Here is a 68,222-nt window from a genome sequence, read left to right as displayed (position 1 = left end):
CCCCCAAAAAATAAAATTCAGAACTTCCAAATTGGGATCCAAACTGTAACTGCTCACCCTTCCTTTACTACAGCTCCTTTCTGTCTTGTGGCAGCTATTAATTGCTGCAAATATCCCATTTGTCTGGAAGCAGGCAGTCTTTTCCAGGCCTTGTTATTACTCATTACTTGAATATCTCTCTCTTTATCTTGTTTGATCCTGCTGGGACACCCAGGCAATTTTCCAAGGCTGTGAGCACAGGATTGTGTAGGAATCATTGCCTGGCACTGATGCTTCAGCTGAAGATGCTCTCTCTTGTGGTTTACCAATAAAGCAGCAAGACACTTTGCTGCTAGCAGCCCTATTCTGCTGAAAATTGTTTTTCAGGTGAGATGGTAAATGATTGTCTTTCACTTTCTTGTACTCGCTTGATAGATCTAGTTTGGGTGTGTCATTCAGTCAAACTGGAGGTCCCCTGGGTTTTCCCTCCTTCGTGTTAAAAAGAACCCCAAACAGTTGCTTTGTGCTCTGTGTTTTGCAGAAGTGGCTGCATTTCATTAGAATTTGTATATGCAGAGGAGATGAGGAGGAAAAAAAAAAGATTGGGATAGCAGGAAACACCTCCTTTCTTCTCTTCTTGGACCAAAGGAACCAGAACCCCTGTTGTGCTGGAGTTGTGTCCAGACACTGCAATGATTTATGGAGGTGTCTGGTTGTATAGACCCCCACCTAGTCCTGCTGGGATTTATGTCACTAGTGGGACACAGGCTGGAGGGACAGGGAAAGGAACCATCCCATCCACAAGCTTCTGGCCCTCTGAAGTTTGTCCTGAATGGGCCCCCCCATTTTGGGCTGTCTGAACAGTTCTGTGTTACTGTGGGTGAATACTTCTTTACCTTTCCCACCCCCTGTGCTTCTTGCCTTTCATGTTTGGCAGCTTTATCTCTTGGATACCTCTTAATTGTAAGTTCTGAAATGGGCTTCTGATTAACCATCCCCTATGAGTGCTGTTAGAAAAATGCCAGAATGGTCCTGGAATTCTCATCTATCCTTTTTCTGCTCCGATGGGACCGAATATCTAATTATAAAGAAGTAAGGAAAATGAAAGGAATTGCCCTGTCCTTCCTAGAATTCTGTTTGACAGCCTGATTATCCTCAAGAAAAGAAGGACCATCAGGATTAATGACCCTGGAAGCAATGAGAGAAGATGTGAAGAAGACAGATGTCTGTAGTTCAGGTTTGTCTTGGCAGCCACACAGAGAAAATGCCAACCTGACAAGTTGAATGCTGGCAGAAGAAATGGCTGAGGGGGCTGGGTAAGCAATGGCTCATTCCAGGTTAGTGTGAGCTGGGGGCTGAGAGGTTTTTGTCTCAAGCAAGGTGGTGTATCTGCCATGGGGGGTGATGGTGGGGCAGCTGCAGCAGCACAGACTCCACAGCTGTCTTCAGAAGGGAGGCAGATACAGCAGGAGAAAGGCAGTGCTGGAAAATCCCTTAGTCCCAGGAAAATCCTTATAGAAAATGGTCTCCGTTGAGCATACATCTCAAGAATATGGTCAGGGTTTTGGTCTTCTCAAAAGCAGTGTAAATGTTCCTTCATTCCTTCTTCAGTCACATGGATCTGAGTGGTGTGTGGTGTCTGGGGCTCAGCACCATGCAGGGCCCTGGCACTGCTGTGTCCCAGCAGTACAATATGAACAGACTTTTTTAGTGCTGGAACATGTACATGTATCCTCTGTGGAAACTCCTCCAAGGCTCAATGTCTGTCAGTCCAGAAGCCTTCACAGGATCTCAGGAGGGATTATGTCCTGTGGGGAAGTGTCAGTATTTCATCTTACAAACAGGTGAGGAAAGAAAAGCATCCTGCTTCTCAAAACAAGACGGTGCACAATGTCTTCTGCTTCCTACGTTGGGAACTCCTGTGGTCTGTGCTCTCCAGTAGAGGAGGAGATGGCCTCCTTAGAAGTTCTCCATTGGTTTGGTGTGGTGCCAGAAGTTTCTGGCCCTGCCTCATCCATCAGCCAAAGGAGTAGCTCTGGAGCCAGGACACACCTGAGTCTGCAGAGGAGCAAAGAAGAGCAAATGGACCTCATCACTCCCAGGCACTGTCTGGTTTTCACACGTTGCTTCCACCTTGCTGTAGCTGTGAGGTTGTTCTCTGTACTCCAGAGATCTCAGTGCAAGCAGGGAGTCAAGTATTGGGATGTTTCAGAGGGATTGGTATCCAGAAGCTCCAGGACTTGGTCTCTTTGGGTCACCAGCAGGGCTGAGCCCAGAACCTTTCAGCACTGTGATCTGGTGCTGACATAAACCCCAGGGCTGGTGGCACTGCTGTGCTTGGGGACAAATGTTTTCTCCAGAACATCTGCATCTGACAGTGCCTTTCAGTTGGCAACAACCTGCCATGGAAGGAAGCTTGTCAAAATTATGGGTATGCTTCTTAAGTGTCTTGTTCCACTAAAAGTGTTACAAAATACAGCTGAGTGAAGCTACACTTCTCATCACTAGGTGCCAGCTTTAAAGATGTTTAGGACATAAATTATGCAACAAAGGTGGTTTGTTACACAGGGAGTACAAGCAGAGGCTGAGGCTTGTGTGCTGCTCAGCAGCACTGTAGGGAGAGCCAGGGGAACGGGATGGGGCTTGCTCAAGGACACAGAAAGGAAGGGAGAGAAGAGGAAAATGGATGCAATGCCCACATTTCCTAACTGGAATGGGAAGGGGGAAGTTTAAGGATGTCCCTCACAGTTTAATCTAGGTGTGATTTCTTTTGGTTTTCTTGCTGACAGAGTCAGGATGAACAGTTTAAGTATTTTGTCCAAAAGACTGGATCAATAACCAGTTAAACAGTTTTGTTTCAAAAGCCTAGATTTGGCCTTGACTACTTCTGGAAGGTCTTTAGCAGTGTGGCTGGGCTTGGGGTGCTGATGCTGTGCTACTGGATGGTTTTGGTGGTGTTTTTTTTTTTCTTTAACCCCTGCTCACTTGGCATTAATTTTCTTGTTTAATAAATAGGAGGAGGAAAACTGCAACCAGAGAAGAAACTCCAGTCCTGAACATGCTGCCATGGGTCAAGAAGAGACTGGGCTGTGGGGGATTCAGTGTGCACCTTGGGATTTCTGTAGTACTTTAAACTCATCTTCAGGTCTCCGTAACTCTGATCCACATAAAACTGGAAGTCAGAATGCACATCAGCAAGGCTCCTACTGCTGCTCCTGGCTCCTTAGCTAACTCTGCAAAGTGCTGCAGTACCTTGCCTCAGGCTAGGGGTACAACTGACTACAGGGCTGTCAGAAGTCTTGGCCTGCTGGTCAGTCTTTTGGTTTCTTTTATTGTGATTTTTCAGACGAGGAGCCCATCTGAGGTGTTCTTCAAAAAAAAAATAAAAAAATATCCAGGTCAAGTTTTTCAGCTCTTAGAAATGTGGGAAACTTAATGTCTAGTCCCAGAGTTGGTATTTAAATCCATCTTTTATAAAACTGACAGAAAAATTCACCACACTGTGACCATTGCAGACCTGAAACACAGTACAGGATCCAAGTGCTAGCTGGTCATTTACAGGGATCTTCCAGGAGCTTCTAACAAGGCGAGAAACACTGTATGTATCTGCAAATTGTTGCAATTTTTGGTTTTATTTCCTTTTTGGAAGATGGGAAACTTGTTAGGCTGCTTTCCACCTTCCAGCAGTGTTCCCTGTGTACCCATCTGATGAATTATTATACCCTTTGGGCTGTTTGAAGGGGACACAGTGTGCTTCCAGTCTTGACTTCCCTAAATTTTGCCATCTTTCCTTTTTCAGGTGCTGAAAACATTTGTTTGGAGAGTGTGCTGGTGTATACAGCACGTTTGCCTGTGTGTGCAGGAGAGAGCAGAGAGGGGGCAGGAAGGAGAGGTAATGGATGTGCAATGTTTTGTACACACTTCACTCCCATTAACACAGCCTACCAGGAAAGATACCTCAATAAGGAAGATCCAGGGCTGGGGGGGATGGGGATGGAAACTGGGGGTCCTGGGCCATCTCTGAAGGTTGGATGCAGCAGGAGATGCTCTCCAAAGCAGGGATGGATGGTCCAGGTGTGACAGTATGAACCAGGCAGCTCCTGGGCAGTGTGCTAGAGCCCAGGCTTGGCAGCACTGGGACTGCAAGTTCAAAGTCTAGGGTTTGGGAAATCCCTTTCTAGCTCCATCTCCATCAATTCCTGGATCCTGCCACCTGGCTTGGGTCCTGGAATAAATTGCACAGTGCAAACAAGGACTAAAATGGAACTGGATGGCTCAAGAGGTGGACAAAAATCAAATGCAGGGGATGGATGTGTGCTGCCCTGTGGGAGTTTGGACAGAGGATTACAGGACTGGGCAGAACAGAACAGGGCATGAGGGGAGAACAGAAGGAAGCAGGCAGAGCAAGGTGGGGGGAAAACTGCAGAAGTGCAGGAGAGGAAGCAGCAGATTTGTAGAGGCAACAGAAGAGAGGCAGGGGAAAAGCAGAAGCCAAGTGTCTATGGCAGCAAATGAAATATTGGGTCTGATAAAAGCCAGGCAAGATTGGCAGAGCTAGATGGGTAAGTGGAGGAAGAAGGAGTTAAGAGCCCTTGCTGCACCAGTAATTCTGCAGCTGGCCTCTCACACCACTGCTCTGGCCATGCCAGCCTTCACGTTTCACAGAGAAAATTCCAGTTCAGCCTCCAGTGATTTAATCTGTTTCTCTGTGGCTTCTCTGCTGGCTCTTATTCTCCAGGGAGGGCAGAGGGCAGCAGATGGCTTTAACAACAACTTCTGGGGTTTTGGGTTTGTTTTTTTTTTTTAACTTCAGGGCAATATAGGGTCCTCTCCAGTCTGAGTCCGAAGCCTCATTTAGTAGAGGAAACTTTGTATTTAATCCACCAGCCTATTAGGGAAAGAGCACAGCAGGAAAGCAGTGATATTGTTGGGTAGAAAACAGACTTGCTAATAAACCTCTTGTTCTCCTTACAGTCCCCAGATGCTGAATGGTTTTTTGTTTTAAGAAAAAGGAGTCGGTGATTTTGGATGACTCTTCTTTATTGGTTTTTTTTCCTTAAATGAATACCTTGCAGTCTGGTTCAAAGGCAAGAAAATGGGATACTGCAGACAGGATTGTACATCTCTTGTATACAAGGAATTTGCTTGGCACCTATGATCACAAGGAAAACAAAAACTTGGCTTTTTTTGTGTTCGTGTAACTTTGTTGCCTGGTTTGTTTTGGCGTGGCCCAAATAAAAGCAGGACAAGACCCTGGAGATTCTGTTTCCCTCATCACTCTGTTCTTTCTTTCATCTTGCTAGTTCTTGCTTTAGTCCACGTCTGTCTAGAGCCAAACTTCAGTTTGTTCTTTGTGCCTGTTGTTTTTTTGAGACCTGTGTTGATGAGTGCCTCTGGGACTATGTGAGCTTTCCTTAGGAGCTGAGAAATCCCAGCCTGGTGATGGGTGTTTCAGAAGTGCAGAGAGTAATACAGCAAAGAAAATTGCACAGAGCTTTTTCTTAGATGCTTGTATCAAGGCAAAGAGGTAAACCCCCCAGTATTTAAAAATTATTAAATATCTGGGCCCTGTTGAGAACTGGTGTCTGTGGGAGCTGCTTAGCAGCCTTAATAACACTCTGAGAGGCCTCTACCTGTGAAGGTTTGCAGTTCCTCCTGATGTTTCCCTCCCCTCCAGGATGGGGTGAAGTCTGTGTCTAATGGGGGTGTGGAACTTAGATACCCTGATGCAGGTGAAGAGCCTGTAACTTCTCTCTTGTTCGTTCTCTGCCAGTTTATCTGTTGGAGTTGCAACTTGATTACTTTTCTCACTTCTTTAAGGCCTTCTTCTTGCCTTCCTTCTGCTAAAGCCAGTTGATTTCCTAGGGAACAGCAATGAGGCCAATTAAGTTTTAACTCTCTTCAGAAGCCTTATGGATTCCACGAGGTTGTTTACTCTGCATTTATTTTCATTGCCAGTTCAAAGCTCAGGCTTTCAGACTTACTGGAAGATCCAGCTCTGAAGTACATTATCTCCCCAGTATGAGCTCTGAGAGCAATAAATCAGTTGGTCTTGTTGCAGTGTCTCTGCTAGGATTAGTTGCTCTCTGTCCTTTGCACAAGGACTCGTAGCACCAGGCTGGGATTAACTTTTCTTGACTGGATCATTTATCTTGTAAAAGACATCCCCTTTTCTTTCCTGCTGCCTGGAGTGTGCTACTCACAAGCTGGTCTTCATGGAGATGGCCCTGAGAGGCTCAGCTTCAATCCTCAGGAGAATTTTCTCTGTTTCATAGAATCATAGAATTGAAGCATAGAATGGGCTGGGTTGGAAGGGACCTCAGAGCTCATCAAGTCCAACCCTTGATCCACTCCCCCCGTGGTTCCCAGCCCATGGCACTCAGTGCCACATCCAGGCTCTTTGGAAAGATCTCCAGACACGGAGAATCCACTCCTTCCCTGGGCAGCCCATTCCAATGCCTGATCACCCTCTCCAGAAAGAAATTCTTTCTCATCTCCAACCTAAACCTCCCCTGGCACAACTTGAGACCCTTTGTGCCCTCTTGTCTTGCTGAGAGTTGCCTGGGAAAAGAGCCCAACCCCCCCCTGGCTCCAACCTCCTTTCAGGGAGTTGCAGAGAGTGATGAGGTCTCCCCTGAGCCTCCTCTTCTCCAGCCTCAACACCCCCAGCTCCCTCAGCCCTTCCTCACAGCAATTCTGCTGGATCCCTTCACAGCCTCCTTGCTCTTCTCTGGACCTGCTCCAGCACCTCAATCTCCTTCCTGAGCTGAGGGGCCCAGAACTGGACACAGGACTCAAGCTGTGGCCTCCCCAGGGCTGAGCACAGGGGCAGAATCCCTTCCCTGGACCTGCTGGCCACGCTGTTCCTGAGCCAGCCCAGGATGCCATTGGCCTTTTTGGCCACCTGGGCACACTGCTGCCTCCTCTTCAGCTTCCTGGCAATCCCAGGTCCCTTTCTGCCACTCTGTGCCCAGCCTGGAGCTCCCCATGGGGTTGTTGTGGCCAAAGTGCAGGACCCGGCACTTGGAATGTTGAACCTCATCCCGCTGGGATCATCCCAACTCTCCAGTCTGTCCAGGTCCCTCTGCAGAGCCCTCCTGCCTTCCAGCTGATCCACACTCCCCCCAGCTTAGTGTCGTATGAACACTCTTGCACAGTCCAAACTTCCTGCTGAAGCCCAAGGATGTGTCTGTTTAGATTAGAGAAGGTGAAGCTCCTGGGAGAAAATCAGCACTCTCTTGTACTATTGTAAGTAACTTAATCACTGGTGATCAATAATAAACCAGGCCATTTGTTGGACAGGCTCTGTCTTGGAGGGCATTGGAATAACAACTTCAGCAACAGAAAGACAGAGACAACTACATTTATATAATTTAGGGAAGAGATTTCTCTGAGGAGATGTGACTGGAGGCTCCAACTCTCTTCAAGGTAACCCAGTCTACATCCCTCACTGTGTTAATTCCTTGCCCGTGGGACAGACAGGATAATCCATTTCCCACGGTGATAGGATAGAGAATGATGACCTGAGGCTTAGGCAGCAAAAATTGAAGCTAAACATCAGTAAAACTCCTCCAGAGCTCTGAAAGCTAGCACTAGGAGAAGGTGCAAGTGTTAGAGGGACAGAGTACTGTTTCTTAAGGGAATCAAACTTGGCAACAATTAAAGCTGACACACTGACACAGCAATGTAGGAGAGTGTCAGTGTTTCAGGGAGCCAAAGCACTCTGAGTGGTTGCTGAGGTGGAACAAACATCACCTTCCTTAGCAGTGTGGGCAGGGCAGGACATTTTTATCAGCACAGCAAACCTTGCCAGGATTAGCATTATTTTGTGTTATTAGGTGGCTGGGAGCAAGTTGGGTGGGAGCAGAATTCACAAAAAAGCATCAGGGAGCACTGGTTTGGTTTGGTTTTGGAAATAAGTAAAAACCAGTGCAGACCAGGTTTTATTTTCTGAAGAAAATAAACCTAAGAATGAGTTTACCATTCAACAAAATAATATTTACAGGTTAGCAGCAAAGTCTGTGCAAGGAATTGAAAAGAAAAGCAAATACATTAAGGCCAAGGCAGTAGAATCACCATTTCTCAGCAATGTTAATTTGTTGAAGCTGTGGAGTGGCAGCTCAAGACAACAGTAGATTTTGGGCTGTGTCAGTCTTGGTTGACCACACTTTGGATCAGGAGTAACTGGCAGTGAAGAACCCCCTGGTTTACAAGAAGAGATGGGCAAAACATTTCCTTCTGCAGTTTGTATTTTTTTTTCCTCTGGCATACTTGCTGAGCTGAAAGCATCTATATAACATTGTAAAGGTCAAATTAATGCATATCCTATTTATCTTCTTCTCTGGGATTGAAAGGTGAAAGGCTGGTTGTTTATTTTCCACGCTGCTTTCAGCTGCTTGTTTCTGGGCTTGTTTTTGTTAATTCAACCTTCTGGGGTTCCCTGAATTCTGGGCAGTGCTCCTGTTTTTAAAAGGTTCAGAAACTGCTGGCTGGGGCATATTCTGAAAAGATTCTTTAGAGGTAAGCTGCTTTTCCTAAGACCTAAATACTCCAGTCTCACTAATTTAAACTGTACATCATCCCACCTACTGCTGACAGGAAGAATTAAACCAGAAGAGTTCAGGCAGGTCTGTCTGCAGAGTGGAAAAGTGACTGAAGGATGCAGGAGGAGGTGAGAGGACTGTTTCTATGGGCATAAAGTCTTTTGGAAATGTAAACTCTCTTGGTGCCAGAACTTCAGACAAATTGGTCTCTAACACCTTATTTATGGGGCTGTTTACCAGTGAGAGTTGTGCTGATGTCAGGATGCAGAGCTAAGAAAAGATTGAGATCTGTTGAGATCTCTGGACCTGAAGCTACTTTGCACTCAGGAAATCCTATATCTTACCATAAAGCAGACTAAAACTGACCCAATCAATCAAACTGGAGGAAAGGACTGCAGTTCATTCTTCATTCAGGTGAAAGGCTGAAGTTGTCCAGGTGAATCCAGCTCTTCAGAAGAAGAAGAAGAAAGAAAATGTGCCACGAAATAACTTTAAATCAGAAGTTTTGCCCTGCAGGTTGTACTGAACATAGCATACATCATATAGAATTCATGTTTGCTGTGTTTTGGTTTGGTTTTTTAATACAGAACACCATCCAGCTCCCTGATTAAAGATCCTACTGAAAAGGTAGAAAAAAATGGGTTGTACTGGACCAGTACCTAAAACCCAAGAAGTGATGCAAGCTAGAAATACAAAGGGAAACTAAACCTCTGTGTTAGTATGGGACCAAAAGAACTGAAGTGGCTTAGCAAACGATTTCCTGCCAGCTGAGCTGCAGCAGCAGTGCAGGGGCCACTGGCAGAGGCAGGGACAAGGATCAGGGAGCTGATACAGAAATATATATATATATATATATAATTTTTTTTTAATGTGGGCTCCTGTTGTACTGTTTAGCAACAAAAGCAGTGAAGAAGCAGAACTACTCCTCCAGAGACTGTCTGTTTCTCTGTCTGTTTGCTGGCCTGGGTTGCTTGTGCAGATACATTTAAGATCTGACTCACCTTTATTATTCTCCTCTGGAACATCATTAGCCAGTCAAGCCCCAGTGGGTGCTAAGGGGATTTTTTGCACCCCCTCCCCTGCAGAGTTATTTATTTATTAGCTGTGTTCTAGAAGGTGGCAGCTGGTTGGTTTTAATTTAAATACTGTGCTGAGCTCTCTCAAGGAGTCTTGGTCCCTGTATTAGGAGGGAACTGAAAGCATACTGGGCTGGAACCATCTCATGATACATTTACTGCATCCTACTCATCTTTTTCTTTTCCTGACAGAGGGTTATATGTCTTAATTATCTTCTGGCAAATCGTTATTTTCCCCAGTTGATAATTTCATGTTTGAAACTGAAGCTATTTATTGCCTTCCCTTTTGCTTGCTTCTATCTAAATATATTTTAGGGTTGCTTGCAAGGGACAAACAGACACAGACATCCCCTTTTAGGAAAAACACATCACAGACTCCTTTCTTTTCTTTCCTCTGAGACTTAGCCACACACATTTTACAGTTATTATCTGGTGGTTGTGGAGAACAGAACAGACAAAAAGAGAAAAGAGAAATATGTTCCAAACCCACTTTTTTTTTTTTCCTAACTAAATTATTGAATGTGGCTGCATGAGATGGCAGTGGGATAAGAGGGAGAGTTAAGATGCACAGGGCATGGACAGATGTACACCAGCATGCTTCCCTGGGGACCTGCTTCCCACTGAGCTTCAAGCAGGTCCCTGGACAATGAAATCTGCAGTCATGTTACGTTCCTCTGTTGCTCATTTGGCTCTCATTTAGTGGTGATTTTCATGGCCCTGTAAAACAATCAGAGGTTTTGCTTTCCTGGAGAATAAAGCTAACAGGCTCTATCAATTTATCACAGTTCATGGAGTGGCTCAGGCTGGAAGGCTTTCTGCATGTTGAACAAGCAAATCTCCATGCCAGGACTGCAGCAGAATCCCTGCATTGGGGATCCTTGCAGCATGGTCACTCCTAGGTGAGTAAACCCCTGAGATGGGACAGGTCTGGTCTCAGTGGGTTAAACATTAACTCCACGTTCCCCTTGTCACAGTGTCATGGGAACAGCCCTTTCCTCTCCCACTGCCTTGATTTCAAACCCAGCATCTGCCCAGGAAGGGCTAAAAGGAGACAAATGCATTAATTTGGTGACTCTGGTTGTTTCACAGCTCACCTTCAATCTCTGCCAGCCAGCTTTCCAGCTCAGGGGTCTCACAGATAAAACTCTGAAGGATCACCCACCAGCCCTAGCCTAGAAGAACAGCAGAAAAAAAGATGTGCAGTTCCTGGGCAGAACACAGCCCTTTTGTTTCCTTGTGTTCTTGAGACATTTTGCAAGAGGAGATGAATGTAAATGTGAATTTCTTGACACAGGCTAACAGGCAGATTCTGCTCTCTGCTTCATTAGAGAAAAACATTGGGATTTCGGGGCAATCAGCTGGCTCGTTCTGGTTTTACACTCAGGTAACAGTGTTTGGCCCAAAGAGACTGAAAAAAAACCTGATGGATCACTTTGATTTAGTTGAATGTGGCTGTCAGGCTGTGTTCAGGAGCCTGTTTTAATTGGGCCCCATGTAATATTGCCTGTACTCTATGACTAATTTCTCCAGCAATACTAATTGAATTCTGTAGCAATTTATGGACTTAGAAAGAAGGGAACTGCTTGGCAGGATAATGGGGAGAAGGAACCCAGCAGGAGGGTGAGGTGGGGCAGATTTTGTTGACCACAAGCATGCTGACTATAACAGAGTGAAACAAAAGCCCCGTGGAAGAGCAATAAAAAAGGGGATTATTACATCACTAACAGGTATGAGCTGCTAAATCTGCTAAGCATCATGTTTGGAAGCCAGGCTCCATCTTCCCTGACATCAAAACTGCTTCAGAGCCTCAAGCCATCAGTTTATAAAGAACCCAGAAAATAATGCTGCTGTTGTAGTACTTCTGCTAATTTCATTGCCATGCTAAGTCAGAAAAATATAATATAATCCTAAAAATGTAAATTGTTCTTAAAATCCAGGGGGAGAGCATTTGTGTGGTTTTATTTGTTGGTGGTTGGGTTTTTTTAAAACATTATGAATGATGTTGGTAAACTTGTATCAAGTGGAAAGTTGTTTTACATCTTCCCCTGCAGGTTTTACAATTATTAAAATCCAATTTATTGAAATCTGTTCTCACTGAGGAGTGTAGAATAAAATATTCAAAATTACTCAGACCTGCTGAGTTTTTGAGGATCCTTTCAGGAAGATTTCTAAGTGTCTGAATGAATCCAGGAAGATTAAACATCAGAAGTACACTGCTTAACTAATGAGCTTGTAATTGCAGCTTTTCTGCACTGAGGAACAGGCACTTTGGTCATTTGCTGTCCTTAGCTGAGATGGAAGCTGCCTCCCCCTTAATCCACTTTTACTCTACCATGGAAGATGGTTTATACAGAGCACTGAGGCTCTGCTGGAGAGGCTCTGACACCAAACTGGACCCACAAACATTTATTCACTAAAGGAATTCTCACTTTAGATTCCTGATTTGCCAAACTGGAGACGAAGATCAAAAATCTGCTGCTGGCAGAAGCATCTGTAACTCCAGTGGACCTCAGCCCCCAGCTGGAGAGAAAGTTGATGGTGCAAAGGAATCAGAAAGTGACTTTGAAGCTGCTCAGATCCCTCAGTCCTGGACCCCAGAGGTAACACCAAGAGCCAGTTGTAGGGCTGGCAGGTGAGAAATTCCCATTGCTTTCCTGTTCCCCAAGGAAACATTTGGTTCTCCTGACACACTGTAAGAATTGACAGGAAAGGCTTTGCTTTTATTTCTTATTTTTAAACACGACTTCCAGCACCCTGGGCCTAAGCTGTCTCTGTCTCACTTCAGGAGTGCACAGATCATGTTTATTCTTTCCAGCACCAGTTCTCTCCCCTTAACTAACTTGGAGTTGAGCATGGAGTAAAAGTGTTGCAGTGCTGAACCTGGGAAGAGGGCTAACAAGGACAGGGGGTAAGCAGCAGACTTAGGAGAGTGAAGTGGCCCTTGGGTGGCACAAGCACTGCCCAGATACAGGCTGGGACAGAGGAGATCTTCCCCATCCTGTTTTCTGCCTCGGGAGGTTCCAAGATGGCCCTTGTTTGAAAGGCCATCACTAAATGGAAGGAGGTGTCTTTCCATCCTGGACACCTCTTTCTTCCCTCGGGATCTCCTGGGTTGGATCTGGGGTGTGCTGTTCCAGGCCCAGCTTCACATTTCATTGTAATTAGATTGTCATCCCTAGCTCTGTCTTAATTAAACAGCAAGCCAAGCATGGGCAGATAGGAGGCTTAACATTGCTGGGCTGCCAGCTTTGGAAAGCAGACCCAGGCAGCTTGCTTTAACAGGACAGTTTATCACCAGCTTTTCTCCCCTTACACAGATGACTGCTTATTTTTCCCTGCCTGTTAATGACAGCAACAAAAAAATGTGAGGAAACAATTGTTTCCTGCAATTTGCTGAGAAATACACCTTTTACTTCAGGTAGTGGAGACAGCAGCTGTCTTTTTGGGGGCTTTGCTGCTTGAGAAGGAGATTGGGCATGGGGTGATGGAGTGACTTCCTCTTTTTTTCTATCACAGCTAACTCAGAAAGCTCTAGATGAGGGACAGGAGGGTGGAGCCTTTCACGAGGCAGGTGGAGCTCAGGAACATCCTACCTGCTCCCTCTGCATCCAGGCAGACTCCCAAGGTGGCAGCCACTCCAGGCTCTGTTCAGCACCAGGAGTTTGGAGGCTGGGAAGCGCGCTAGACGGTGCCTACACCCCGGAGAGTTTGGGTTTGAGAGACTTTCAGACTCAGAGGTAAGGTTCTGGCCCAACTTGAACAACACTGTAAATGTAGCTGTGGTTGAACGGTGGTGGTGTCAGTTAAAAAGGTGTTGAAAAGCCTGTGCCATACGTTAAATTACATAACAGAGCTGTGGAGGTTGAAATGCTTTCTGGTTTGTTTTTTGTTGTTGTTTTTTTTTTTTTCCCTTGGATCATACTGTTCTACAGCTGATGAAAGATTTATGAGCATTTCAGCACATAAAGAGACTGTTAACTTTTGCTTTTAGTCGACTTAGCTAAGAGCTTGAGGTGGCTCCAGGAAGAATTCTCTGCCATCAGTTCACTCCTCCTCCCATGCAGGATCCCCTAAAAACTCATTCCTCTCTCTGGTCTCACCTGCACACTTTGGCAGAGGGAAAGGGCACCCACTGCTGCTACAGAACTCAGTGCTTCACAGATGAAACCAAACCTCTTGAATCCCACCTGCAGCCTGCTGGCAGGGAATGCAGGGCCCAGAGCTGTTACGTGGTGGTTTCTCACAGCCACAGGTGAGTTGGTAAGCAGGATCTCACACTGCTCCCCAGGAGCTTCCAGGTGTGATCCCACCAACTGTAAAAATCTGCTCTTGAGGTGACAAAAATAGATGTCTGCAGCAGGGTTCCTGCCTGGGCAGGAGGTCCCACCACAGCTCTGCAGGATATTTGCAGGTTCTGAAGCCTTTTGTAGTTGCTCAAGAGTTTTTAGGTGTGTGTTATGTTGCATTGCAGGTGGGGTTTGCTGCGTGGCTTCCATCCTGCTCCCCCACCCAAGCAACTCCTTCTTGAACAGAAGTCTGGGTGAGTGCCCTGCACTTAATGGCCATGTGTATATTCAGTAATTACAGCTCATAATTCAGTAAAAATGTGCCTGCTTTTCCCACTTGCAAATGGCTCAGCATGCTTATACTTCTTGTTTCCTCATAATGAGCTGTCTACAAAAGCTGTGCCCTAAATTTCTCTCCAGACCTTGAACAACCTGAGCTTAGCAAGAGAAACAAACTGCCAGAGGAAGCAATTAGCTGAAATTTACCTGAACCCAAAATCTCACCCAGTGACATGAATGAATCCTGAGTGGTTCATGCTCATGAAGGAGTTTCAGACAGTGGAGGTGAAGCTGCTTTTCAGCTTGGATGCTCTCAAGCTTTATGTCCCTTGCCAGGTGCCAGCTGTCACCCTCTTTTCCTACAGAAACCTCAGCTCAGGTTTCCTCCACCAGCCTAAACTCCTCCCTGTCTGAAGAATGGGATGTATGGAGCTGGAACTGGATTTGTCTGGCAGAGCAGGCATTCTGGGGTGATGTAAAACCCGGGTGCTGTTGGGGTAGTTGGGTGAGCTCTGTCACTGGCCCTCAATCTCACACGACACTGCAGTTCCAGACCATCAAGGGATGGAAAAAAAGCACAATAGTGCATGAAAAGCCAATGCTGAAAATCCAAGCTGATCCTGGAAAATACTCCTCACCTTTACGATGAGGATTTGAAAACTGCCCCACCTGACAGCATGCAGACTGCAAACCTGAAGGGATCACACACACAGCACCCAAAGGAGCAGGGATGCTCCTGCCTGCTCCTATCCTGCCACCCTGGAAACCCCTTTAACAACCAAACACTCCATGCAGAACCTCCACGGGTAGGGATGATAATGCAAACAGCACGGCCTGGCTCTCAACATCCTGCTCTGATCTCCAGGCAACAGCTTCTTTCTGACCAGGGGAGGGATGAAGGGTGTTGGTGGGGAGGCAGGCGGGCTGTGAGGACAGCACACCTCGTGGGGAGAGGGTGCTGGCTAATAAATCAGGGTCATTATCACACCAGGGGAGGGAAAGAACACCCGGAGCAGCAGCAGCAGCAGCAGCAGCTGGCATGAAGGATGTCTGTGAGCTGGCTGGAGCTTTCTGTCTTCCCCAGACACTTGCACAGCTCAGCCCTGCAGCCTGCCAGCAGCCATTCATCCATCCCACCCGCTCCTGCCCAAACGCTGACACTGGGCCCAGGAAAATATTTCCTGTGTTTGACAGTTTGATGATTTGTTTTGGTGATTTTTTTTTTTAATAGTTGCTATAATGAGCAAGAGCCCAGAAGTGCTCAGAATGCTTCAGTCAGGGCCTTATGGGGGTGTGTGTCAGAGCAGCTTTCTCTTTGTGCAAGTTCAGTCGCCCCTTTTGGCCCCAAATGTTGGGTATCAGAGGCTGCTGAGCACAGGGATTTTCTAGGAGTAATCCTGACTCATACAACTAATCCTGGTTTGGTTTGGGTTTGGGCTGGGTTTTGGTAATGGGAGAGGAAACAGCAAAAGGGCTTTTGAGGTGGAAAGCTTGCTTGAACAAGGTGTCTTCACACACGGGTGGTGTGATGCCAGAACCACAGCCTGAAGACCTCCTCAGGTGATGTGTGCTGACATAACACAGCATGTCAGGGAGTATTTTACAGATATTTCCTTGGTATACGTGTCATATTTTCCCAGGGTTTACCAGGATATCGTGCTAGCACAGATGTGAGTAAGAGTTTGCATTTTTCAGGCAGTAAAAACACAACAGACTTATCTAATAGTCTTTTGTTCCTCAGCAAGAAGGGGGAACCTGAGCCCCTTGCTAACCAAATCTGTATTTTTTAGGAATAAACGTGAGTTACAAGAAGAGATTGGACCTGTTTTTTCTACACCATGACATCACTAATGCCAGCCAGCCCTCCTGGAGGGGCTTGTCCCAGTGACACCTCAGGATGCTGCTGTGCTGTGTGGGTGAGTGAGGAGCTGAGGAAGAGCCATGTGCTGGGTGTTTGCTGGGCACTGAATGATGCAGTGCACTGAATCACACCCAGCTTTCCCTTTTGCCCTCTTGGAATCATGATAAGCAACAACAGGACTGACCCAGAACAAAAATAACTCCAACAGACACTGGTATAGTGAGGTGTGAGGGGACTCTTGAGCTAATAACCAAAGCTTAAGCACTGGATTTACTGTTTCCTGAAAGTTTTAACTGCAATCCATTGCACCAAGGGGCATATTAAGACCTTTCCTTTAAGGAAAACAAAACAAGATGGTAAAAAGTACTGATTAAGTCTTACGGTGGCTCATTTAAATTAAATGCAAGGTTTATCTCTTTCCTGTAGAGATGGACCCAACGACAACACATGTTGACAGGTAACTGGAGAAAGGATGGGTCAACAGGTTTTCCTGAATAACCCCTGATGAACTGGATAAAATAATGGACTGGAAATGCAGCTTGTTTTGTTACCAGCTGGCACATGTGAAGAGGCAAAGAGACAGGGGGCAAGAGAAGACAACAATTAAATTAAAATCAAACTGATCCAACTTACAGTTGCCTGCATCTCTCCCTGTTCCTTATGGTGAGGAGGGGTGGTGTTATTCCTGCTGCTGGTTAATGGTGGTCAGCATGATGGATCACTAAGGGAACACCAGCCCCTTCTGGGCCCTCCAAGCAGTCTCTGCCTCCAGGCTGTAAGTTGTGCCAGAGGGCTCCTTGCAGTCTGCAGGTCCCAGGGTGATTCTCACTCTCAGGTGCACAGGGCTGTCACAACTACTGCGTTAGGTGGTGGTTGTGCTCTGGGTTTTGCTCTCAGGAGTTACAGCTCACCCAGCTACAAACCAGTTCTGGAAAAGCAGAGGGGTGGGGGGGGTCACACCTCCACCACCCCCTCTCCCATGGTGCAGTCTGCAGTGCTCACAGCACAGTCATTGGACAAAACGTCCTGCAAGGTGCTTTTGTGGTTTGGTTTTTTCATTAAAAACCCCCAAATGCCACTTTTTATATGCTGCTGCAATGTACCTGAGTCCCTCTCTGCCTGCCTGGTGGTGCAGAACAGCAAGTTCTGTTCTGCAGAGCAGGGTTTCCACCTCCACCCTGTGCTCCTTGCTGTGCAGCTGCTGCCTCTGCTTCTTTTTCCTGACTTAGAAAAGAAAACCCAAACCTGTCTCAGATCAGCTGTCTTCCTCACAAGGGCTGATGGTGGCTCTTCTTCCCCCCCCGATAGCATCACAGTAGCTGCACATTTTTGGTGACAAAATCCCTCTCTGTCATCAGGAGGCACCACACAGGCAGCAGTTGGCATTGCCTAGAGATGAGGGACCTCTGGCTTCTGCTGAGGGTAATTCTGCTCCTGCAAGGTAAGGATGCTGGATGCTGGTGGTGTCCTTCTGGCCTCTGTGCTGGAAACCTGGGGGGATACAGTCTGCTCCCACACAGAATTTCTCTTGCTGTCAGGTAGAGGAAGCTTTGAGTTAGACCCATGTCTTGCTGCTTCTCCCCCCCCCCTCCATTTTTTTTTTTTCTGTTTACAATTTGATATTTAACTTTTCAGCCACTGTGCTTCATCATTAAAAAGCAGCACATTACACACACCCATCCCGCAGTTCTCTCAGTCACTACCAAGCAGAGGGACAGCACTTCATCTTCTTTCTGTCTTTGCTTTTTTGAATCCCCTCTTGGACTGCTTCTGGATGCTTGCCTCAAAGGAAACTGCTGAAATGAGCTCTTTGGGTCAGGCAGCTTCTTTCTGAGTTGTTCTTCCTCAGAGGATCCACCCTGCAAAACCAGCCAGGAGTGCCAAGGCTGCCACTTCAGGAGAGCAGGTTCCCAACCCTCAGCTGGTTGATGGAGCCACATCACTCTGACTGAAGCCTGGTCTGCTTTGCCTTTGTTCTCAGGGCTTTTGGTTGTTCTTCAGGGGGTTTGTTGGTTTTTTTCTTCTTTTTTGTTTTTTCTGTTCATGGGGCTTTTAACTTCACATATGGTAACTATTCTGAGGAGTAACACATTTCTCCATTCCTGAGGCCATGGCAGGCTGTTTCTTACCACAGGGCTAAGATCCCTGCAGCTCTCAGCCTGTTCTTTGGCTTTTCCTGATGCTTTTCTCCTGATTTTTCTTTTTCTTTTCATTTTACCTTTGTGCCCCACATATCCAAGGCACAGGGTGTTGGTGTGCTGGGCCTGCTGCAGCTAAGATCAGTTGCTGCTTCTGCTGCCCTTCCTCACAAAAAAAACCCCAAAACCAACCAAACAAACACAAGAAAACCCCAAACCCACAGGCTTTTCTGTAAACAAGAGAATGTATTTCTAAAGCACCTTTTAAAAACAAAGCTGTCGCTGGGAGCACCAAGTTCAGGGGGTGTTTGCCGTGGGGGGGGGAGCTGAGGGAAGCCTGAAGGGAAGCGGTGGCTGAGAGCATCGTGAGGTGATGGCTGAGGGGAAAGGGGGTGCTGGGGGTATCCTGAGGGGAAAGAGGGTGCTGACGGAAGCCTGAGGACACGGCTGAGGGGAAAGGGGGTGCTAAAGGCAGCCCGAGGAGATGGCTGAGGGGAAAGGGGGTGCTGGGAGTATTCCTGAGGGGAAAGGGGGTGCTAAAGGCAGCCTGAGGAGATGGCTGAGGGGAAAGGGGGTGCTGGGAGTATTCCTGAGGGGAAAGGGGGTGCTAAAGGCAGCCTGAGGAGATGGCTGAGGGGAAAGGGGGTGCTAGGAGTATTCCTGAGGGGAAAAGGGGTGCTAAAGGCAGCCTGAGGAGATGGATGGAGAGGAAAGGGGGTGCTGGGAGTATTCCTGAGGGGAAAAGGGGTGCTAAAGGCAGCCTGAGGAGATGGATGGAGAGGAAAGGGGGTGCTGGGAGTATTCCTGAGGGGAAAAGGGGTGCTAAAGGCAGCCCGAGGAGATGGCTGAGGGGAAAGGGGGTGCTGGGAGTATTCCTGAGGGGAAAGGGGGTGCTAAAGGCAGCCCATGAAATGGCTGAGAGGAAAGGGGGTGCTGGGAGTATTCTTGAGGGGAAAGGGGGTGCTAAAGGCAGCCCGATGAAATGGCTGAGAGGAAAGGGGGTGCTGGGAGTATTCTTGAGGGGAAAGGGGGTGCTAAAGGCAGCCCGATGAAATGGCTGAGAGGAAAGGGGGTGCTGGGAGTATTCTTGAGGGGGAAGGGGGTGCTAAAGGCAGCCCAAGGAGATGGCTGAGGGGAAAGGGGGTGCTGAGGGCAGCCTGAGGAGGCGGCTGAGGGAAAAGGGCGGGAACGCACTGCGCATGCGCCGGCGCGGCCGCCAGGGGGCGCACAGAAGCAGCGCGTGCGCGTTCCTCCCGCCTTCCGCCCGCGCTCCGGTGCTGTCGGACCCGCACTGACAGCACCGGTACCGGTACCGGCACCGAAAGTCGCCGAGGCGCCCGCGGAGCACAAAGGAGTGCGATGGGAGGAGAGAGGGGAACACGGGAAGCAGGGCTGGCGGCAGTGCGCATGTAGGAAGGCACAGGGGGCTGACGGAGCCGGGTTGGGCCTGCGCCCTGCGAGCGGTGTCTCGCTGGTGACGTCACATTCCTGTCAGGGCTGCGGCCGGCAGGGGCGGGAGGTGCTGGGGGTGTCCTGGGGTTAGGGGGAAAAGGGAGCGCTGGCAGGGGGGTGCTCCTGTTTTAAAGTTGTATCTGGCTCCAAAGGTAATGGGGGATTTACTTTGAGGTGGTGTGGATAGTTGTTAACCTTGAATTGCCTTTGTGCCTGGAGGCAGAGGGCAGTGGTTTCTGTGCAGGTCCGTTCAGCTTGGAGCAGTCTGTCTGAATTTTGGATGCTCAAACTTCTCCCTTTTAAATCTCCCCTGTAATGTTATTTGCAGGCGGTGCTGGGAAGGCCCCTCCAGTCGAGTGTGAAGGTGACATCCTTGGTGACATCGACGGAAGTATCTGCAGCCAGAGGTTGGGATGAACACCTCCTGCCTGCCTGTCACCTACTGACACTTGTGTGGTCTATAAATAACCAGCCTCGACCTCATTCCTCACATTTGCCAGGAGCAGATGTTACTGGTGTGAAACCCTGCTGCCAGTGCAGCACCTGAAGGCTAAATCTTGTATTACCTCATTTTGCTGCCTCTCTCTTTACAGAAGAGCATTTAAAGCAGATGAAAATAATTGAGTGTGCCAGGAAAAACCTGCAGTAAAGGCAGTGTGGTGGTCAGAGCCCCTTCTAAGAAAGTACCTTGCCATCTGCTTGAGCCTTTAGTAAACGTTTTATCAAACTTTGTGGGTTTGCCTGTGTGCAAACACTCCTTGATGCTTAATACAAAAAAACGGGGGGGTCTGTCAAGGAATTAGTGTTGCAGGATCTCTCCTGGAGACTTGCTGTGTGTACAAGTTGTAAAAACAGGGGCTTGGAAGTCCAAAGAAACACAATTGCTTGTTCAGTGGCTGCAAATTGCCTGGTCCAGGAGTGTTGTTTCCTCTGCACCGTCCCTGAGCTGCAGTTTCTGTAGGTTTAGAGCCTTTTGGGTTGTTGAGATGAAGGTTTTGTCAATAAAGCTCCTAGCATTCACAGCTTGAGTGTGCAGTGAGCAGGATCTGTGTGGCAGGAGGCACTTTTTTAAGAGGAGCTCAGCTGAGGGGCTGACAGCAGGTGATTGGCATTGTGCAATTAAATCCTCTGCTTACTTGGGTCCAGACTTTTGAGACAAGTTTCTCTCCCGTGTCAAGGAGTTGGAAGGGCTTTATCAGAATAATCTGGCTTTGTAGGTTTTTCTTTGAGCTTTAAAGCAGGGGAGGTGTACAGAAGTTAGAGGGGTGGGACCACAAAGTTGTTATCACTGGAATATATTTTGCTTGGAAATGAACACACCACGAGGTCCGTTGTATTCCTGCACTGCACGTGTGTGGAAATCCTGGGGGATTGCTTTCTGCTGCAGCTGCCCTGCTGCTGCCTTCACTTTTCTTCCCCCAAAACCTGCTAATGTCTTCCCTACAGAGTTCAAAGCTAAAACCACTGGGCTGTGTCTGCTGTAGCTTTTATAACCACCAGGTCCCACACCTTCAGCCTGGCAGTGAAGATGGACTTCCAGAGAAGCAGTCCTCCCTCTGGAGTTTGTAGCTTTATATTTTCTCCAGGAATATATGTATTTTTTTTTTTTTTTTTTTTTTTTTACTTCTGTTGCCACAAGCAGAGGAATGAATGCCCATTCCTGGTCTGGTGCATGTACCAGTTTGGGAAATGGCTTTTGAAAGCCACTGTTCCTGAAGCAATGCAGCTGCTCCCAGGAACCTCGTGCCTCCTGGGGAAGGCATTTCACAAGGAGCAAGCAATCTGCTCCTTCTTCTAAAAAAGCACCTGGTGACACTCACCCGGGTGCTGCTGCAGGGAACATGCAGTTCCCCCCTTCCCATTGCACCTGCTGATGGGGACCTTCCATTCACAGGGACATTTTTGACAGGACCCAACTTTCCTTTCTTTCCAAGAGAAATCAAACATGTTCCTGAGTCAGACAGAACCAGGAGGAGGCACATGAGACCAAGAGAGAGCAAAATTGTTCTGATACATCTGGGTAAGAGGAGCAGGAGTAGCACCGACCTTCCTTGGAGAGTCCTGGGAGATTGAACACCACATATTCCCAGGAAGGGGTTTATCCTGGAGGGCTGAAGTACTTATTTTCCTCCTGTTAAGATTTATCACGCACACACAGCCCCTTCTGAGGTGTTACCTTGACTTAAGGGAATGATCTTAATTCTAGGATTGAGCTGTCCCTTTTACAGGTCCCCTAGCAGAAAGCTGGTGAGGGCCTTCCTGAGGTAGAGAGGCAACTCTGGAGCTCTCTGCCCCAAGTTTGGGACAGGCTGGGGTTTCCTTAAAGCCGAGATGTGCCTGGTGACAGGACTGTGACGGGGGGGACACGAGGTGACAGAGCTGTGTGGGTGTACAAGAAGGTTACGTGAGGTGAGGGGGACACACGAGGTGACAGGGATGGGGGGAGCTCAGGGCCTTTGATTTATTGCAGTTTGACCCGAAAACGGGGAGCACAGGGTGGGACAAAAGGGCGATGCGTAGGATTCCCCCCACTTCCCATGGAGGGCTTGGGGAGGTAAAAAAGCGAAGCTTCCCATACCGGGAGTCGAACCCGGGCCGCCTGGGTGAAAACCAGGAATCCTAACCGCTAGACCATATGGGAGGCGCTGGCGATCGCTACCTCCTCCCGCCCCACAGGCCTCCCTAACCGCGTCTCCCGATTCCCGTCCCCACAGGCCCCGCTCCGCACGGCCCCTCCGGCAGCCCCTGCCCGTCCTGTGCGCCCCGCACCCCCGCTGCCGCCTCCGTCGCTCCCGCTCTGCCAGGACCGGGGTTGCCCGCACCTAAGATGGCGCCCGGCGCTTCGCTGCCGCCTCCGTTTCCCCCGCCTCGCGTCACATGGCGGGCGCGCGGGGGAGGGGGCGGGGACAGCGCTCACGTGAGCGGCGGCCGCTGCCCAGCGCTGGGTCTCGTGAGCGCCGCTGGGGGGGGGCGGGCGGGCGGGGGGGTCCCGGGAGCCGCGATCGGGAGCGGGAGAGACCCCGGCGGGGCGGCCGCATCACGCGAGGCCGCGGCTTTGAGGCCTACCCCGGAGCCGGGGGCGCTTGTTGCCGCTGAGCTTCCCCCCCCAGCCTCCGGCGGGCAGGCCGGCGGGCACCCACTCCACCCCCGCCCGCGGGCACTGCCGAGCCGGCCCAGGAGGCGCCTATCGCGGTTAGAGGTAGCGGGGGGCGGCGGGGCTTCGGGTGAGCTTGCCGGGGGGATTTGGGGAAGGAGCGGGGTCGGGGGGTGTCCGGGCGGTGTGGGGCGTGCGGACCTGTGACACCGAGGCCGCGGGTTGCTCGGTGCGGGCTCCGGAGCATCCCCGGGGCAGGGTCTGTGGGCCAGGCCGGCCCTGGAGCGGGGCGGTGCGGGGCTCTCCCCCTGCCTGACACCGCTGGCCGCGTTCCCCCTGCTGAGGCCTGTGTGGGCTGGGTGATGGGGGGCAGGTTGTTGGTCAGGGGCGTGCTGGGAGGGCTCTGGAGCAGGGGGAGGCTTCTGCTGAAGTTTCCCCAGGCCGGGTGGAGCAGAAGCTGTCAGGCTGGGGGGAGATGTGTCAGGAGGGGAGCGCTTCCCCTTTTGCAGGGTGCTTTTGTGGGTGGGATTTGGGTGTTGAAGTGAAGCCTGAGGAAAGTCGAGCAATGTAAGAAAATGGTCTTCCCTCCGTAGGTGGGTGATGCCAAGCACAGCCATGAAGAAAAAGGTAAGGACTGGAAGGAGGATCCTTTGCAATTGGCTTTTCCTTCCCCTCCTGCATTCACCAATGTGTGTGTGTGTGTGTGTCATAAGACTCAGAGTCAGAAGATGTCTTCTGCTTAAAGTGCTGGAAATTAGTACTGAGTTGGGGGTTATTTGCTGGCAGGGGCTGCAGAGCCATCCACCATCACTTCTGCCTGAGTGCTGCATAACCCTCTGCTCCCCATGTGCCTCCCACAGCCAGAGGGAAGAGGATGTGCTGGTGGGGAGACTTTCCTGGGGTGTCTCAGAAACCTGTGTGGAGAAGCCTGCCAAGTTTCTGCCTCTGCTTTTCCTACAGCTGGTCTGAATCCAGAGCTCTTGGGCTCCTCTCTGGGTGCAGCATAGCTTCCTGGGGGGTGCAGGTGTGACCAAAAGCTCTTGTGAGCAGATCATCCAGGCTCCTGGTCAGCTTCTTTTTGGAGGGGAGTCCAGTGAGCTCCTCCTCAGCTGGCCTCGTGCACTGGTGTGGACTGGGCAGGCAGACACGGGTTGGTTGTGCTCTCCTTAGACCCCTCCTTGATGAAAGATTTTCAGAGCTGTTGCCAGAGCCTGGCTCTGACTTTGTAACTGGAACTCGTTTAGCAGCTGTTTTTGTGAGCCAGGCACTGCCAGGGGGGGTTCACTTTTATTTTTAGATCCCAGTGCAGGATCTTGCCCTGTGGGTGCCTCCCCTCTGTCCCCCCCACCTCAGTCATCTCCTAGTTTTTGGCTACCAGAGCTTCTCCCTCTCCTGTGGCCTGATGATCCCACAAAAGGACTCTGGAATTGAGTGCACAACAGCCAGGTGCTCTGGGACTGGGCTGGCTCACCTGCCTTTGCCTTTTTGCTCATCTTCTGACCCTGAAAACTTGAAATGTGACTTGTGTTTCACTTCTCTGGGAGAAAAGCGAACAAGCCAAGGCCTGGAAGGGCAGAAATTCCTGCAAGGGTTGAGGGGCACAGTCCAGGAATGCAAACCAAATGCGAAAGTTTTGGGTTTCACCACAATTCAGTGACTGTGGGTAGTGAGGAGACAAGGATGTCAGTCAGTCTGTCAGTCTGTCAGTCAGTGTGTCTGTCTGTCAGTGTCAGTCAGTCAGTGTCAGTCCGTCAGTCTGTTGGTCAGTGTCTGTCAGTCTATCAGTCTGTCAGTCAGTCAGTGTCTATCAGTCTGTCAGTCAGTGTCTGTCAGTCAGTGTCAGTCAGTCAGTGTCAGTCAGTCTGTCTCAGTCAGTCTGTCAATCAGTCTGTCAATCAGTGTCTGTCAGTCAGTCAGTGTCAGTCTGTCAGTCTGTCTGTCAGACAGTTTGTCAGTCAGTGTCTGTCAGTCTGTCTCAGTCAGTCTGTCAGTCAGTCTGTCAATCAGTGTCTGTCAGTCGGTCTGTCAGTCAGTGTCAGTCTGTCAGTCAGTGTCTGTCAGTCAGTCAGTGTCTGTCAGTCTGTCAGTCAGTGTCAGTCAGTCTGTCAGTCAGTCTCCTGTTTTCCCAGCACGCTTCTCCTCTTTGCCTCCCTCCTTTGATCCTTTCACACCTGAAACACGTTGCTCCTGTGTTTTGGTGGCCTCAGCAGGAAGATGGCAACCCTGAAGGGAGATGTGAGGGCCTTGCTGCTCTGTGCTCCCTAATTCTTCCTCTTTTTCTTCTTCCCCAGGTGCTGCTGATGGGTAAAAGTGGGTCTGGGAAGACCAGCATGAGGTCCATCATCTTTGCAAACTACATTGCCCGGGACACACGGCGCCTGGGTGCCACAAGTAAGGGTGCTCTGCTTGGCCCTGCAGACTCTCAGGGCTCCAAGCCCCCTCGTTAACAGGGTTAACAGGGTGAGGCTGCTCCCTGCCTGCAGCTGCTGGGTGTCTGCTGATCCTACCAGCTGCCACACCTCACAGGGACCTTCCCTCCCCAGGCCAGCTGAGGGCAGGGAGGAAGCTGCAGTGAAAGGGAAGGAAGGCAGCACCAGGTCCTGTTTTGCAGCTTCACTGGGGAATTTTCATCCCTAGCTCCTTTTTATTCTTTTTTTTTTTTTTAATTTTTTTGATCAGGAAGCAGTTTCTGCTGCTCTAACCTATAACTGGGAGGCTGTTCACAGCCTCCTTGTGGTCCTGCTTGCTGGGGGGGAGGCTTTCCTGTCATTAGCCAGCTGGTCAGCAGTGCACCTGGAGATGCAGTGATCTTGCTGCACACCTCTGGTTTGGGCAGGATGATGCACTGGGCTTATTTAGTGTTGTTTTGTTGGGTTTTTTTGCCTCCTTTTTCCCCTCCAAAGCCACTGATCTGAAAAAGCAATAAATGATTTCTCCAAGACAAGGGTTGGAATTGTCAGGTCCCAACACTCCTTGCTGGGATGTGCTGCCACGGGTCAGTGTACAGCTCCTCTTTGCCCTAAATTTGTTCTATTTATAAAGTTTACATCCTCTGTTTGACTGATTTGGGTTTTTTTTTAAGGCCTGGCAGAGTGTGCTGGAAATAATGTCAGTATCACAAAGATCAGGGGAAGTGTTGTTAAAGGGCAACCACCTACTGTGCTTCCCAGGAGAGCAGTGTCCTGGGTGGAGAGCAGAAGGCTGTGAGTGGGAGCTGTGTGTTTTTCCTGCAGTGCCTTTGGCTGCAGATTTAGGTACAGCTTTAGGCTGTGCAACTTCCAGGTTGTTTGGGGGGATTTCACAAATTCTGGGCTGTGTAGCAGGCACAAAAAAAAAAAAAAGTCATTTTTTGGCTGCCTGAGGAGGAAGCTCTGCTCTGGCTGTGTGGTAACCTCCTGTGGTCTCTTTCCAGTTGATGTGGAGCACTCCCATGTCAGATTCCTAGGAAACCTGGTACTAAACCTCTGGGACTGTGGAGGGTAGGTACTGCTGAGCCTTCTGCTTTTGGAACTGTGGGTGGGGGATGAGGCTGGGGCAGGCAGGGCTGTCCAGCTTGGCTGAGCTGCTTCATGCAAAAGTTGCAGGAGATGCAAATCCTGTAATGAGGCCACGCTGATGGCTTTGCTTATATTTATATTTTTACCTCCTCCTGCTCCTGTGGTTTTTCTGTGTCCAACTCCCCCAGAGCCAGTCTGGGCCCAGTGTAGCACCCTTTGCACAGGACACATGACAGAAGCTTCTGCTTCCTGTGAGGCTGGTGAGCAGATGCTCTTTAGAGCATCCAGCTTTGCTCCCTTGGGAGCATCTGGAGATCCTGATGTCCTGATCCTGGAGATCCTGATGTCCTGATCCTGGAGATCCTGATGTCCTGGGGGGGGATTCAGCCACCTGGGGGGTAGCTCTTTGTTGAGGCTTCCGACAGGGGTTCTCCAGCTCAAAATGCAAACCTGGCCTTTCTGCTGGGAGGGATTTGACGTGCAGCACCTTTCCTGGTGATGCTGAGCAGGACCTGGATGCTCTAACAGGAGTCTCCTGACTTTCTTGCTCTGCTCCTTCCCAGGCAGGACACCTTCATGGAGAACTACTTCACCAGCCAGAGGGACAACATCTTCCGCAACGTGGAAGTCCTCATCTACGTCTTCGACGTGGAGAGCCGGGAGCTGGAGAAGGACATGCACTACTACCAGTCCTGCTTGGAGGCAATCCTTCAGAATTCTCCCGATGCAAAGATCTTTTGTCTAGTGCACAAGATGGACTTGGTGCAGGAGGATCAGCGGGATCTGGTGAGGAGCTGAGAGTTGCCACTGTAAATGCTTCCCAACCCGGCGCCTCTGACCCTGCCGACGCCTCCTGCTCGCAGACTCCTCGTGCAGCCCCACCAGCACTGCTCCTGGAAGGGTTTCTCAAGGATTCTCAGAGCCCCCTAAGCTTTTTCTGCCCTTTCTGCATTGTCAGTTGCTGCTCTCTCTTGCACAGGAGAACAGAACTAATGATTCCCAGTGACAGCTCCTCCAAGCCTTTTCTTTCATGGCCTTGATTCCAGTGCTGTCACCGGTGCTGGCTCCAGGAAGGAGGTAGAACTTGGGAGAAAGATAGAACTGAGAGAGATCCAGCAACCTTAAACTCATGGCTCACTGTTTGGATGGCTGTGAGGATGGTGGTGGTGACAGTGACAGCTGTTTTCTCTTTAGCTGTTGCTTTCAGTCCTGCCATAGGCTCTGTTCTGCAGCAGTACCAAAAAAAGAGCAATTCACACTTGCCCTGTTAATTAGAAGGTGGTTCCTATCTGTTGATCATGCCCTGTGGCAGTTGGCCTGCCTGCTGTTGAACGCTCCTCTGCCCCACAAGCCATCCTGCAAAGTCTGGGGATCATCTCAGAGATTTTTGGTGTTTTGGGAGCTTTTTGAAAGGTTGCAGGGAGACTGGAAGCTTTTGAGTTCCTACCAGCCTTGCTTTTCCAGCTAGGGGTAAAAAAAGCACCCAGCTCCTGATACCAAGATCAGATTGCCTTTGTGGGCCAGGCAAGTCCATCTCTGGCTGCTTGGCTGCTCCCTGACCTGCAGCAGTCTGGGAAGCCCCTTTAGGCTGTTTGGTTTTTGACTGAAGAAAGAAGTTTTACTGAACTTTCTTCTGATTCCCGATGAGTTGTGGCAGCTGTGAGTGAGGCCAGGTGAGGTCCTGGGGATGAAACCACAGCCTGGTCTCCCTGCATGGACATTCATCTTCCATGGAGCTTCACATCCCTCCTGCTCCCTGAGAGTGGTGATCTTCCTCTCCCAGTTTTAGTTCTGCCCTCCAGCTTGGTGCAGAAACAGCTCAAGGAGCTTGTTCCTAGGGCAGATGCAAGGAGCTTTTCCTCACTTCCACCTGCCTTTCCTCCAGATGGAGGGATGAGTCTAAAATCATCTTGGTTGTGTCCAGGTTTGTTTTGGGATCAGTGGGTGTTATGTGCAGGTTCTAGTGAGGGCAGTGAGAAGAGGGGCCTTACTTCAGACCTGTTTTCAAGGTGTATCAGTGCAAAATGCCCACCAAGATCTGTTTCAAACAGATACAGCACTGTAATTCAAACATAACAACACTGGGCCAAATCAATATTTCTGTCAATTTTGGCCTTTTATATCTCAGGACCTACAACCTGTAAGGGCAGAGTGTGATGTGAGGAGGCTGTGCCAGTACAAACCTCAGTGCTGCTCCCACCCAGGAACCTCGAGTGCTTGCTTCCTATCCTGTTCTCAGAGGTGGAGCTTTTTGCCTGAGACCTGCCAGAATTCCAGTCCTTGGAGACACTCGTGTGTGTGTGTTTCTGCTTCCATTCCCACTCCACAACACCTGCAGTTATCTCAGCTTGGAGTCTTCAGGCAGATCTGTTGTGAGACAACCACCACAATCTGCCTCTCCCTGCTGCTCCAGTGGAAGGGCTCCCAAGTCTCTCCTGCCCAGCAGGTGTTGGCTTTTCCCAACACTGGGGATACTCCAGACAGGTTTGAAATTCATCCTGCAGGTGCAATCCAGCAACCACACCAAAGGCAGAAGGAATATTTCCACTCGACTGCTAATCTTTTATTTCTTAACTTCCCAGATTTTTAAGGAGCGTGAGGAAGACCTGAAGCGCCTGTCCCGTCCCTTGGAATGTGTTTGTTTTAGGACTTCCATCTGGGATGAAACACTTTACAAGGTTTGTAGCAGCTTCCTCTCCATAGCTGGCTTCTTCTCTCCCACTTGAAATCAAGAGCATGAGGCAGGCAAGTGGTTAGTTGCTACTGGTTTACTAGTGACTGCCCCTTCTTAGGTCCCCAGCTACTCCTGGTGGAGGTTACCTGTTGTAAACAGCACCTGAGCATCCTGGGGTTAATTACAAGAAGTAAAACCCCTCCACATGTTGGAGTCATGGTGCCAGGGTGTTCATGCTGCTCAAACCTGGCTACTTTAGGAAGAGTTTCTACATCTTTTACTCATGTTTATCCACCATGGATTTTTTTTCCCCTGTGTGTCACTGTTGACACAGGAGCAGTTACCATCCTGGGAGTTTGCTTTGCTTTCAGGAGTTGGTGGGGGATATTTTTTTTTTTTTCTTTTTGCTGTCAGTCAGTCTTGACTGCAGTGTCAGAGGTGTTCCAGGGAGTGGTGAGTGCTGCCTGGGCTCTGCTGAGAGCAAATGATCCTTATAATGGACAGTTAATGAGCAGTGGTGGCAGCACAGTGGAGGTGGAGACCATTTGGCTCTGTCTCCTGACTTCAGAGGGACTGGGGATGGCAGGTTTCACCATCCAGAGCCATGGGGAACTCCCCTGCCATCTGTGTAGGACGTGTTTGGCTGAGGCTGGTGCAGTTTGGGACACTTCACAAAGCACATGTCCAGCTCCCTCTGGAAGTCAAGAGGCACCCCTAACCTCCAGCAGCTACATTCTTTACTTGGTTTGACTCCCTTATATCCAGCCCTGAGGAAGCTCTTCAGAGCTCCTGCTCTGGGATTTGGGCTTCTAACTTTGGGTTTGGGATGGAAGGAGTGTTTGGTAATTATTGAGTTCTTGGTAAACAGGAGACACAAACAGGAGACAAACAGTCCTACACCCCCTTAGCCACTAAGTCATCCCCTGAAGTGCCACATCTGCCTGTTTTTCAAATACCTCCAGGGATGGTGACTCCACCACCTCTCTGAGCAACCTGTTCCAGTGCTTCACTACTCTTTTGGTGAAGAAATTTTTCCTAATATCTAATCTGAACCTTCCTCAGTGCAACATGAACCCGTTACCTCTTGTCCTAAAAGAGGACAAGAGCATCCTGGTGTCTCTGAGATTGATGTGGAGAAGAACTTGAGCTAGCAAAGAGTTCACTGGGGTCTGAGGTACCACTGGTACCTGGACAGGGAGGTGGGAGAAGTTTCTCAGTCTCTCCTAGGCTAGAGCTGCAGATAATCAGTGCTGGAGCAGATGGTGTAAGGAGAGGGTGAGGCAGAGCAGTGCTAACACAGCCCTTTTCTTGTGTCTCTTTCTTGGCAGGCTTGGTCCAGTATAGTCTATCAGCTGATCCCAAATGTCCAGCAGCTGGAAATGAACCTGAGGAACTTTGCTCAGATCATTGAGGCAGATGAAGTGCTTCTGTTTGAGAGAGCCACTTTCCTGGTGAATACTGCAGTTCTGCCCCGGGTTCCTCTGCCCAGCCTGGGATGGAGTCCCCTGGATGGACACTCAGTCCCCTTGTGGCAGTAGCCCAGAGAGGTGCCAGCACCTGAGTGCATTGATCCAGGCTGGGTGATACTCAAAGTAGCTGACGTGGCTCTGTGACTCATGGGACCCTCCCAAAATTTCCACTTCTAGTGGTGGAGCTGAGGGCTGGGTGGGTGTTTCCCCCTTCCCAGCTCTCAGAGGGTTTCATATCCCGGTTCTGCTTGTGGGACTTGTTTTGAGAATTCCTTTCTGTAAAGGGCATGAGCCTTCTTTAGCTTGCAGCAAGCCTTTTCAGTTCCTCCTGGCCTGGCCATTCAACTGCTCTTGAGTTCTTTTGTATTGGTTTTATTTATTTTTTTTTTTTTCTGTTCTGCAAACCCAGAGTGTGGATAGAGGATCAGAAGCAGTGGGATTGCAGTGGCTTCCCAGGTTACCAGCTCTGTGTTAGCTGTGCTTCCACACCCCTCCTTCTGCAAGGTGAAATGTGCTGGTTGAAGCCACCACTGCTGCTTGTCCTCCATCCTCTCTTGGTTTCTGGGTGGCACCAGAACTCTTGCTGACCTGGAGGGATGATTTTGGAGGTGTTTGGTGCTTTTGGTTGGTTTTTTTTTTTCTTTTTGAAGTGCTTTCCTTACTGGCCAAATGTCTGAGTTTGAAATGAGCAGAGGGAAAGTGGAAAGGGAGATGTTACTTTGCTCACTTCTTAACCTATCAGAAGTGAACAGCTGCCATTTCTGGCAAGTGCTGGTTTTTGACTTGTAGATAATAAATTGTTCTATCTTAGTGGTGTGTAACACTACTTTTGTCAGAAGGATATTTTTTCTACTGAAAAAGATTAATTTTTGCTACAGATATTCCATGCTCATTTTCAGCCTGATGGTGACTTGTTAAAAGACTTTTTTCTCTCAATTTTTTCCTATGTTTAAACTTCCTCCAGGAGTTCTTCCTCCTGAAATGAGATCTTGCTCTGAAATTGTATTTAAATCACAGTAACAGGGGAAGAAAAAAAACAACTGTCTGGAGAGATCAGGAATGAACTTGCCTACAGTGAAGGCTTTGGTATAATTGTAAATCCTGGAGTCTGGCTAAACCTGTACTTGTATGAATAATCAGGCAGCTTTAAAAAAAGTAGGAAGTGTCTGATGGTCTTTTTAGGGTGCTCGAGGAAAAAAACCAACCAACCAACCAGCAAAAACCTTCGTTCTCACCAGCCTCTTAAATGTGGCTTCCTGGGCAGAAGTCAGAAGTCAACATCCTTGCTCAAGGGTGTCCAGCAGCAGTTGCTTTCATGATTCTGGAGAGTTTACAGCACACAGTTTAAGGCTTTTAAAATATTCCTTTTGGGTTTGCTGTGGGGACAAAGATGGTGTAGCTGTTGGGCTCTGTGCTGTTCCCCTCGTGCAGTCAGTGCAGTCTTGGCTTGTTAGCTGAGGAGGGTGAAGGACAAAGGCCACCAGCCTTGTGAAAAGGATCAGCTCTGGATCATGCTGCAAGGAGCCCTAAAAACTTTTGATCCTCTCAGTCTTTGAGTTAGGAACCCACGCACTGAGAGCTGCTGTAGGAAGAAGAGGAAGGGAACTGAAGACACTGAGACTCTGTCCAGTCTCAGTGAACTGACGGGGAGAGAAGTCCCCAGGACACCAGCTGCCTTTGGTTTGGCCCTGCTGGGGCTTTGCCTTCCAGCTCTGTGCTTGTGCATCCCACATGGTGCAGAATGGGGAACTCCTCAGGTTCAGGAGAACCTGCAGCACAATAAGCTTGGGAAGGAAAAGTTATTCCAGCATTTGTCAAGTGTTTGTTTCCCTTCCCTGAGGTGGTGGGGGTTGGGTTTTTGTTTGTTTCTTCTCCTTGCATTTTTTTCCTTGAAAAAAAATTTTTTCTTTGAGGGTTAAGTTGGAGCTAAGCTGGAGTGTTCAGACCTCAAGTGGATGGTAGCTCTCCTGCAGATCTGCATCTGCCCTGAGAAGGGTTTCCTGGTGATTGTATCACCCACTCTTCTTTTACCATGAAACCCCAAGTACTGTTGCAAATAGTTTCCAAGATTCAGTCAGCCACGGGCAAAGGGAATCCTTGCCATGGTCCCCACCCCTTTCCCATCATCACTGTCAAGTCTGAAGAAACCTGGGCTGAAATAAGTGACTAACTGCACTCCCTCTCCTTCTGCCTTCCAGGTCATTTCTCACTATCAATGCAAAGAACAGCGAGATGTCCACAGGTTTGAGAAAATCAGCAACATAATTAAACAATTCAAGCTAAGCTGCAGGTGAGCTGCTTTTAATCACTAGGTGGGGAAGACACCCCAGCAGGTATTTCAGCTTCATCCAGCAGCAGGAGAGCTCTCCCAGTGAAGAGTTAGTCCCAAGTAGTTAAATTGCACCCTGCTCAAACACAGCCCAGTGGTTGCTTTTTGTAACTTCCTCCTTTGCTGGTGAGGTTTATTTTGAAACCATTTTCTTCTAGGCCTTGCTCTCCTGGGCAAGGTAGGGAAGTTCTGGGACTGAGCTGGTAACTTTGTGCCAGTAGCAGCACAAAGGAGTGTAGAGCTTTGCTGTCCCACTGTGCTGGTTTGGGAGGAAGAGGTTTGCAGGCACTGTTTACTAAGATTTTGAATGGTTGTGCTTATTTCTCCTGGTTACCCACAGAGGGTTCAACTGTCCTTCAGACAGCTGAGCTGTCACATCCACAGGGCAAGTGACACTGGAGTGCTTGGGCACAGCAGGCTCAGAGAGTGGGACTCAGTGAGTCCAGCTTGAGTTACCTTCACCCTTCAATGGGAAAATCGTTCTGTGTTGTTCTCAGTCAGCCTAAAGTGAGTTTGTTTCTTGTTTTTTTTTAAAAGAGGCAAAACACCAAAACAACCAAACTCACAGTCACACCTGATGTCACATTCCCAGTGGGGATTTAAGCTCCTCTCTGTTACCAGCAGCTCAAGTAACGGGATGTTGGTGTTTGAGCAGTGTTACAGCAATGATTAATTCTTTTTTTTTTTTCTTTTTTTTCTTTTTTTTCCTCCCCTCTTAGTAAGCTGGCAGCCTCTTTCCAGAGCATGGAGGTCAGGAACTCTAACTTTGCTGCTTTCATTGACATCTTCACATCAAACACATATGTGATGGTGGTGATGTCAGACCCTTCGATACGTAAGTTGAAGCCGAGAGCAGCCCCTGGACAAAGAGATGGATAAGTCTTGTTTAAACTCCCCTTCTCTTGGAAAATGAGAAACACCCAGCCAAGCAGTAAAACTGATTGTAATTAAAAGACAGGGAGGGGTCTGCTGAGGGTGGAGGAAAGCAGCTTCAAAGTGAGGAACCCCATGGGAGGCTGAGGGATCGCTGCCGCGGTGGGGACCTAGCAGACGTGACCTGCTTTTGTAGGCTGTGCCTAATCACCTATTTTGGGCTGTTCTGACCCAGTGGTTTTTGGAGAGAAAGCAGAGATGGATCCTATTTGAGTGTTTTGGGTTTTTTGTTTTTTTTTTGCTCCTGCTGCCTGCCATTCTTGGTGGGCAAGGACTCTAATTATAGCAGCTTCTGTTTATCTGGAGAAGCAGCAGCAGCAGTGCCAGCCCCCCCTGGCACGGGGTGACTGCTCAACTGTTTACACAGCTCCAACCCAAACTGTTCCTGAGAGGATTTGAGGTGCTTAGGGAGACAGTGTCCTGGACAGCCCCGTGGCTCAGTGTTGCTGAGCCCTGACCTCCTTTTACTGAATTAGGGAAAACCCAGGTAAACCCCATGCTGCAGTAACCAGCCAGGGTGTTGCTGTGCAAACCAGCAGCTCTGGTGCTTCCCATGAGCAAACTGCTTGAGTCTTCCTCACTCTGATTCTCCCTCCCTGTTGTGCTGGGATCAACAAACACCCAGAACCTCCCAGGGTTCTGTTCCTCTCAGCTTGGGAGCATTGGGGCTGACACAAGAGTTTGCCAACGGGGCTGTTGCTTTTGAGCCGCACTTAGTTTCTGGGAGGACTTGGTTTCTCACGTCCCTTTTAACATTTTTTAATTTATTTTTTTTTTTATCTCCCCTGTCCTTTTTCCATCCCAGCTTCTGCGGCCACGCTGATCAACATCCGTAACGCCAGGAAACACTTTGAGAAGCTGGAGAGAGTGGATGGACCAAAGCACAGCCTGCTCATGCGCTGAGCGTTGGGCCGAGGCAACGTGGTGGCCTTGGGGGGGGAGAAAAAATGAATTGGAACTACTTATTTTTTAGGAGAATCTAACAAATGTTGATGTCTTTGTTGGGCTTTGAAATGAGTGTGCTGCTTTATTTTTTCTCCTTTTTTTAACATTGGACACTAGTCACTCTGGAGGATGGCTGGATACACTGTGGACCTTCAAAAGAGACTTCCCTGGTGGAGGTGGGGTTGGGAAGGAGGATTTAAGGACAGGTGACATGCACATGCTTTCATGCTCCTGGTTGTCCTAGTGGCAGGTGGCAGAGCCATTTTGGGATGTTTTGCTCCCGGGTGATTGTATAAAAGTCACAGGAATTGGAATATTTACTGTTCTGTTGGTTGGTTGCTAGAATACGTTTATAAATTTCTCCTTGTCTTCAGTCATGAAAATAAATTTTTGCTACCAGGGATTTCAGATCCTAGAGCTTTGGAAAGTGGGGTGTCTTTCTTCTAAAAACCTGGGGCAGCTTCTGCAGGTGGGGATGTGGTGGCTGCATTTCTCCTTTCAGGCTGTTGGGGGGTGTTGAGTGGATTTTTTATTTTTTTTCCCCATGTGGAGACAAAGTTGGCTCAGCAGGTGCAGGGCTCAGGCTGGCATCAGCCTCTGCACTCGCCAAAGGGCTGGAAAGGCCACAGTGATGAAAAAGTCCTGGGGGTCTTGGTCTTCAGCCTGGTGAGCCCAGAGGAGCCATGGGGTGGGCTGTGTCAGCTACATCTGTCACCAGCTGGTTGGGCACCCACGTTTCTTGATGTTACTGTTACTTTTTTAGTGGCTTTTTTTGGTGTGCATCTCCATGAAACACAGGAAGGATGAAAGCACCATGAGCCAGGGCTGGCAGCTCAGGTTTTGCTGGGTGGGACCTGGTGCTTGTCAGCATCTCTTGTTCTGTTTTGGTTTTTTCTCTCTTGTCACATCAAATTGATGCAGAAAAAAATATGGTGTGGGGACTCCCAGCCTGGCTCTCTGCTTCCCAAAATCGTGCTTTTCTTTCCCTTTTCCCTGCCCAAACACTTGGGAGGAGGAAAACCTGGAGAGCCAAGGATGAGACCTGTGCAAAACCTTCCATCAAGTCTCACTGTGTGGTGCCAGCCTCCCCCAGAAATGGGGCTCTCCAGGGTGTGTTTGCATGGAGTCCCTGGGGGAGAGGAACTTGCAGAGATTCCTGTGGACATTGGGGTGCCTGAGCTCCTGGAGAACTTGGGAATGGGCTGGGGGTGCAGCAGGTTTCTGTTTCTCTTCAGTGTGGAGCAAGGTCCTGGTCCTGGAGTGGAAACAGCCAATTTTGCTGTTGCTTTTGCCTCCCAAGTTCCTCTGGCCCAAGCTGGAATGTGATCATGCTTGGCTCCACTGCTTGGACAAGGTCAGTCCCTCCTTGCTCTCGGGGCAGTGGAGAAACTTCAGGGCTTTCTGCACCCAAATTCCTGCTGCTCTTCAGCAGAGCCAGAGGAGGGGTTGCTGCTGATCCCTGTCTTGTAGGAGCCTCAGGAACATCATCTCCAAGGGCTTACCAGGAAGAGAGCAGGGGATGGTTTTATGGCTGCAGTTCTAGCACAGATTGAGGCACACTCTGCTCCCACTGTGTTTATTTTCCAAGCTGCTCCTTCTGGAGACAAGGGAAGGACAGTGGGCAGTGCTGCCTCATTTCCATGGTTACCCAAGGAGGTGGGGATCCCTGGGGGTTAAACTGTTCCACGGGGAAAAGTGGGGCCAAGGGGCAAAATGTGGGGAGAGGAAGCACCCTCACCCTACCTTCTGGAAGGTTCTTCCCCCTCCCTCAGAAATGTCTTCTTATCAAAAATGTTGATGCCTGCTCCAGATGTTGGCCTCAGAAATGTCCTGGTGTGCAAGTCAGGCCCCAGGGAGCAGAACCCTGCAATCCTGATGAGAGGAGGAGGTCCCTCCTCTTGCCTCAGGACTTGACCTTACAACCAGTATTAACTTGGTACCAGCTCTCCTTAAGGTCCTGAATCCATGTTCCTGCTTGGCCCCGCTCCCTGGGGATGGGCAGGAGGGGGGGTCACTGTCAGCCCAATTCTCCCCTGTCAAGGGGGGCTGTGCCAGGGAGCCCACCCAAGGCATCTGGTCAAACCAAAGCTGATGCTGTGAGAAGAGGACACAAGTGCTCTTGGTGGCCTTCACCACCCCCTCCAGCTCCCCTTCTCCCTTCTGCTTTTGCTTTTCCACCTCTGTGAGCAGCCCTCTTCTCTCCTGAGGTCCGTGGGTTTCCAGTGGGTCCTGCAGCTTGGGGTGAGGGTGCCTCTGGGCCCAGCTCGCTCCTCAAGGTGGGTACCTGGTCCCCAGAGGCAGAGGTTGGCCAGGGGGTGTCCCCATCCTCACCTCCGTGGTGGCACTGAGCGTGTGCAGCTCAGCCAAGGTCACCACCGAGGTGTCCGTGAGCAGCTCCTCCACACGGGGACACACCTGCCCACCCACCCACTGTCCCCAGCAGGTCCCCCCCGTGGGGACACACTGGTGGCTGTGCCTCTGGGGACACCCCGACTCTGGGGTCCACCTCACCACCCCTCCAGTGAACCCTTCAGAGGAGCTCCCCAAGGCGCTGGTGTCCCCTGTCCCCCCCCCCCCCGGGGGACCCAACCTGCCCACCCCCCGGTTGGGGTGCCTAGGAGAGGGAGGGTGTTCTGGGCACCCCAAATTTGTGGGGGGGTTATTGGGGGTGACACCAAAATGCCTTTTTTTTGGAGGGGTTAAGGGTGTGGGAGGGGGAGGCAGAGATCCCATGAGAACCTCCCCATGTCCTGCACCCCCTGGAGCACCCATGGGTGCTCAGCTTGGAGTTTTGGGGGTCCTGCATAACCCTTGGGGGGGGGGGGGGGCATGTGGAGAGCCTCCCCCCTTCCCACCATCACACATCGCTGACACGAGTTTGCCAGGTCTCAACCCGCCCTATTTAGAGAGGGGGGGGGGGGGTGTTTTGGGATGGTGGTGGGGGCTCCATCCCCTGCATCTGTTTCCATGGCAACGCTGGATGGGGTGGAGAGGGGAGGGGGGGGGCAGCTCATTGGCTGCTGATGATATCATAAAGGGCGGGTCTTCTTTTTTGGGGTGGGGGAGGAAGGAGAGGGCAGGGGGTTGGGTGCCTCCACCCAAATTTTCCCCTCCCCCCCCTCCAAAAAATGGGTGGGGGAGGGGGGAGCTCCGCCCAAACCCCCCCCCCACCCCCACCCATCCCCGCCCCTTCCCCGCCCGTTGCGGGCCCCACCCCGCCCCACCCCGGGGGCAGCGGCGGGGACGGCGACGGGGGATGCACGCGGAGGAGGTGCGGGAGAAAAGGGGCTTTTAATAATTTTTTAATTTTATTTTATTTTTTTTGGGGGGGGGAAGGGGGGGTCTCGGTTAAACGGCGGAGAAAAGCGAAGGGGGGGGGGCACACATCGTGCGTGGGTTCTTAAAGGAGACGCGTAAATAAAACGAGGGGGGGGGTGGCAGCCAAAAGCCCGGAGGAAGGGGGGGGGGGAGGGGGAGGGAAGGACGGGGGGGGGCGTTCCCGCCCCCCCCCGTCCTTCCCTCCCCCTCCCCCCCCCTTCTTGCAGGGTCCTTGTGTTGTGTGTACCCCCCCCCTCATCCATGGAGCCTTCCGGGGCGGGCGTTGGGAGGTCACGACGGGAGGGGTGACGAAAAAGGAGAGGGGGGGGCGAGGGGTGACGTCACGCCCCGCCTTCCCCCCCCCACCCCCCCTTCCCCCACCCTCCCTTTCACCTCCTCCCACGCCCTTTGCTCTTAAAGCACCCCACACCCCCACCCCCACCCGGGTTCGGTTTCCACCCCCCCTGCCTCAGTTTCCCCCCCTGCCTCAGTTTCCCCGCTAGAAAAAGATTAAGTGTCGACCCCCCCCCCCCCCGAAAAAAAAAAAAAAAAGTGGGGTGAAGAGGGGTGGTCCAACCCCCCCCTCCTCCTCCTCCTCCTTCATCCCTTTTCCACCATCCAGAGGGTGGAGCAGGGAGGAAATTCCTCGGGGGGGTGTGACCGCCGTGGGGTGTGCCCCCACCCCACGCCCAAGGGTGGGGGACACGCGGATTTGGGGGGGGTGTGACACACACACACACGGACCCCCAGGCTTTGAGGGAGGGGGTCCAGGTAGGGTGGGGTGGTTGTGTTTTCCCACGCTTGTCCCTCCCATGCCCCCCCCCCCCCCCTTCTCCAAGGTCACCCCGAGGTTTGGGGGCACCCTGAGATATTTTAGGGTGAAAAAAAGGAAAGGGGGGGGGGGATTTATTTGGGGGGTGGGGTGTAAAATAAAGGAGGGGTTTTGCGGGGGCATTCAGCCCCCTCCCCATTCCTGGGGGGTGGGTTTGGGGACTGAGGATGAAGGAATTCAGCTCATTGATGAGAGTTGGGGGGCAGTGAGGGTAAATTTGGGGGGGCGGGCAACAACACCCCCCCTGCCCACCCATCCACTACATCTCCCACCCCTCATCCCATGGGGCTTTGGGGGGTAAGCCCCCCAAAAAAGGGGCTGGGGAGGGTCTCCTCTTTGTGCTCCCTCTCCCCATGGTTGTGGGGAGCCCCCCCGGGGGTGGGAGTCCTGCGGGGGGGTGTGCTGGGAGTTGGGGGTCCCCAACTTGATGGGGGGCTGTTGTGTGACCGTGGGGGGGGTCCCCACTCCGGAGGGGTTGGTGGTATTGGGGGTGTTTGGTGTGGGCATATAGGGGGGGTCTTGGCTGAGAGTGGGGGTGTTGGGGGGTCCCCGTTTGACTGGGGGGTGTTTTGGGGTCCTGGTGACTAATTGGGGGGAATGTTTTGGGGGTCCCTGGCTTTGTGTGGGGGTCCTGAGGGGGTTGGGGAGTCCCTGGCTGAGGGTGTGCATGTTGGGGGTCCATAGCTGAATAAGGGGGTGCTGGGGGGGTCTCTGGCTTTGTGTAGGGGTGTTTGAGGGGGTGTCCCTGATTACATATGGGGGGGGAATTTGGGGGATCCCTGGCTGAGTCTGAGGGTGTCTGGGGGGTCCTTGGATGAGTCGAGGTGCTTTTGGGGGTCCCTGGCTGAGAGTGGAGATGTCACGGGGGTGTCCCTGGTGATCTGTGTGTGTGAGGGGGGGGTTTGGGGATCCCTGGCACTGGGGGGAGGTATTAGGGGGGGAATGGGGGTCCCTGTCTGTGTATGTGTTTTGGGGGGCTCCTGGTGACTTGGAAGTGTGTGTGGGGTGTTTTGGGGTACCCTGGCTTTGTGTGGGGGTCTTGGGGGGGCAGGTCCTGGCTGAGAGTAGGGGGGTTTTGGGGAGTCTCTCTAGCTGTGTGGGGTCTTTGGGGGGGGGTCCTTGGCTGTGTGTGGGTGTATTGGGGGGGGATCCCCAGTTTTGTGGGGTTTCTGGGGTTGCCCCTGGCTGTGTGGGGTGTATTGGGGGGAGGTCCCTAGCTGTGTGTGTGGGGAGGAGCCCCTCATTCTGTTGTGTGTTTGGGGGGGTCCCTGGCTGTGTGTCTGTGTCTTTGGGGGTGTCCCTGGCTGCGTGGGGTCTTTGGGGGGGGGTCCATGTTTTTTCGGGGTGCCTAGGGGGGCTCCCCGATTGTGTGTGGGATCTTTGGGGGGGGTCCCAGACTGCGTGGGGCCTTTGGGGGGGTTACCTTTCTGTGTGCGGGGGTGCGGGGGAGGGGTGTCTGGCTGCGGGGGGTCTTTGTGGGGGTCCCCGTCCGTGTGTGGCGCTTTGGGGGGCGTCCCTGGTTGCGTGAGGTCTTTGGGAGGGGTCCCTGGCAGCGTGGGCTCCCTGGGGGGGGTGCGGGGGGTGTGTGCGTGTGCAGGGCGTGTGCGCTGGGTGTGTCGCGGGGCGGGGCGGGCCCGGGCGGGGCCGCGCGTGTGTCCGTCTGTCTGTCCGTGAGTCTGTGCGTGGGGGGCGCGGGGAGGGAGGGGGGGGGCTGCGTGTATGGGGTTGATCTCTGCGTGCAGGCAGGTACGTGCTGAGGGGGGGGGGAGAGAGGGGGTGTCCCCTGCTCAGACTGAGGGGTGTCCGGGTTGGGGAGGGGTGGGGGTGGGTGAGCACCGGGGGACCCAGCGAGGGCGGGTCGGGGTTTTGGGGTGCGGTGTTTTGGAGGATGGCGGGGGGAGGGGGGGGTTGGTGGTGGTCCTGCCCCTAGGGGGGCCGTGCCCGCAGCCCCTCCCCGCCGCGGCCGGGCCCTTTTAAGGAGCCCCACCCCGGGCCGAGCCCGGGTGGAGCCGCGGGGCCGTTCACACCTCTCGGCCCGGCGCGGAGCATGATCCTGCCCGCGGAGGGGCTGAGCGCCGCGCCCCCGCCCAGGAGCACCCCCAGCGCCGCCGGGGCGGTGAGTGACACCCCCCGACCCCCCCAGACCGCGCCCCCCGGCACCCCCTGCGAAGCGGGGAGGGGTGGTGGGAAAGGGGACGCGGCCCCTTTAAGGCGCGGGGGAGGGGAGCGCGGCGGGGCCGCCACCGCCCCGCGGGGGGTCACGCCCACCGCCCTTTGGCCACGCCCACCGCCCCACCGGGCCACGCCCACCGCCCCACCTTAAGCACGCCCGCGGGATGGCGGTGGGCGTGGTTTGCCCCAGGAGGGGGCGTGGTTTGCCCTCGGAGGGGGCGTGGCCCCATCTTCCCGCCCTTAGCGCGCGTCCCCGGGGGACGTTGCTCGGCCCCGACCGGCGCCCCCCACCCCTCGGAGGGACCCGGCAGGACCCGGGGGACCCCCCCCAACCTCCGGCTGTGACCCCCCAAGCCCCTGGTTGGGGCCCTCTCCCCCCTTCCCCCAGCGTCCGGCCGTGTCCCTGCCCCTCAGCAGAGGTATGGCCGGGCTCAGCCCTCCCCCTCCCCCGTGCCTCAGTTTCCCGTCTTCTCACCGTCCGCCTCTCTCCCGCAGGGCCAGGGGAAGGCGACGCCCGCCATGAGTTCCTCCTCGCTGCTGGCTGAGGGTCCCCTCGACCCCCCCCGTGCTCTTGGCCGACATCAAGACCGAGCCCCCCGAGGAGCTGCTGGCCAGTGACTGCGGCCAGCCCCAAGCCGAGCCCGTCGACCTCTCCCTCAACAAGTCCAAGGCGGCCACCACGACGACGACGACGACGACGGCGGCGGCGGCCACCTCGGCCCCACCTCCCCCCCCGCCGGCCCCCGCCTCGGTCCAATCCTCCCCGTTGCTGGTGGCTCCCCCGCTCCCCACTCCCGCCACCGTCTCCATCTCCCCCTCGGGTCTCAGCTCCACCTCGGCCATCCCGGCCGTCCTCTCTCCCGGCTCCATCCTGGCCTCCACGCAGGGCAGCGGTGGGCAGCAGATCCTCCACGTCATCCACACCATCCCTTCCGTCAACCTGCCCAGCAAGATGGGCAACCTCCAGACCATCCCCGTGGTGGTCCAGTCCCTCCCTGTCGTCTACACCACCATGCCCACCGACGGCGTCACCGCCATCACCGTGCCCCTCATCGGGGGGGACGGCAAGAACGCGGGCTCCGGTAAGGGGAGACCCCACGTTTTCTCTGTAAACATTTCTGGGGAGTTGGTTCCACCTCGGAGCTGCACCTCCAAAGGGGAATTTGAGTCTTCTACCCCAGGGTGTCCTCCCACCCCTCTGCCTGCATCTCCATGTCTGCCAGCTTCACCCAGAGACCCCCCTGGGGACACAGGGAGGACCTTATCCAGGATAGGGGCTTAGATCTTCCCCGGGCAGCCAGAAGGGGTGCAACCCCCCAGGTCACATCTCTCCATGCTTCTGCCCCCCATGGCCTGAGGGGCTTCACCACCTCCCAGACTTGATTTGATTTGATTGGGGGTGTTTTGGGTGGGTTTGGGGCAGCATCGGGGCGCTCCGCTTTGGAGGAGGAGCAGGGCTCTCCCTCTCCTGTGGGGGTGGTTTTTTTGGGGGGAAGAAGTGCCTCTTTTGTTTGCTCACCCCCTCCCTCCTCGTTTCTCTGTAGCTTTTCTTTCCCGCCCCCCCCCAGTGAAGGTGGACCCAGGCTCCATGTACCCCATGGACATGAACAGTGACAGCGAGGACAGTGCCTCCGAGAGCGGCCCAGCCCCATTCCAGGACCTCCAGAGAGAGTGAGTCCTCTCTGTTCCCCTCACAACCCTGTCCCTCGTGTCCCCAGGCACCCCTGGGGGGGTGGTCAGTTCCCCTCACAACCCTGTCCCTCGTGTCCCCAGGCACCCCTGGAGGGGTGGTCAGTGGGTGCAGGACCGTGCCCTTCATCCCTCTCACCTCCTCCTCCTCCTCCCAGACCAACAGTGCGGGGCCAGCGAGCTGATTCCACCGACCTGAAGAAGCGACGCATCCACCAGTGCAACTTCGAGGGCTGCAACAAGGTCTACACCAAAAGCTCTCACCTCAAAGCCCACCGGCGGATACACACGGGTGAGGACCACCACCCCTCACCCCCAGTGGGGCCAGGATCACTCTGTGTGTCCCCCCAAAACCCAGGGATGAGCTGGGAGGGGGTGCGGGATGCTCTGTCTCTGGGCGTGAGGATGGACCCTTAGTGCCAGAGCTGGGGGGGGATGGCGGGGGGCTCAGGGAGTGCTGGCAGCCTTTGGGCACTCAGGGGGGGATCTTGGGGGTGCTGGTAGCCTGTGTCAGGGGTTGGGGGGATGACCTCTTGGTGAGGGCTGTGGATTCTCCTTGGGTCTGACTTTTGGGGTGCTGGTGCTCTTTGCCCACAACTTGGGGATCCCTTTGGGTGCTGGGAGGATGCTTGGGGGCACCTGGGGAGCACTGCAGGCCTTGGGGGGCACTTGGGCTCTGTGTTGGGGTGCTGGTAGCCAAGGCCATGTCCCAGGTCTGGTTATGGGGTGCTCCCTTGGCTTGGGGCTTCCTTCTCCTCACCACCCCCCTTGTTTTTTTGGGGTCCTGGTGTCCCTCAACACCCCAGATCGCTGTGGGGGCGACTGCTGCGGGGCGGCCGAGCGGTGGCGGCGGTGACGTTTTGGGGGTGTGGAGGTGACGTTTTGAGGGCGCTGACCCCTTCTCCCTGCAGGAGAGAAGCCCTACAAGTGCACCTGGGCCGGCTGCACCTGGAAGTTTGCCCGCTCGGATGAGCTGACCCGGCACTTCCGCAAGCACACGGGCATCAAACCCTTCTGCTGCTCCGCCTGCGACCGCCGCTTCTCCCGCTCCGACCACCTGGCCCTGCACCGCCGCCGCCACATCATGATGTGAGGAGGAACCCAAAAACCCCCCCGGGGCTGGGGATGAAGAGGCTGGGGACACACACACACACACTCACACCAACAACGGTGGAAAAGAGGGGGTGCAAACGGCACAACCCCCCCCTCCCTCTGACACCCAGCACCATCCCGGCTCCTCCTCCGTGGAGGCACCGCGGGAGCGAGAGGCTGAGCTCTGCCCAGAACTGTGGCTGCTGCAGGAGCCCCGTGGGCAGAAGATGGTTCCTGGAGTGGTTCTCCTTCTCCCTGGCTCCTGTTTCCACGAGTATTTTTTATTTTACCTTTTTTTTTTTTTCGTTTTTTTTTCCTGGGCTTCTCCTCCCCACTCACAACCTCTGGAGGTTCCTCCTCGACTCCTCACCCAGGATTCAGCCTCCGGACCCCGCTGCACGTCTGCCTCTCCAGCCTCTCACCCATCTCCTCTGCTCGTGCCCCCTGTCCCCTCCTGGTCCCAGCGGGGCAAATCCTGGAAGCCACAGGAAGGACAGAGGTGGAGCAATAGCTCCAATAGCTCTGGGCTTCTCGCCTCTCAGCCACCACCTGCCTCTCCATCCCCGGCCACTGCGTGTCCCTGTCCCCACACGCCACCACTCTGAACAGCAGAAAAAGCAAGAGGAGGAGGAGATGGTGGTGGTGGTGGAGGAAGGAAAACCAACAACCTGACAGCAACCTGCAAACAAAATCTCCACGTGCCCTCCCTTTCTCTCTCCAAAACAACAAAAAAGGAAACTCTGGGGAAGGTGGAACTGTGCTGGAGGGGGTGGGGAGGGTGGGGGCCACCAGCTCTCCATTGGATATATTTTTTTTTTTTTTTTTGAAGACTCTGGGACAGTTTCTAAGTTAAAAAAGGCAGACTGTGGCCACACTCTTCTTCTTTTGAATCGTAATTATTGGTTTTGTGGGGTGTCTCTCCCCCCACCCCAATTGCTGTAGGGGATCTGTCCTCGTTGGAAGGGGGTGTGAAACACCCCCTTTTCCCCCAACCACGGGGCTGGGGTAGCTTCCCAAAAGCTCTCCTTGGGGCCAGGGGATGCTGGGTGGCTTGGGGAGGGGGGACATGGTGTGGGGAACCCCATCCCCTGAAAATGACTCCGATGGATGTTTGGGAACCTCTTTCCCTCTCAGCCAGCTGAGGGCTTTGATGGGGTAAAGATTGTCTCTAGCTCCATGGTGGCCCCCAAGAGCCCAGGGCCTGGGCATGGCTGGAGGGTGAGTCCAGCTGGTGGCCCCAGGAGTTCTCCAGGGCTTGGTGCTGGGGGCAGTTTTAATCAGTAATCAGGACAAGGGGATCAAGTGCACCCTCAGCTTGCAGAGGACATCAAGTTGGGCAGAATGTTGATCTGCCAGAGGGTCAGAAGGCTCTGCAGAGGGGACAGAACTGGCTGGATCCATGGGCCAAGGCCAGCTGAGGTTCAGCAAGGCCAAGTGCTGGTTCCTGGGCTTTGGTTGGTCTCTGATCCCAAGGAACAGGTGATGGGACAAGAGGAACCAGCCTCAAGTTGTGCCAGGAGAGCTTTAGATTGGAGCTGGGGAGGAGTCCCCATCCCTGGAATGTGTGAAAATGGTGTGGGGGAATCAGCCAGGTTCCTGGGACCAGGCTTGTGTCCTGTGTGGGCATTTCCCTGGAGCTGAGGAAATCAATGAGGTTCTGCCAGAGGTGCTCAATCCCTCCCCAGGGGCTGACAGCATCATCTCATGAGGTCCCAGCTCTGCCTTCTCTCAGCCTTCTGCTCCCCTTGGTAGGGCCCAGAGGGTGCTAATTGGCCTTAATTGCTCTAAGCAGCCTCACCTATGGGCCCAGGAGCCCATTTCTGATCAGTCTGTGGCCTCCAGCTGCTCCCTGAGCTGTGTTGTAGCTATGGATGCTGCTGGTTCTCGGGCTTGGCCTTGGGGGTCTCCGTGAACCTGGTCCCAGCCCTGGGCCTGCTGGTGGGTTTGTCCCTCCTGTGGGAGCTGCTGGTGGGTTTGTCACTCCTGTGGGAGCTGCTGTCCCCTCACTGGGCTCATACATCTCATCACCTCCACCTTGAGGCTGTAGCCAGCTGCTGGCAAAGCTTCTTGACCCTGAAGCCATCCAGGAGCTGTTTTGGAGACAAGAATCTTGATCCTACAGTACCCCCAGGGTGACTTTCTCCCCACTTCTGAGAGCCTCCAGCATCTTCTTGATGTCCAAGCATCCCCTTCAGCCTCTGCTTGTGCCCAGCTCAGAAGGAAGGTGAACCCCAGGAAAGCTTGCCACCCATTTTTGGGGGGCAAGTGATGTCTGAGCTTCAGGAAAGGGCCCCAGTGGCCACCAAACCCTGTGGCATGGGGGGACACTGTATCCTCTGGGTGGATTCTCCAGTGGCTGGGTGGGGTTGTGCAGGTCCCACAGCCTGGGGATGGAGCAGCCAAGGGGGGAGCATGGGGAACCCCTCCTTGGATGTTTTCTGGGCTTGGCAAAGATCCAAGGCTGGGATTTGGTGGGGAAAGTGTGGCAGAAATCTTTCCACCTGCATTTTGTCCTGGAAACCTTAACCTTGGATCCTTCTTCACCAGCCTCCTCTTCCAGGAAAACCTGGGGTAGCTGCTGAGTTTCTCTGCCTGGGGGTGTGATACCTCCTTGGTTGGTGACACTGGGGACCTGCTGGGGGCTCTGTCCCCATCCCTGAGCTGCCTTTTTCCTTCCAAAATTCAACCATCCTAAAATTACTTCCCCACTGTGGGATGAGGAATGGCTCTGGGGCAGGGGGTGTGGGGTTCATCTGAGTGGGGGTGGTCCCCACGAACCCGGGGATGACCAAGGAGGTGGTGATGCTCATCCCATCCCCTTGCTCCGGGGTCACCCCGGGTCCTTCTGGAGGGTTTCTTGTCCCTTTCCTTCTTCGGGGGCCTCTCCCTCTGCCCGCCCGACACCGCTCCGACTGGTTTAGCGAGTGGATGGGGCGGTCCTTGCCCTTTGAAGAGCTCCCAGGAAGGGTTTGATGGCAGGAAACCTCCCGAGGAGGAGAAAGGAAAAGACAAAAAAAAAAAAAGAGGTGGTTTTGGGTTTCGGTGATGGGGGCCGGCTGCTCCAGCAGCTCTGCAGAGCTTTGTCTGCTGGTGCTGCTGAAAGGTGAGCTGCTGGGGGTTGGTGGTGGTGGTGGTGGGGTGATGGGGTTTGTCCTCCTCCCCTGGCCAGTTTGTGTCTCCAGCAAGGCCCCTGAGTAGCACTGAGCCCGAATCCAGGAGTGCCTGGCCCAAATCTGCCGTGGCTTCACTCCAGATTCAGAGAGGACTTGGGGATGTCCACCAGGGTGCAGAGAGGTGGGTGCTCTGGCCACCACTTAGGGGGTGGGTGGCTGAGTTTAAGTGAGAAAAAGCTGTTGCAGGAGGAAAGGAAAGCTTGGTGACCCCCAGCTGGGCTCTGGCACCCCATTCCCTGCCCCACGGCCCCATTCCTTGGTGGAACATGCTGTGGGGCCCTGGCCAGGGCTGGGACCAGAGCTGTGATTGATGCTGGGCTGTCACCCATGCGTGGTGGCTTCTGGGGCTCTCTCGTGACCCAACCCACTGGTGGCTCATCCCCATCAACTGGTGAGATCTGAAGGTGGTTGTGAGCTACTGGGGACCAGCTTGAGGTGCCTCTGGCTGCCAGGAGAGCCTGGGATGCTTTGGGAGATGGGAGCTGGGTTTTTTTTTCTCAGCCTGGTCCTGCTTTCCTCCAAGTTCGGAGCCTTTCTTGCTTCTCATCTCTGTAACTCAGCCCAAGGCTTCACCTCCTGGCTTCTGCTCCCTCTGCTTGCAGGTGAGAGGAGGACCTGGGTGTCCTTCTCTGCTGGCTCCCAACCAGCACCAAATCCCATCCCTTCCTTCCCATTGCAAAAGGGGGGGAGGTTTGAGCACCCCTATCTGCTCCCCCATGGACCTTCCCCAACCTCGGCACCTCTGTGTCAGCTTTTCATAGAATCACAGAATCATAGAATTGGCTGGGCTGGAAGGGACCTCAGAGATCATCAAGTCCAACCCTTGATCCACTCCCCCCGTGGTTCCCAGCCCATGGCACTCAGTGCCACATCCAGGCTCTTTGGAAAGATCTCCAGACACGGAGAATCCACTACTTCCCTGGGCAGCCCATTCCAATGCCTGATCACCCTCTCCAGAAAGAAATTCTTTCTCATCTCCAACCTAAACCTCCCCTGGCACAACTTGAGACCCTTTGTGCCCTCTTGTCTTGCTGAGAGTTGCCTGGGAAAAGAGCCCAACCCCCCCCTGGCTCCAACCTCCTTTCAGGGAGTTGCAGAGAGTGATGAGGTCTCCCCTGAGCCTCCTCTTCTCCAGCCTCAACACCCCCAGCTCCCTCAGCCTCTCCTCATAGGGTCTGTGCTCGAGTCCCTTCACCAGCCCAGTTGCCTCCTTTGGACCTGCTCCATTGATTCTGGACCTGAGGAGCGTGGGTTGCATCTCTGGGTCACAGAGGACAACTCTGCCCTTATCACTGCCCCTCTCTGCAGCACCACGTCCTGTCCTCAGGCTTGAGTGGCACCTGGGGACAAGATGGGACATTAGCCCCAGGCTGGCTGGGTGCAGCGTGGTGGGGGCTCCCTCAGGGGCTGCAAGGGGAGCAAAGTGCCCGACAGTATTGCTGGACTGAAGGTCAGCAGCAGATAAAGGCTCTGAGGAGGGGGTTGGCCCCGACCCCAGGAGCTCGGGGAAGCGTTGCCGGGTTGATCTCCGCTGGGTGGAGATCTCCTCCTGCTCCAGGAGTTGGGCTCATCCTTGCTGCAAGGCCACCTTCTGGGGGTGGGGAGATGGAGGCAGAGAGCAAAGAAACTCTCTGGATTTATACATTTCAGCAACACTCGGGGAAAATGGATGGGTTGGGTGGGCCTGGAGCAACCTGCTCTAGTGGGAGGTGTTCCCTGCCCGTGCATGGAGCTAACGTGGTCCTTGAGGGCCATTCTGACCCAACCCAGAGGTTCTGTGGTTCTGAAATTCCCATCTGGTAACAAAAAAAAAAGGAAAGGAAAGGAAAGGAAAGGAAAGGAAAGGAAAGGAAAGGAAAGGAAAGGAAAGGAAAGGAAAGGAAAGGAAAGGAAAGGAAAGGAAAGAAGAAAGAAAAGAAAAGAAAAGAAAGAAAAGAAAAGAAAAGAAAGAAAAGAAAAGAAAAGAAAAGAAAGAAAAGAAAAAAGAAAAGAAAGAAAAGAAAAGAAAAGAAAAGAAAAGAAAAGAAAAGAAAAGAAAAGAAAAAAGAAAAGAAAAAGAAAAAGGAAAAGAAAAGAAAAAGAAAAAGAAAAAGAAAAGAAAAGAAAAGAAAAGAAAAGAAAAGAAAAAAGAAAGAAAAAGAAAAGGAAAAGAAAAAGAAAAAGAAAAAGAAAAAGAAAAGAAAAGAAAAGAAAAGAAAAGAAAAGAAAAGAAAGAAAAGAAAAGAAAAGAAAAGAAAAGAAAAAGAAAGAAAAGAAAAGAAAAGAAAAGAAAGAAAAGAAAAGAAAAGAAAAGAAAAGAAAAGAAAAGAAAAGAAAAGAAAAGAAAAGGCTCCTTTCCTGGTGCAACAAATAGCAGCAGATGTTGCTTGGGAAGATGCCTCAGGTGAGGTCATGGTGCCTCAGCTCTACTTCTGATGGCAGAAAATAATGGCAAAGAAGTTTCACTTGGTCCCTCCAAGTGTGCAGGGGCAGCAGGGGGGGCACCTTCTGCCTCTGATGGCTGGGGTGCAATTTTCTTCTAGGTGACCAGAAGGAAACTGAGGAATTTCCTCAGTCCCTATTCCAAACTGTGATGCAGGATGGTGCTGTAGTCCTCCAAAAGTCCTTGAGGGTGCACAAGGTGGGCTGATCACTTTTTGGGAGACGTGCAGGGGGCTGGAGGAGAAATGTTTTTTTTTCTCTAGAGAGGTGGATTTTATCCCCTTGTTGTTTCTTTAAAACTCCTTCCCCCCAAAAAATAAGAAAAAAAGGAGAAACCTAGACACAGTAGTTGGGTTTCTCTGTAGGAGGCAAGCTGGGAAGCTCTGTGCCCTCTTATCTGCACCTTCAAAACTTCTCCTGTGTTGCTGTTGGCTTTTTTTTTTCCTTTTCCCCCTTCACTTAATCCATTTATTTTTTTTTATCTTCCCCTTTCCCCCACATTTCCCCTTTCTCCCTGGGACTGAGAAGAAAGCAAGGCAAGCAGGAATCCCCTTGTCTCCAAAAATCACTTTCCATGCAAAGTTCAACCATTCACTGGGGCACAAAGCTCTCCTTTGACTTTTCTCATTAAAAAACCCAAAACAACCCCAACAACAAAAAAAAACCACCCCACCCAACCAAAAAAAAAAAACAAACCCACACCAAAAACCCAACTAACAAACCCTAAATACACCCTAAAATAACCCCCACGTTTCTTCCCAAACTCAATCTGGGAGGTATTTCCCCAGCTGCAAGTTGGTGGTGGGGTCCGGGGTTGGGGTGACCCGACCCCCTCTATGCTGGGGGATGCTCCGTGGTGGCCCGTGGCTAGTGGCGAGGCCCCGGGGGCTCCTGGCAGCCTTTTATCCCCCGGTGGCTCGGTGGGGCCGTCGGCGGGCGCCTGATTGGCTCCGCACGGCTTCCCCAACACTTCCAGGTTGATCTTCTCCTCCTCCTCCTCCTCCTCCCGCAGCCCAGGTAAAGCCTTCCCGCGACCCGGCACTTGGCCTCCCGGGATTAGCAACTCGCTCCTCTCAGCCTTCAGGTTGTTTGGCTTTTGGTTGGTTTTAGATTTTTTTTTTTTTTCTTTCCCCCCTCTCCTTCCATTATTTATTTCCCCCCACCCCCACACACCCCTTTTTTTTTTTTTCCTTTTTAAATACTATTCACAACCAGGAGTTGTTTTCCTCCTTCCCCGGGGGTGCGGGAGGAATGAGCAGCGGGCTGGTGCTGTGCCCCCCGCTCCCCGAGGAACCCTCGGCTTTTACCCCTCTGAAACCCGTCGCCATGTCGGGGGAGCCCGGAGAAGACACCCCGGTCTTCGAGGACATCAAACCCCCCGCCCGGCCCCTGGAGAACCCCCCCGACCTGGTGCAGGTAAGGCCGGGGCTTTCCCCGGGACGGGGCCAGCGCCTGCTCGGGGGCTGCTGGTGCCTTCAGCAAACCCCACCGGGGAAGGGTTTTTACTTAAAATCAGGGTTTTTTTGTTGTTTTGTGGTTTTGGGGTTTGGTTTTTTGGTTTTTTGTTGGTGTTTTTTTTTTTTTTTTGGCTAAAACACCTCTGCTGCTTTCTGCACTCGTGCTTCCCCCTCTGCCGGATTTTCTCTTGGGCGTGTTGTGTTTCATTGATTTATTTATTTATTAATCTTTTCTTTTTTTCTTTTATTTTCCTTTTTTTTTTTTTTTTTTCCTTCCCCTCCTGCCTTTCTTTGAAAGGAGGAGAACCTGGGACCCTCTCCCCCGGGGGTTCAGCAGCTGGAAGGGGGGTGGGGTGGGAATGTCTCTGCTCCACTAAGAAGTGGGGAAGGTGGGTGGAGGGGGCAGGTGGGAGGTTGTTTCCCATTTTATTTTGTGATATTTGCTCCTTTAGCTGCCACAGTAGACGTAGGAATTCTCCTTAAAATTCCCTGGTGGCTTCCCAACTCTACGTGTGCTGGAGATAAAGACCCAGATAAGGGGCTTTGGGGCGTTGCTGGTTGCTCACCCCTCTTGGACAGCCCCCTGTGTCCCTGGGCCATGTCAGGAGCAGGTTCAAGCCCTGCTGCCCCATCCCAGAGAAGGGGATGAGGCTCCTGGATGGTCTTCTGGGTGGTGAACCTCTTGTCCCACCACGAAGAACCTTCAGCCACACTTCCTGGTGGGAGAATGGATGACCCAGGCCTGCCCCAGCCCCCTGCCATGGCTTTGGCCCTTTTCCCCCCTCAGAGGAATGGGGTGAGCTGGGGTGTGGGGTGTCTGGCCCTGCCAGAGGGTAATGATTAACCCTGCACCCCGTGTCCCCAGCGCCATTTTGATCGGGGCGGAAGGGCGGCTCCGGCCCCTCAGTCCTGGGCTTCCCCTCAGGGACCTGCTTGTCCTGGCCATGGCTTCCCCTCATCCCAACCATGGCTTTCCCTCAGAAACCTCCTCGTCTGGCCATTGCTTCCACCTCATCCACAGCTTGTCCAGGCCACGGCTTCTCCACAGGGACCCTCCTCATCCCACCCATGGCTTCTCCTCAAGGACCCCCTCATCCTGGCCCACTGTTCCTCTGGAACAGAGAGGACTTGGAGCTGTGTTTCCACCCCCTGCTTCCCCTGTCCTGGTGGCACTGATGCCCTAAGGGCCACTTTTGGGGCTCTCTTCTGCAGAGGGAGATGGTGGGATGAAGGTTGTGTTCCCAGCAATGTGTTCCATTGCTGTATTCCCACCTGATGATCCACTGTGGGTCAAAGCTGGGGGGGTCAAAGGAGGCCACTGCCTTCCCCCGTGGTGGTCCAAGGGCTGCTGGAGCCCCTACATGTCTTGGGTGGGAGATCTGAAGTCAGAGTGGTGAAGGCTGTGGGTTATCTCTGGGGATTGTTCCTGGTGGGAAAAGGTGGCAGCTCCCCGTTGGGTTTGAGGTCCCAACCTTTCTCTTTCTTTCTCTCCCCCTTTGCTTTCTCTCCCCCTTTGTAACCTCGGCTGCTGGGTGGGATTAACCCCACACCTCAGCTGTGGCCATGGGGGGGTGGGACAGCCCCGTGCCACCTCTTGTTCTCCTCCTGAGGGACGTGGGGATGCAGAGCCCACCCGTGGCTGGAAACACCTTCATCCCAGGTGGTGGGGATGAAGGGCTTTCTCACCCTGCTTTGGTCCCTGGGGGAATGCCACCCGACTGCTGGTTCCCCCCCCCCCCCAAGGTGCCCACCCTGTGTCCATTTGGATCCCTGGGATGGAGGCTGGGAAGCTGCAGGGCTGGAGCTGAGCACCACCTCACCCCTGCTCCCTGCATCACCCCAACAACCACTTTGGGAACCTCTTTGCAAAAAAATCAGAGGTGAAACATGATGGGTGGCAAACCCCTGACAGCCCAGGGCTGGACCCCCCATCTCCTGGGGAGGAATTTCCCGTCTGGTTTTGTTTTTTTTTTAATCCCCTTTTCTTTCACGGGACGGGAGAAGAGGTTCTGGAGGAGCCGCCGTAGCTGGAGGGTGGGGAAGCTCTGAGGGCTTCACGTCTGGGAAAGCTTTTGCTCGGGGAGAGTGTTTATCAGAGCGGTTTGACAGGAGTTATGGAAAGGGCTGTGACCTCTCGGAGCTCCGGCACCCACTGTTGCCCACGGGGCATTCCCAGCTCTCCGCGGTTTTATCTCCGGCAAAGCAAGGAGCGAGCTCCGGGCTGAAATCCTGAGCTCCGGAGTCCCCGTCCCGTCCCCTCCCCAGAGCAAACGGGAGCGGGAGGTGGGACCTGGGGGCTGCTGGAAATTTTATTCCATTGGAGACGGGTGGAAAGAGATTCCTGGAGGTCATGTGGAGTTTGTCCCTTTCCTCTGCCTTCCCAGCCGCCCTGCCCCAAATTAAAAAAAAACAACAAACAAATAAGACATGAAAAGAGGAGGGGAAAGGGCTTGTGTGAGAGAAGAACTTTTCCTGTCTGGTTTGGGTCAGATTGGCCAGAAACAGAATTTTCTTCTTTAAACCTTAAGGGGCCTGTGCTAGAAGGAAGATGGAAATTGTTGTTGTTATTGTTGTTATTGTTGTTATTGTTGTTATTGTTGTTATTGTTGTTATTGTTGTTATTGTTGTTGGGTTTGTTAATAATAATAGTAATAATAATAGTAATAAAAACCCCAAAGCAAGGCACGTCCAGGCAAACATTTCAGAAGAGGAGAAGACACCTCCTCGTTGTTACCTGGGGTTGGGGAACCCTCCTGGGGTCATTGCTGCTTGTCAGATGTGTGACTGTCCCTCTGGGCTCGACCTCTTGTAGAAAGAGGAGTTGTGTTGAGGCTGGTGACCACCTAGAGGGGACAAAAGCTTTTCCTTTCCCTGGAGTGGACACAGGTGCTGTAGAGTTCCCCTGACTTTATTCTGGCTGTGGTTTTGCTTCTGGTATCTCAGAAGAAGCTGGGCCAAGCATTTTGAGGTGTGAGCTTTCTGTTTCAATCCTGCTCTGTCCCTGTGGGGCTCTGGAGACTGTGTCCTACATCTCAGCTGTCTGAGCCCCTTTTTGGCCACGTTGTTGGCATGGCCATTGGTGCACTGGGGTGGTGACTGGATGCTGGTTCTCTCTGGGACCAGGGATGGACTTTCCTGCTCCCCAGAGCACAGCTCAGTTGGAACCAGGGTGCTGGGTCTCAGTCTTAGGGATGAGGTTGTGTCGGGGCCAGGAAGGTGTCCTGCTCCAGGACAGCAGAGATGTAGAACTCCACAGCCAAGGTCAAAGGAGGGGTTCAACCCCTTGGGCTGTCAGGAGTTGCATGAGGTGAATGGATGCAGCTTTTCCGCAGGGAAAGAGGAGGTGGTGGTGGCTTTGGAGTTTTGCTCTGTGTCTGTTGGGGCTGGGGGTAGCTGAGCCCGGGCATCTTTCTGCAGTTTAGTGTTGACTGAAACTGCTGTGTCCTCCTCTGCTCTCCTCATCCCCAGCATGGTCAGGGGAAGAAGGTGATGCTGCTCAGGGGGGGGACACCCTAGAGAGGAAGGAGCTCAGTGGGGCAGCTCCCATTCCCATGGCTGTGCCCGTGTTTGAGGACAGGTCTTTGAGGTCCTAGTGTTGCAGCAGGAAGGGTCTTCCCCTACCAACCTCTGCTGGGTGGTGAACCCTGTGAGGATCCAGCTGGTTTGGTGAAGCACAAGCCAAGATGGTGGTGGGCTGGTGGCTCAGCCCTTCCAGAGGGATCTCAGGAGGGATCCTTTCTGGGTTGCTCTCTTTTGGCATCAGCTGGAACCTGATGCTTTCAGGACCATCTCGCAGATTTGCAAGTCTGATGGGCTTGCTGCCTGGCAGGTGTCTGCAGGGCCAGGGGGAAATGAAGCTGGAGGCCTCAGGAAAGGTGATTTTGTCCCTCAGCTCTTGCAGGAAGACCCTCAGGGACAGTCCTGAGCCGGGGTGGTGGTGCTGAGAGGCTCCTCGCAGAGCAGATCCTGCTGTGGGAGCGGGTCCAAAGTCATCGGGGGAGCTCGGTTCTGCTCAGCAGGCTTCAGACCAAACCGGTGCTACCGGTCAGCCCAAGACTGGGAAATTTTAGGGGGGATCTCAGCCACCTCCTTTGTTGTTTTAGTTCTCTTAATCCCCCAAACTGCAGTCTTCCCCGTGGCACGCAAGCGCCTCTGGAAGGTGCTGAGCTGCAGGATGGGACAGCTTGGCCCAACTTTGAGCTCTCTGGAGCACAATGGCTTTGTCCAGGTGGTACAAAGGCTGATTGTTCAGCCCCAGCTTGGGGGGGGATGTTTGGCTGGGCAAGGTGGGGAGCGAGAGAAAGGGACAGTGCAGAAAAAGAACAAAATTCCAGGTGTGTTTTGGCTTTTCCTCCCGCTCAGCCCGGGCTGGAACCTGTTTGCCAGCAAGGGAGCAGTTGCAAATTAGCCAGAAAAGTTGGGTTGGGTTTTTGTTTTTTTTTTGTTTTTTCCTCTCCCTGAGCACTATAAAAGGCAAGTAGGAAAAAAAAGCAGGGAGGAAACGAGCAGGGGACTCCAAGTCCATAATAAACACAACGGATTTCCCTGGATTTCTCTTCCTCCGTGGGAAGCAAACTCCCATCGTTGTTTGAAGGAACTCGGGGAGCTCCAAGGTAGAGCATTTCTGACCTGTGCATCATCAACTGTGAATTTTCCCCTCTCAAACCTGTTTGGTCAGCTACCCTACGCTATTTTGTTCTCCTTCCCTGGTCCAGTGAGTTCTTTTATCTAACCCATCCACTGCAAATAATCACACTTACAGCCGTCTTGTTAGCTGAGCCCCTTGATTAGAATATTTGCTTTTCTTGTGCTCCATTGGTGAATTACATGAGTCACAGGGTCCAGTTGGTGTTTGGGGATTGGATAACTCATGTTTACAATTCAGATGTTCTCAGAACTTGAGCTAGCATGAAAAACTCTCCAAAAAGCCCCATGGGCTGTTTACCACATCAAAGAAGTTCAGCCCCTTCCAAGCTCAGGTTGAAACTCAAACAAAGAATTGTTCATTAAGTTCAGAAATGCTTGGAGAATCCTTTGAAAATTATGACTTTTGAATTTCTTTTTAATGTGATGAGGACCTTCAAGTTTCCACTGAGGGCAGGATTTGCAAGTATTAAAATGAATTTAATAACCTTGGTCTTTGTAGTGTTTCCAGTAGGAGAGGATGGCAAGAAATCAGTCCCAGGGTAGCAAGTCTGAAAACACAGGAGAAAAAAAAATATCATCCCCCCATTATCATGTCTGTCACATCTCAGGCAGTTTGTTTCATGAATCTAAACCCTTCCTGGAGAGGGCAGAGATACGTGGGCACCTACTCACCAGCCAAGCCAGCCCAGCACTTCAGTGTTCCCATTGCTGTTTTCTGGTTTGTTGCTCCCTGAGGACAGTCTGGGGAGCTGACCCCAGGGGCTGGCTGAATATATGCGGATGGAAATCCTTCTTGCAAGGAATTAAGAAAGTTTGATGGACTCTAAAACACAGAAATGACCCAGGTTTGTTAAACTGAATGGAAAAATCAGGGCACCTCCCCTTCCCAAGCGATCGCTCAAGATGCTGTTGGTGTAGAACCTGAGGTTTCGTTCTGAGCAGGTTCCAGTATTGGGTGGTTTTGTGGTTCTGTCTCGTGCTTTGGGGAGAACTCAAACTCGTTGGCTTGGCTGGAGCTTTGTCACCACCTCTGGGGGACAATGAGTGTCACAGCCCTGACGTTTCCCAGGGCTGGCAAAGCCCAGGCTCCAAAATCCTTTGGCTGGGGTTTCTCCAGGGCTTGGTGCCTTCTCTACTGGAGCTATTGCCTGTTCTTGGTCTGGGCTGTATTTTCCCTTAATTAATAGCAATTAGAAATTAATTTCTAGGCAGGGAAAATGCAGTAAGAGAGGGTTTGTGGTGAGGGAATGGATCTCGAGGAAACTTTGAGGCTTCCCACTCCCTGCGAGCAGAAGGACCACAAATAAACGGTCCATAATTCCACAAATAGATGGTCCAGAACACCACAAATAAATGAAAGCAGAGGCCAGCATGTGTGGCAGAAGGGGCTGCAGCAGGTGGACCTGCTCCAACATCCCCCTCATTCCCCGGTTCTGGAGGTATCTCCTTGGCTGGGTGCTGTGCAAGCTGAGGAGAACAAAGTTGGCCCAAGGACCTCCTGGTTCAAACAGAAAGCTTTTCACCTGCCTTAGGGTTTGTTTTGGTTTGCTGACTGGTTTGGCAAGGAAGTTGGGGGCTGTCAGGATGGTGGGGTTTGCTCTCTGTGAAACCTGACCTTGGTTTTCCCAGAGGTGCACGGGGGAACTGGGGCTGCCTCGTGCAGGGGAAAAACAGGATTTTTTTTTTTTTTTTTTTTTGGGGGGGTTGTTTTATCACTTGCTGAGTGCCAGGAGGACCTCACAAGCCCCAGCAAGCAGGGGATGACTCACTCTGCCTTTGTCAGCCTCTGCCCTGGGAATGTGCTGCTTTTCTGCTGATCAGAGGAGGTGATGAGTGTGAGGTTTGAGATGGTTGAGGCAGAATGAATCCCACTCATAGCCCTGCTGAGGAAGCTCTCCCTGAGCTCCACCAGCCCTCTCCTATGTCACACTCTGGTCAGGACACCATCCAGAGGGGAGCTGGAAGGCTCAAGGAGAAGCCCAGTGTCCAATGGAATGGCTGGAAAGAGGTGGATGAATTTGTCCAGGTTCCATCCCCTCTGATTCAGGGTGTGAAGTGGAGCTGCAGCACTGGGTGCCTGCTCAGCTTGATGGGGAAACCTCCAGTTGGCTTTGGTGGGCTTCACCCCAGGCTTTGCTGAGCCCAGAGCAGCTCAGGATTAAAAAAATCTGTGGACAAAGGCACAACCCCCTTCCATCCTTGTGTCACTTTTGGCGTGAGCTTTCTCCAAGCTCAATGCCTCCAAGTTCTACCCTGCTAGGTTGCTTCCCATCCCTTTGTGGCTTTATTTTTGGAAGGGTTTCTGCTTGCTCTCTCAAAGCCTGCTGGAGCCTGGCTGCTCCAAACTGCTCCTCTCCCAGGCACTTGACCTTGGAGTTGGATGAGAGTGTTTTTTTTCCTGGTTCCTTTGGCCTTTGGGATTGCTGACTCCAGTGGCCTGATTCCTGTGATAAATGGCCGAGGTAGATTGGAGTGAGCCTTGGAGTGAGGCTTTATCAGCTGCTGGAGGAAACAAATAGCAAACAGAGCCAGCAAGTCTGCTGGAAACCTTGCTGCCTCCTGGCTCAGGCAGAGGTCAGCCAAGCTCCCAGCTCTGCCCACATCTCCCGTGACAGGGATGTTTGGCCTCAAGGAAACTCCTGCACCAGAGTAATCCCCTCCCAAAGCAGCTGCTGGCTCATCCAGGAGCTCCTGGCACAAGCCTGGAGAAAGGGTTTCTCTCTGGGGCCATCTTCTGCTCCAGGAGCTGCTCTGGCAAGTGGAAAGGTGTGAGAGCTTCAAGATGGGAAGGTGGTTTGGGATTGAGCACCTCCTGAAGTCTTCTCCATGGACTCCAGAGAGTTTGCAGAGAGGCTCCTGCTTAGGTGCTCCCTTTCCATGGAGCCAGAGGTGATGGAGATGCTTCCTGCCCCACACCATGGAGCTGAATGCTTGGAGGGCAGCAGTACCTTCATGGAACTTTGCTTTTAACCTCTTTGAGATAGCGAAGGAGCTGACCTGGGGATTTCTGCAGCCCAGCAGCCACCAGTTTGGCTCTGCTGCCAGCACTGGGGCTTTGTTGTTCCCAGCAGCTGAAGGTTTGGCCCCGTGTGTAGCTGGAAGGAGGAGTCCTGGAAGGGGGTTTCTGTGCTAATCCCCCTTTGCAGAGAGTTCCAGGAGACTTGAGGAACAAACAGAAAATAACGTCGATCGAGGTCAATATCAAAACCAAATGATCAGAGAAACAAATATTTACCCAGGTCAATATTTAACTAGGGAGACAATAAACGCTGATATTGAACCAAATCTGGATATAAATATGGTCTATTTATAACGTGCTGCTTTGAAGGGGCACTGCAGGTACTTGCCATGGTCTTTGATTGATGATTATCCTCCCCATTGTTTGCTGATTCCCTCGGAGGTTGGAGTTTCATGCAGGTGCACGTAGGACAAAAAAACAAAAAAGAAGGTGCCCTGCGTCATCCCCAGCCCTTCTCCCACGCCTGCCCTGCTCAGGGGGGTTCCTCACCCCCAGGAGGGGCTCCCCTTGCCCCAGGAGTGGGTGTTCAGCTCATCCCCTGGGTGTTCAGCTGTGCCCCCATCCCTTGAGCCCCTGCCTGGCAGGGCTGTGCTGCTGCTTGTCCTTTCCTTGCAGCTCTCTTCTCAAAACGTGGCTGTGGGGAGCCTGAGGAGGTGGCCTTGATGCCCCCTCGAACTTTAGAGCAGGCTTAGGGGGTGTGGGGTGGACAAGCCAGGGCTGGAAGGTGCCGAGTACTGAAGAAATCCCTCCTCCTGGAGCCCTTTCCCCCTCCAAGCCTTTCCCTCTGCCAGGTCCAGGAGTTGTTGCTTGTTTAGCAAACACTGATTGTGCTCTCCCTGTCCCCAGCTGCTGCTGGTGACAATGTCTGACGGTGGTGACACCATCTGATGTTTCTGTGATGGTTTTGTTGTTTGTCAACTCGGGATTAGAAAAGATTTAATCACGGGCAGGACACCTCCCCCCTCCTGCCCTGGACAGCCCAGGGTGCTGGGTCCTCTCCTGGCCCTGCTGGCAGGGTGACATGGTTGTCCCCAGCACCCTTTTTGTCCTCCCAAGGAATGTTTGTCTTGGGCCCCGAGTGTATTGATCAAGGTCCTGATAAGCCCTCACCATCCTTTGGCAATGTCTGGAGGGAAGGGGGGTGGGGAGAGGTCTCCAGGAGGCTCCTGCAGGGTTTTATGGAAACTGGCAGATGGTGGAAAGGGGGGGACACTGGTGCTGGGGCCTATTAGCCACAGGAGAATCCACTCTGGGGGATGCAGGGCTTCCTGGTTGTCTGTCCCCATCCAGCAGCTGGCTGGGGGGGTGGCTTTGTCCTGGTCCCAGGGTGCTGGGTGCTCCCCAACAGCTGCTCTGGCAGAGCCTGGGGGTATCTTGCCCATCAGGTCCCAGGTTCACCCAGTGTCACTTCTGGTCCAGTGACACAAAGGGGTGTCCCATGGCCTTGTCTGGAGAGGACAAAGTGCTCCTTCACACCTCCTTCCTTTCCTGCTTGGAAAACCATCCTCCGTGCTCAGAAATAGCTCCTGGGGCTCGGAGCTCCTGGCCTGTGGCTCTACAGTGGCTGCTGGAGCCCTTGTGGGGGGACTTGTGGCATGGTCACCCCCAGCCCTTGGACCTCACCCTTGTCACAGTGATGCTGGCGCTGCTGGGGGCTGCAGGACCACCTGAGCCCTCTGAAGACCAAGGGGCTTTCCAGCTTGAAGGCTCTGGAGGCTTTTTCCTCCAAGTCCCAGCAGGCACCTCCTGCTGAATGAGCTCCCTGACTACGGGAGGAGCTCAGCCCTTCTCCAAAAGGCACAGAAATGGTTAATTCCCTGCCTGGGGCTGGCAGGCAGGAAGGAAGGGATGGGCTTCCAGGTGATGACCTTCCAGGTCACTGCACCACGGTGCCTTGTCCTCAGCTGCCCTCTCCAGAGCCACCCCAGGCAGGGCTGAGCTGGCCACATGGCTACCAGGACCTGCTTGGGGCTGGCCAAGGAGTCTGCAGAGATCTGGTGTCTCTGGGGTTTCCTCCTGAAGGGGTCTTCAATGCCTGCCTTTGCCTTTGTGCTGCTTCCCACTGGACTCTTGGATGCAGGCAGCTGGCAGAGCAGGGAGTTCTGGGGGTCTCCTGGTGTGGTTGGGCCCCAAAATGAGGGATCCAGCAGCTGGACCAGCACCTGCAGTTGATGGGGGTGATGGGACACCCCTTCCAACCCCGAGCCCACACAGCAGTGTTTATCTCCTCATGCTTCTGGGCATGGAGACCAGACAGGGACCAGCAGCTCTCCAGGGATGGGAGCTCTCAGGGTGGCACCCATCCCCTCCAGGCCAGGTAGAGGTGGGCTCTCCCCAGGTCCTCTGTTTGTAGGAGCCTGGCAGTGATGTGATGCTGAGAGCTTCAACCTTGGAGGTGCTGGGTGTGCCTGGTGTCTCCTGGCCATCAAAGCATCTTGTGGTGGGTGCCTGTGCCAGGGAGGGGGTGCTGGGGTTTGGTCATGGCCCTGGGGCAGGTGGCTGGGGGCTTCCTGGCACCGGGGGCACCCACCTGACCCTGCCCACCCCTCCTGTCACTGTCACCCATCACCATCTCCATGTCTGGGGGGCTGTGGGGGGGAAGATGCTGGTGATGGTGGTGGGGACCTGCCTGCTGACGAGGTGGTCCCTGGAGGCTGGGAGGGAGTGGTGGGGGTGGGGACCCTTCATGGTTGGGGGGAGGTGGGTGGGCACCGTGGGAGAGCACCCCACTAACCCAGCCCTCTCTGCCCCACAGCTGCACCCAATGAGGATGGAACAGAGGATGCCACCGCTCATTCTTGAGGTGAAGCCCTTTCCTCCTTCTTCTGCCCCTCTTGGTACCCTGAAAGCCCCTGAGAGATGGAGCTGGGGCTTCCTCACATGAGTGGGGGTCACCCCGAGGCACTGGTGAGGCCGTGGTGGCAGCTCTGCTCCCTCCTTCCAGGCTTCTCCATCTGTGAGCCACCCCCTGGGGCCATCTCCTTCCTGGCCTCTGTGTTCCCCACCAAGCATGAAGGGAGCCAGGAGTGACACCCAAGTAGGGATCCCACCCAGATCCATCAGCACTGAGTCAGCCATCCCCATTGTGCTGACTCTGGGCTGGGAAGCTGGTTTGGGGCAGAGGATGGGCTGGGAGGAGGTGCTGAAGGACATGGGTGGCTCTTGGGTGTCAGCACCAGCAGTGTGGGAGCAGACAGGGGCTCCACGGTGGTTTTGGGGCCACAAGCAAGAAAAGTTGCCCCTTTTTTTCCCACTCTCAGGGTGGTGTGGGACCCGGGCCACCACTCTCAGCAGCGTGGTAGGACAGTCTGGATTCCTGGGGCTGGGATCCTCTCCTGCCCCCCAACAACTCCTTTCCTCAGCCCCCCTGGAGTGCTGAGGATCAGCAGGGGCTGCATGGGACGAGGAGAAGACTTTTTACCCTGCAGGTTGGGGATGGTTGTGAGAGGAAAGGAGGCCAGGAGACAGGGAGGAGAAAGCAGGCTTTGGATCTGCACTTAGGGCCCTCCAACACCTTCCTACATTTCATATCCCTGCCCTACAAAGAGCCACTGGGGGTGTGGAGGGGGAGACCTTCCCTTGGGAACTGAAGGTGAGAAAGTGAAATGCCAGAGATAAGGGAAGTGGTGAAGTCAAAAGGCACCCAAAGCCCTCCCCTTGCCCAGCTCCTGGTGGTTTCACTGCTCAGGTATGTTTGGCATTCCCAGCCTCTGGTACTGCCTTGAGCCAGCTGCTCCCAAGGGTGACACCAACATCCCAAAGGCAGAAGCACCCAAGGCTCAGCTCCAAAGCCTTGGCACGGTTCTACCTTGGGCAGCAAGCCCGGGTTGGACACTTGAGGGGGGAGCAGAGGAGGGAATCAGAGGTTCTGATTCTACCAGGATGGAGCTGAGGAGCTCTGATGCTCTTCCCTGATGCTTGAGCTTCAGGAGGTGCAGGAGTTTCCTCACGTGGAGCATGGTCCTTCCAAGTCCTTCCAAATCCAGCCTCTCTCATCCTCTCCTGGTGTAGCAGGAGGTGTGTTTGTGGCAGGGACTCTGGGTGGGTGCCAGCTCACCCTGCGTGGCTGCTATGGCTCAGGGAGGTGCAAAAAAAAAGCTCTGAATGAGCTGGAAGTGCAGGTGAAACATTTCCCTGGGAAAGGGCGAGGAAATCTCTTGGGTCCCATCCAGCTTTGTTCAGAGGTTGTGGCGGGGATGGCTTGGCCCCTGGCACTCCTGTGACATCGTTCAGAGCTGTAAAACAACCCTCGGCTGAAGCCTGGCAGGGGGTGGGGTGAGTCCAGTTTGCTCTGCCAGGGAAACCAGTGGTTCTGCCAGGGGAACCCTGTGGTTCTGCCAGAGGAACCTGGTGGTTCTGCCAGGGAAACCCAGTGGTTCTGCCAGGGAAACCCAGTGGTTCTGCCAGGGAAACCCAGTGGTTCTGCCAGGGGAACCTGGTGGTTCTGCCAGTGGAACCTGGGGTTCTGCCAGGGAAAGCCAGTGGTTCTGCCAGAGGAACCCAGTGGTTCTGCCAGGGAAACCCAGTGGTTCTGCCAGGGAAACCTGGTGGTTCTGCCAGGAAACCTGGTGGTTCTGCCAGGGAAACCCTGTGGTTCTGCCAGGGAAAGCCAGTGGTTCTGCCAGAGGAACCCTGTGGTTCTGCCAGGGGAACCTGGTGGTTCTGCCAGGGGAAGCCTGTGGTTCTGCCAGAGGAACCCGGTGGTTCTGCCAGAGGAACCCGGTGGTTCTGCCAGGGAAACCCAGTGGTTCTGCCATGGGAACCTGGTGGTTCTGCCAGAGGAACCCTGTGGTTCTGCCAGGGGAACCCTGTGGTTCTGCCAGGGAAACACAGTGGTTCTGCCAGAGGAACCTGGTGGTTCTGCCAGAGGAACCCGGTGGTTCTGCAGAGGAACCCGGTGGTTCTGCCAGCTCCTCTGCATATGAATGATTCACCAGGGCCTGCCCTGAGCTGACACCACCCCATTAGAAGCTGGAGGTTCCGAGCAGAGCGTTGCCCCGGGGCTCCCAACCCGCAGAGAGCAGAACCTGAGTCATCAGGTGCCAGGGCTGATTTCCTAGCGGGTTCTCCATCGGGTTGCTGAGTCATTGGGCCTGGATCCAATGGGATGTGGCATCAGATGTGAACCAGCAGCCTTTCCAGCTCCATCCCATCTCTAGCCCTGCATCCTCCTGTTTGTGGCTGCCCCATCCCTGGCAGTGTCTCAGCCCAGGTTGGATGGGGCTGGAGCAGCCTGGGCTGGGGGAGGGGTCCCTGCCCATGGCAGGGGGGTGGAATGAGCTGATCTTGGAGGTCCCTCCCAACCCTACTCAACCAAGCCAGTCTGGGGTTCTGTAATCCATCCCTGCTCCTCCAGCCCTGGCTGCACCTCCAGCAGCTCTCAGGGGATGGATGCTGGGCAGAATTCTGGGGTTCATTTGAGAAGAAGGTTTGCAGCTGATTTCCCAAGGGGTGGGAGGGCTGTGAGGAGCACAAAGAGCCCAGCGAGGTGGCCCCGAGCTCCTGGAGAAGGAGAAGGTGCAAAGGGGATTTTTCTGAGGGCCCTTCCTCATCAAAATAGTTTGGGGTTGGGGTTTTTGTTTTTGTTTTTTTTTTCTTTTTTTTTGAAGGGGAAACCTGGGCTGGTGGGAGGTGTCCCTGCCCATGGCAGGGGGAGTTGGAATGAATGGATCTCTAAGGTCCCTTCCAACCCAACCCATTCTATAGTTCTGTGATTCCGTGGGTCTATGACTCAATCCTGGGGAGGCTGTGGCTGGGTCAGAGCCCGAAGCTCAATCACCACATCCTGTGCCCCATGGGGTGCTCCTATTGAGCCTTGGACTCTTCACAAAGTCTCTTCTCTGCGTTGTTTTTTTTTGTTTGTTTGTTTTATTTTGTTTCTTGCCACAGGCCCGGTCCGAAATGGATAAATACCTTTCAAACGAGGTGCCCCCCATCCCCATGCTGGCAGACAAGAAGTACCGCCGGGAGAGTGCCTCTGTGGTGGATGAGTTCTTCTCCACGGAGAAGCCCACGTCCACCCCGTACAGCGTCAACATCAACGTCATCCTGCCCGACACCACCCACCTGCGCACGGGACTCTTCCGACCACCCAAACCCCTGCCACCCTTCCCTCACATCAAAACAGAGCCCGGCACCAGCTTCTCCCAGCCCTGCTCCTCCGCCTCCACCCAGACCCTGCCCGACTTCACCAGTGTCTTCAGCATGCCCCAGTCCGTGGCGGTCAACAACATCTTCATCAAGCAGGAGATGCCTCCCGAGGTCCCCCAGCAGTCCCAGCTCTACCAGTTGCCCCTTGGCAACGGAAGCTCTGACATCACCACGCTCACCCCCTCCTCGGGCAGCACCACGGCCATCAGCAGCCTTGCTGGTGTCACCATGTCCACGGGCGGCACCGTGTCCGGCGTGGGCCACCGAGCAGTCCCCCCGGGGGGTCCGGTCAAGCAGTTCCCCCACGTCCCAGGGACAGGGAAGCTTCAGCATCTCCGGGCAGTTCTACTCTGCCCGGGGGTCACCCTGCCCCCTCGCCCCCAAACTCACAGCCTGGCAGCCCCGAGAACCAACCCGAGCTCATCAACACCATCTCTCCCCGCCGTCCTACGAAGCCACTTTTGGACTGAAGTTGGTTCAGTCAGCCAGCCCCCCGGTCCCCAATGGCCTGGGGACCCTCTCCAAGGTCACGTTGTCATGCAGCCCCCCAAGTACAACAGGCGCAACAACCCCGAGCTGGAGAAGAGGAGAATCCATCACTGTGACTACCCAGGTATGCTCCTGGCTGAGGGGTGGGTTTGTCTGGGGGGGTCAGGTCTCTTCTTGACCCCCCGAGGCTGCCTTGGGCCTTGGCAGGAGCTGCACCTGAAATCCCTCTGTCTGCCTCTGCATGATGATGGGAGCTGTGGGGCAGGGAGTGGGACCCCAGAGAAGTGGGGTTCATACCAACCCACCACCACAGGAGCAGCTGAGGTCAGTTCCCCCTTTTCCTTTCCTTTCCTTTTCCTTTTCCTTTTCCTTTCCTTTTCCTTTTCCTTTCCTTTTCCTTTCCTTTTCCTTTTCCTTTTCCTTTTCCTTTTCCTTTTCCTTTTCCTTTCCTTTCCTTTCCTTTTCCTTTCTCTTCCTTCCTTTCTCCTTTCCTTCCCTTTCCCCTTTCCCCTTTCCCCTTTCCCTTTCCCTTTCCCTTTCCCTTTCCCCTTTCCCTTTCCCCTTTCCCTTTCCCTTTCCTCCCCATAAAGGAGTGAGAAACCATCCTGAATGATGGTGGCTGCAGAAGCTCAGCCCAGGGGCCTGTTTAGCCCAGATCCTGTCCCCAGAAAGTGACCTGAGGAAGTATCTAAGAATAGGAATCATAGAATTGACGGGGTTGGAAGGGACCTCAGAGAGGACAGGTCCATCTCCCCACCTCTGGCAACCTGCAGGGCAGGGACTTTCTGAGCCAGAAGCTGCACCCACCTTTCCTGGGTAACAGCTTCAGCTGAGCTTTTTTTTTTCTCCCTTCTGCTGATGGTGACAGATGAAGGGTGGAAGTGACAGACCCCATGGCTCTTGTCAGACCTGGTCAGGGCAAGAGCTTCATGCTTGCCAGTTTGCAGCAGGATTTTGCCCTGCCTGGGAAGGCAGGAACCCACCTGAGGTGCAAAAAAACAAACCCAAAACCCCACCACTAATTATAACCAGTGTGTGTCTGGGTGGTGTGGACATGCAGAGACAGAAGGGCTGCTGCTAATCCCTCCTGCTGAGGTTCATCTGGAGGTGAAAGCCATCAGGGCTGGTGGCAGGGACAGCAGCTCTGGAGGAGGAAGTGATGGAGACACGGGGAATTCACCCCGGTGACTGGATGGACAGGGGAGACCTGTTTGAAAAGCCCCAGTCCACATCTCCAGGTGGTGGCCCCAGCCCCTTCTTCCTCAGCAGAAGTGCTGCTGGAGCAAGGAAGCTCCAGGCTCAGCTCTGGCTTCTCCTGGGCTGCTCCCTCTGGGATTGGGAACTGCTCTGGGTGCTGAGCTGGCTTTGTCTCCATGCCCAGCAGTGAGGAAGCCCTTGTTCTCATCCATCCTCATCTCTCCAGTGTGAGGGACCTCTACAGAACATCAGAAATAAGACTGAATGGGGTCACCAACTCTTAGTCCTCCTACCCCGGAGAGGGGAAAGGCAGCTGCCTGCTCCTGCACCTCCCCAGCAGGATGGGGTGGGGAGCTGATCTCACCCAAGAGCTTCCTTCAGGGCTGTTTGCAAGGCAAAAAAAAAAACCAAAACATTACGTTGCTCATGCAGGTCATAAAAATTCACATCTTAATATGGTTGTGGACACAGAATGAGGCAAGGGCCATAAAAACATCCCGAGAAGCTTCCCTAAGCTTTATCTAACTGAAACCAGGCCCTGGCAATGGTTCAGGCTGAGGCTGTTGAAACCTTTGCTGCAGTCATGGTGAGGCTGGGAAGAGCCTTTCTTTGATCCAGCCTTTTGTTGCTGAGCTTCTGAAAAAACAAAAACCAAACCAACAAAGCCTTGCCACCAGCTTGATTCTGGATCCTGAAAGCCAGGTGCTGGCTCCATGGTGTCTCCAGCCTTTCCTGCTTGCTGGAACATTTTCCCCAAGTCTGCTGGGGGTGGGACTGTTGCAAAATCCCTCTTCTCTCCAGCTTTGTAAGATGGGATCCAGGCAGACAAAGAGCAGCACAAAGCCAGCAGCTAACAGGGGTGAACTTCAGGTTTTCATCCCACCTCCCAACACCTACTTGAGGATGGGGGGGTGGGATTTGAAAGGCTGTGCCTGACTCTTCCCACCCCGCAGTTCCTGGGATGATGCCCATGGGGGTCAGGATTCTGTAGGAAATGATGGAGAGCTGTCAACATCTGTCTGTCTGTCTGTCTGAGAGAAGGAATGGTCTTGGGTTACTGCAGAAACAAAATGGGTCTAGCCAGGCTGATTTGCATATAATTACTCAGAGTGCTCTTCAGACCTGCTCCTTTCTCACTGTGTTCTTTTTTTTTTTCCTGTTGGTTATTTTTTTTTGCAGGTTGCTCAAAAGTTTATACCAAGAGCTCCCACCTGAAGGCACATCAGAGGACTCACACAGGTAAGAGCAGCACAGAGCTGCTGGGGAGGGACTTAGGACAAGGGTCTGGAGTGATGGGACAAGGGGTGATGGTTGTAGGCTGCAAGGAGGGACATTTAAGTCTTGACATTAGGAAGAGATTCTTTGGTGTGAGGGTGCTGTGAGCCCCAGGTTGTCCAGAGGAGCTGTGGCTGCCCCATCCCTGGAATTGTTCAAGACCAGGTTGGATGGGGCTTGGAGCAGGCTGGGCTGTGGGAGGTGTCCCTGCCCATGGCAGAAGGATGCCCAGACTGGCATTTACGGTCTCTCCAACCCAAACCAATCTGGGATTGGGTGGTTCTGTGCTCCTGAGGAAACTCTGCCAGCCCACACTGCTTCCACTGCTCCTGTTCCTGGTGGTGATAACGAAGCTGAGTTGATGACCTGAGCCTCGGGTGGTTACTGGGGAAGGAGCAGGGTGAATTCCATCAACATTTTAAAAAGTCCAAAGTTGCCCTGGTTCAGAGCTGCTGCACATGGCTGGGTGCACTTGCCCTCTGGAGGCATAGTCTAGAATTTAGGAGACCTCTTGGAGGCTTCGATGGCTTGGGTGGAAGAGCTGCCCCCCAAACCTTGATCACTCAGAGCTCTTCCCAAATCCCAGCCAGGGCTGACCCTGCTCAGCCCACAGGAGACAAGGGCTTCCTCTGCTCTGTCACCAACCTCTGTGGTTCCCAACCCTTATCTCTTTCCTCTGCCAGCCACACAACCCTCTTGCACCCAGGCAGTGCTGGTGCATCACCAGCCCAGGGAT

The 68,222-nt window shown here is 52.9% G+C and overlaps 3 protein-coding genes and 1 non-coding gene across 6 annotated transcripts in view; 3 read left to right on the top strand and 1 right to left on the bottom strand.

Moving 5' to 3' along the window:
- Window positions 1–22,183: 22,183 nt before the first annotated feature.
- Window positions 22,184–22,255, bottom strand: TRNAE-UUC. Its single transcript has one exon. It is a non-coding gene; the product is annotated as a tRNA-Glu (tRNA).
- A 350-nt stretch (window positions 22,256–22,605) lies between these two features.
- LOC103534143 (ras-related GTP-binding protein A) lies at window positions 22,606–34,970 on the top strand. 3 transcript variants are annotated; one of them, XM_030449352.1, is made up of 10 exons: window positions 22,606–22,806; window positions 23,302–23,335; window positions 25,000–25,099; window positions 26,121–26,187; window positions 26,769–26,991; window positions 28,788–28,883; window positions 30,208–30,330; window positions 32,547–32,638; window positions 33,397–33,512; window positions 34,416–34,970. In XM_030449352.1, exons 2-10 carry the CDS (start codon window positions 23,309–23,311, stop codon window positions 34,511–34,513), a joined length of 942 nt encoding a protein of 313 aa, XP_030305212.1. In that variant the 5' UTR covers window positions 22,606–22,806; window positions 23,302–23,308; the 3' UTR covers window positions 34,514–34,970. The 3 variants fall into 3 exon arrangements, with proteins under 3 accessions (XP_030305212.1, XP_030305213.1, XP_030305211.1); XM_030449353.1 differs by having other exon boundaries at window positions 22,731–22,838; XM_030449351.1 differs by having other exon boundaries at window positions 22,737–22,813.
- Window positions 34,971–41,396: 6,426 nt separating this feature from the next.
- Window positions 41,397–44,459, top strand: LOC115598209 (Krueppel-like factor 8). Its single transcript, XM_030449350.1, is given in 5 exon segments — window positions 41,397–41,435; window positions 41,437–41,959; window positions 42,422–42,548; window positions 42,725–42,858; window positions 43,478–44,459. Coding segments are annotated over 5 exon segments (1,005 nt in total). The 3' UTR covers window positions 43,660–44,459.
- A 6,044-nt stretch (window positions 44,460–50,503) lies between these two features.
- Window positions 50,504–68,222, top strand: part of LOC115598223 (Krueppel-like factor 5) — a 23,384-nt gene continuing 5,665 nt past the window's right edge. Inside the window, 8 exon segments of the mRNA XM_030449420.1 lie at window positions 50,504–50,668; window positions 61,131–61,178; window positions 64,265–64,830; window positions 64,832–64,873; window positions 64,875–64,960; window positions 64,963–65,043; window positions 65,046–65,138; window positions 67,391–67,450. Of these exon segments, the coding sequence (XP_030305280.1) occupies window positions 50,504–50,668; window positions 61,131–61,178; window positions 64,265–64,830; window positions 64,832–64,873; window positions 64,875–64,960; window positions 64,963–65,043; window positions 65,046–65,138; window positions 67,391–67,450 (1,141 nt within the window).

Source organism: Calypte anna, chromosome 4 (assembly GCF_003957555.1).
Source record: "Calypte anna isolate BGI_N300 chromosome 4, bCalAnn1_v1.p, whole genome shotgun sequence".
NCBI lineage: Eukaryota > Metazoa > Chordata > Aves > Apodiformes > Trochilidae > Calypte > Calypte anna.
The sequence above is the reverse complement of the archived record's forward strand: the minus strand, read 5'-3'. Positions and strand labels throughout refer to the sequence as shown.

Coding starts and splice junctions, on each gene's coding strand:
- LOC103534143 (XM_030449352.1), top strand. CDS start 23,309: ATGCCAAGCACAGCCATGAAGAAAAAG. Junction 23,336..24,999: donor GCACAGCCATGAAGAAAAAG/GTAAGGACTGGA, acceptor CTTCTTCCCCAG/GTGCTGCTGATGGGTAAAAG. Junction 26,992..28,787: donor AGGAGGATCAGCGGGATCTG/GTGAGGAGCTGA, acceptor TTAACTTCCCAG/ATTTTTAAGGAGCGTGAGGA.